Raw genomic sequence first — 68,640 nt, 5'->3', positions numbered from 1 at the left:
CCATCCATTGGATGCCGCTAAATGGAGAGCAATCCTTAACGTGCGTTGCTCAAGCGCACTCGCACACACCGAGAGTCGAACCAGCGCCGCTTGATCATGAATTTTCTTCATTCCAGAAGTCTTGCGCTAACCAATTGAACTATCGGGGCGGGCAAATATTTGACCAAAAAAGAAGGAAAAATATATAAACATGGCGGTTGCCTGTTTATATAGCCTACTGGTACTAACAAAAGAGAAGAGCAGAGTTTTGTTTCTTAATGCTCTTAAGTAAAGTTGATTGGATTCGAGCTTTATGACAAAAGAGAAGGTGCCTCTAGTCCAGAGGTGACGAACCTGCGGCTCGTTAAACAATTTTGTGCGGCGCGCAAAGCAAACGCTTCAAAAATTAAACTGTCTTCATTATCAGTGCAAGTAGGCTACTGTTGCTCTATCCTTTTTGCTCAAGTTGATTTGCTTTTATTTTTTACTGTTGTATGTTTCGATTCTGCTATTTTGCGATTCTAAGATAATTTCAACTGTATGGGTTTTATTACTTTTCATGAATAATATCTTGAGTTGCTTCTAAAAGATTTCATAGTAGGTTACGATTAAAAAGTTGTGTGGCCCGATAACTCATGTCATGTGTAATTGAAAAAGTGGCCCGCGACCGCAAAAAGGTTCGTCAACCCTGCTCTTGTCCGTCACAAAGAAGGCACTTTAACATGCAGATATCCAATCCATGGACTTCTGTCCAATCCAACCACAAACCAATGAAATGCTACGTTATCTGTCCAATTGTGACCATTCCAGCATTCAGCCAGAGAATTACATGTAATTATTACTTTGAACTTTGTTTGGTAATTACAGAAGAAAAAAGAGCTACAGCAGAGGTGGGAATCAAACCCACGTCAATGTAATGACTACCACCGCCCTAACCCAATGCGCCAAGTCAACCGATGGCAAAACATTGATTTAATTTAGCTAGAATTTGCGTTTTTCCTTTATTCTTCCTAGACGCAACCTTGATGACGTCATGAACAGCGTAGCTTCTGATTGGTTCGTGGTTTATTAAAAGTCTGCTTGTTAAAGCGGTTAAAGTGCCTACCCCCAGTCACGGAAGGCACTTTAAAATGCAGATATCCAATCCATGGACTTTTGTCCAATCCAACCATGAACCAATCAGATGCTACGTTGTCTGTCCAATAGACCTTTCCCACAGCCAACCAATGAAGCGTGACGTTGAAAACAAACCACTTCAAGAACTGGTATTCGTAGTGGTGAAGCACAGTTTTTGAACATTTTAATCGAACAATCGCTCGTTTTAGACGTACATTTTTTTTGACTGAGTATTACAATTAAGTTATTTATTTTCAGAAAAAATTTGAATTTACTAGGCCTACAGGGCCTTAGTCCATGGGCCTAACTACCGGCGGCACAGCACTGTAGCCAAATGCACGGGACCACTGACCGAAAGGACCCCGCATTGTTAAATTGTATTTCAAAAATATTTGAGTTAACAACTAAAGTAGGTAGCCTAAACGTGTTATCATTTCATTTAGAATTTACACTTCTTTTTTTTCGTGCAGCATTTCCGTTTATTACTTGATGTTTTTGTCCTGGCTTACCCTATGCTTTTGGTCACTCCAGGTTTCTAGCCACTTAATGTTTGTGTTTGGTTCGGCTTCTTTCATTCGTATGGAACTAATATATTGACACAGAATGAGACAGCATAGGCCTAGGCCTATAAGCATAGGCCTATGTATTTTTGGTAATTATTACTTGCTGTTGAAATAGGAATAACCACATCACAAGTTTGCAACACACACGCATTCATTTCAAATTGGACTACAGCGCAAGTGGAATCTTCAATACCATACTTTTTGGTTAGGCTACTACAATTTTATTAAATTATTAGCCTAACTGTTGTCTAAAATTTTAATAAACTTTATAACATTATAAAACTTTAATTAACTACAAACAATTCATAGTAACGTAGCGACTGCATGGTTGAGTGGTGAAAACTTTTGCGCGACGTTCGCAAAGGACGTCGGTTCGACACCGCTCCAGAGTTTGCGGCTGTGTTTCGGCAAAGATACTTCATGGCATGCTAAAATAAGGATAGCAGCTGACTCGACAACTAGGCTATATATATATCTCTTTGTTCCTTCTTATTGTGTTGCATTTGTGATCGCAGTGAAGGCTACATACTCTATATGTTTTTGCAATGAGAGCAAAAAAACGTGATTAGGTTAGCCTATAACTGGACTTCATGTCAACTTTACTGGGTGGATTTTTTGAAACTGGGTAGGTTAAACAAACAAATAATTGAAATCTTTTTGTGGTTGGAAAAAAAAATTAAAACGTAGCTTCGATTTCATATTTAAAGTAATCACCAAACTTCTGCGGAAAACCGGTTTTTATTGGATGAGTTTGGGCAAATGCAAAGTGTGTGCCCATACCGTACACGTCTTCATCAATAGGTTGACCCGTTGGGCAATTGAGCCAAAAAGCGGCCAAAACAAGATATAAGCTTATAGTAACAATAAATGTTTGTCAGCAGCTGATTGTAGGCTAGCAAGAATTGACAGCAATAGACACCGACGTTTCGTGGTCTGTAGCTCCTGCGAGCTTTACATATAATATGTCATTTCTACGTTCTATAATAAGCACAGAAACAAATGGAGGCCTCATAATTGTATCGGAGCCCCAACTGACGAAGTTAGGCTACGGCCCTGATTGAATGGCAGTCCAGCTTATTAGCCTACTTCAGTTGATTCATATTCAGTGTAAGCAGGCCATAAGTGATAGGCTGCATTGCTTTCACAAGTAAAGAAGCATAAAAGGCTACAAACTGACACCCACTTAGCCTACTTATTGTAGCAAATAAGACAGTAATTCTCACTTATTATTATCATTATCAAGACATAGTAGCCAAAGCAGAAAGAAATTTCAAGTCTATCAGAATTGCAGACCAACAGCGTTTTGCTTAGACGTTAACACACTACCAGCAGTTCCTTCAAGCGCCATGGCTTATGCGCAGTTACTAGAGCTCATTAAATAAGTGGCTTATCATTGTATAACTTGGCATGTTTTTCGTATAAAAGTAACTTGAATAAAATTTAACAGTCAGATCCTTGTTTTTTAACGTTGATTCCATGTTTTTACGAAGATTCTGCTAACTACTCAACAAGCTATCAAGTATTCACAATAGCAATTTGGTGCTTGCCAATGTAGTGCAGTCGTGGAAGCTTAAAAAGTGGTGTTTGTGGGAAAATTTTTTTATCAAGCTGATACGTTGTTCAGACCTTCCCCATATTATGCAAATGGCTCAGAAAAAAATCCCCATCAATCGGATGATGGGAAACCACTTTTTGGGCCCTTTTTCTAAATAACGTCACAATCGCTTTTGGGTCCAACATATGAAATTTTTAAGTTTTTCAAAATAGGACATATTATACATCATTTTTTAGCTTTTTTCAAGGGGAACAACTTTTTCTATTAACCAGAACCCTGAAAATGTACAGAAAAAAAGTTATTACCGATTAAGCAACAGGATAAATCTATGAATTTTAGGCAAATTTGAAATTATTCGTCACTGTTGGACTTATTCTTCTACATTCTTTAACAAGAATTAAACAAAGTATGCGAAACATAAATTGAAGCTATCATCATCATCATCAAAAACGTCAAAGATGTTGCTTTCCTCCTCGTCTTGTCCCGTTTCATCTTCATTGTACGAGTATTCTTCTTCGGTACCAACATCGACGTTATGCAGAAGTGAAAAAAAGTCTTCATTCTTAAGTTTTTCGTCTAGTCTCTGGAGTATGTCGTTCATACTAATTTATTATTACTTTGATAAGAAAAAGGTGTGAAACTATCTTTGTATTTCAAGCATACTTACTAAAGTATTACATTCAACACCATGACACTCACCACACGAAGAAACACATGCCATTCCATAGTTACGACAGGTGCAAGTTTTCGTTCCACATGGATTTTTCGTTGATTTCTTACATCTGCATCTAATTACTTTGGTCAATGCTTCTGGTGCTATATGCATATATCCGTCATTATTGGGACAAGTTCGTTGTTGCTATTGTTTCTCCATCCCCATTCACAAACATTGAATTTAAATTCTTCACCAAGTAGGCTAAAGACGTAGCCCATGGCAGTAGGCTGCTCTTTGGCTTGGTGTTAGCTTTTCCTGTGCAATTATTTACTTCGTCCAGGAGCGCTTCAACAAAGCCTGGAGCATCAAAGAAGCCAACCCAAGTATTAAAGATATCAAAGAAGATCTTCTTTTCCTCCATGCATGGTCAGGATGCGACACAACGTTGTAGCGCCCTACGTTTTCACTTTAGGTCTTTTCAATCTTCCTTAACGCTTGTTACCGCCTTGATATCATCGTTCTGTTGCATATATGTAATGTTACTCTGTAAGTCAACCAATTCATGTAGTTTGGCAAGTATGCTTCGGGCTTCCTGAAGTATGGTTAGGAATTTGATTAGGAATTTGCTTGCCTCTTAAGAAATCGTTTGCCAATCAGCTAAAAGCATTCTCACAACCTGTAGCTTCAATCACATATGCGTAGTCTTTCGTCTTTTCAACGTTATAGCTTACAGATGTTTCATTCCTCAGCGACTATGAATATCGCGTTTTGGCCAACCATTCAACAGACAGAGAATTTTAGTTGGGTGTAAAGATATGGTACTTGTAATCGAGAACTTTACTAGACCTTTACTGTAATAGATTTTACTTTACTATTCAACTATATTATTCGAGACGATTCAAGAAGGTTCGCTATTATTTTCTGGTTGCAACCAAGTTGGCTATTTGATTTCTGCAAGTTGAAGTTCTATTCTTTGAAAGTTCGGTGTTCTTAGTTCGCTATGTTTAAATCTCTGTTCTCCTGAAGATAGTGGATCGATTAGTAAACGACGGAGCCTTGGAGAATCCAATCTTGTAGTCAAGCATTAGCTGTCAAGCCAGTTAGTAAATAGACAGTGTGAAGACCATCGTGTCCTGGTCATTCCTTGCCAGCTCCAATCTTGTTCTGCCCAGGAATGTCGCCGTTAGCACGGACGGCAGCATATGAGCGCGCGCACTAACCGACGCGTCCGCTACAACGTCATCGATATTTGGAAAAGGGAAAGGAAGTTTGGTTACGAGTTTGCGAAAATCAGAAACGCTGAAAGAGAATTCTGCCATTATCAGCAATGTCTGGAGTTCCCAAAATAAGGTCAGAGAAGCATCTATAGCTGCATTCAAGATCTGGTATGGTGACAATGAAGATTCAACGCTTACTACACTCAGGTATGTGTTTTTACGTAGGGATTATATAATAATTTTTACACTTTTAAGATATTGTCCAATTCTAGATACCCTGTATGTAATGTTTACCTTTGTTTACTTTTAGACATGGCAAATACATGCATATGGCATGCAAAGGGATAACATCATGAGTGCCAGTCTTCCAATGATGCAGTAACATAATAACTACATCAATATCATCAGCAATGACATTTACTGGACCTTTTCGAAGAGAAGCATAATCAAGGGATTTCGCTACAATGGAACTGTCAGCATCATCAGAGCAGTTGTGAACTTCAACTTTGGATTGTCTCAGCAGGGTAGAAACAAACTTGATGAATTCAGCCTTGTTTTCGATGTAGCTGAGGTAGCTGTGCTCTGTGAAACGGAATTTCGGCGCAAGTGCTCGTAACTTTTAGTACTTTCGTCATCATAGCCATCAAACACAACAACAGCATGGGTATAGTAGTTTTGGATATATTTCACATACGAATTTCAAACTTCCGAAAACTTCATTCCTTTTTTCCAGCGAAGTTTATGTAGTAATGCACCACCGTCGATAATAGAAGTCACTTGCTTGTTGATTTCCTCCAAGGCATGCGACGAAGAACCAGGCAGAACTTTTCGAAGGGAGAGTTTGTCAGGCTTTCTCATCATGCCTTCCTTGAACATCGACATTGCCTCTGAAGTCAACTCGAATTCGAAAAATTGCTCAAGGATTTCCTCTCTTTCAGCAGCAGCAATCATCCTATTGAACATGACTTTCGGACCAATACCACTTGCACCACTTTTTGTTTTGTTTACTTCCATTAAGGATTCTAATGGATTGATCAATTGATTGATGCGATAGTAATTGCTACCCCATCTAAACCTTTCTGGATATTTTGACCAATTTGCTCCACTTGTTCACAATTGACGTCATCTTTTCCAGCGATGGACACTAAACCGTTTGAAAGAGAAGATAGGTTAACATCTGGTACCAAAAATGGGTGTTTCGTTGTTAACCAGGCCAGAAATCTTCGTAATCCCTCTTTTTTCTTGAAGCACTCAACTCTTCATGCTGGTTGCTTCATAGAAACTGAGCCTTGCTTAGTTGCGTCATTGCTTCATGAATATTTTCCGAGTGACTCACACTCAAAACCCAAAGATGTCGAACACTTTTCTGTCATACTTTTCCTTCCATCAATCCTCCACGCGACTTATTTGAGCGCATAAGAGTTTGCTCGATCGCAAGATCTGTCCAAATTCCAGTGAAGCTTTTTGCTGTCCTCTTTACTGTGTGCTGCTCAGTTTGGAATTGATCGTACAACCATAGATGAAAAGAAAATTCTGCAGTTATCAGCAATATCTGGAGTCATGGTGTTGAATGTAATACTTTAGTAAGTGTGCTTGAAATACAAAGATAGTTTTACATCTTTTTCGTATCTATAAGTAGGCTAATCATAATTAGTATAAACGACATACTCCAGAGACTAGACGAAAAACTTAAGAATGAAGACTTCATTTCACTTCTGCAAAACGTCGATGTTGGTACCGAAGAAGAAGAATACTCGTACAATGAAGATGAAACGGGACAAGACGAGGAGGAAAGCAACATCTTTGACGTTTTTGATGATGATGATGATAGCTTCAATTTATGTTTCGCATACTTTGTTCAATTCTTGTCAAAGAATATAGAAGAATAAGTCCAACAGTGACGAATAATTTCAAATTTGCCTGAACTTCATAGATTTATCCTGTTGCTTAATCGGTAATAACTTTTTTCTGTACATTTTCAGGGTTCTGGTTAATAGAAAAAGTTGTTTCCATTGAAAAAAGCTAAAAAATGATGTATAATATGTCCTATTTTGAAAACTTAAAAATTTTATATGCTGGACCCAAAAGCGATTGTGACGCCATTTGTAAAAAGGGCCCAAAAAGTGGTTTCCCATCATCCGATTGATGGGGATTTTTTTCTGAGCCATTTGCATAATATGGGGAAGGTCTGAGCAAAGTATCAGCTTGATAAAAAAATTTTCCCACAAAAAAGCTCCCACGACTGCACCAATGAAGCAGCCAGCGTGATTGTTTTCAACGTCACGCTTTATTGCACAGAGCTGCGGGAAAGGTCTATTGTGACCATTTCAGCCCAGCATTCAGCCAGAGAATTAATTATTACTTTGAACTTTGCTTGGTAATTACAGAAGAAAAAAGAGCTACAGCAGAGGTGGGAATCAAACCCACGTCAATGTAATGACTACTACCGCCCTAACCCAATGCGCCAAGTCAACCGATGGCAAAGCATTGATTTAATTTAGCTAGAATATGCGTTCTTCCTTTAAGCTGGGTTTAGACTACGTGCGTTTTACGTGCGGTTTTGTTGCGTTGCAATTTACGTGCGTGTTGTCTCGAACAGCTCGCGTTTACACTACTTGTGGTTTTCATGCGTACAGTGTTACGTCATTTTGAAAATATAGGTTATTCCCCTACATTGATGTCAATCAGCTGATCTAGTTGATATCAATTCAATTTTTTCAATTTTTTATTTTTCTTTGTCAGAATACAAAAGAACTGATATTGTGAAAAAGAAATACAGTAACAAAACCAACAAAAGGAAAAGGTGGCAAAACCATAATGGTTTAAGACGTGCATAAAAGGATCTAATATTGCGGCATATGCATCGATAAATATAGTTAAGCACGGCCACCAAACCTGATACATTAAAACAAGTAGATGAATAAGTTAAGAATCAGTCGCCTCCTCGTTCCTAAAACAACTGGAGCGTCAATTCTTAAAGCAATGAGAACACGACTGAACCCAACAACATCACAAAAACAAACTAATACACACACACATATTGTAATTACATAAGGGACTATCAAAACAAGGACTATTTACAGGTTTTATACAGAAACAAAGTGTTCGCAGCAACGAAATTAAGTAGCTTATAGAATGCAGAACAAATACACAATATGGCAGCTCATTATTAAGATAAAATAGTTAAAAAAGCTTTGTTTTTTAAATTAATTTCCAGCACATGTAAGAGCATAAGAAGTATGATGATATAACAGCGTGTTTTTCGTATTGCCAATAAGAGTTGAATCATCTTTTATAGCGTCAATGAAGGATGGAGTGTTTTGGTATCGCTAATGAGAGGTGGAGATTCTTTGGTAGTGCCGATGAAGGATGTAGTGTCTGAGTTGTTTCAAGCATCTTTTCCAAACCAATCTAAACAATAATCTTACGAAAAGTCAAGCGATCCTCTGAACAAACATAATAGCTTATAATAATCAGGGGGTAGTTAGATGCAAGCTTGTAGTAACTTAGTGATATATTCTTATCTGGCAATATAAAATTATGCAATACAGTATAGTAGCTTATTCATGGAAGAGTAAAGATAGTAGCCTAATCATCATCCTTAACTATTCGGGTGTAATATATGATAAGATATAGCCTACGTATAGTAAGATATGTTAATGTATAATATAATAATATATGTAGGATAAATTTACAAAAGTGGCATTTGGAAAGGCATGCTATGCCAGGATTTGGTGTAACAATCAATAATACAATCAGAAAATTAAAGAGTTACAGCATAGGTTGTTAGAGGTTGATTTTCAGAACGCAAGTGCTTTTTCAGGTTACTGCAAAATATTGAAAAGGTTTCAATTTCAGTGACGGTTTTCGGGAGATTGTTCCACACTTTAACTCCACTAAACTGGATGGAATGTTGAGTCAGTCTTTTGGAGAAGTAGGGGAGGAAAAAGTTATTGTTGCTTCTGGTTGATATTGAGTGCAAATTGTTATTAAGTTGAAATAGAGAATTAAAGCATTGGGGTAAGTGATTGTGTTTGAGTTTAAACATAAATTTTGCAGTTTATATTGTGTATAGTTCGTCAATTGTGAAAAAATTATGGGATTGAGAGTGATTTGATTCATGTTTTGCAATCATTTTTATAAATTTGTTGCAAATCTTTTGAAGTTTATTTAAAACAGTTACATGACCATACTTCCATACACTTATGCAATACCGGAGATTGCTTTCGATTAAGGAATGGTAAAGGCAAATCAGATTGTTGGTGTTTAAGTAGGACTTAACCTTGCAGATCACTCCAAAGTTTTTGCGAAGTTTTTGCAGTAAGGATAGCATATGGGGTTTCCATGACAAGTCTTCGCTCAGCAGAATGCCCAGAAAACTGATAGTGTTGACACGTTCAATGGGTTGATTGCATATAGACAGTGTGTAAGAGAGGTTTGAAAGTTTATTGGTATTATTGAATAACATATATTTTGTTTTTTTTTACATTTAGTGATAGCTTATTTGCTGCTAACCAGTTTGTTACTTCTGTCATTTCCTCATTCGCCATTTCGAAAAGTTTGTCATAATTTTTACTGCAAAAGAATAAATTGGTATCGTCAGCAAACATTATAGATTCAGAGTGTACTAAACATCTCGAAAAATCATTAACATAGATTAAAAATAATAGTGGTCCAAGGATCGATCCTTGTGGTACTCCATAACATATTTCTCGTTTAGCAGACATTGAGTGAGATACTTCTACAACTTGAAATCTGTTTTGTAAGTAACTTCTGAACCAGTCATGGGCTATACCCCTAATACCAAAATAGTAAAGTTTGTTTAGCAGAATGTGGTGATCGATAGCATCAAATGCTTCACTTCAGTTCTGTCAATGCGATCATTACAATACATGTTGATTGTTGAGTTGTACTTCCTCTGTACAAATGACTTTCACAGAAAGAAACAAGCTCATAACACAAGTAATTGAACCCTAGACTACACTAGCTATTAGCACACAATGATATCAATGTAGAACACTTTTGAGGGTCATATATTGCGAATGGAAAAGCCAAAAAAAAATTACTTCTCAATATGAAGTGCAGAGTGGCATCCAGATTTTTAAAGCAATGCCAGGTATATTTAATTGCACCGAGTGGGTTCTTGTGTTAAAAGAAACTTTGTTTGACCAACACCAAGAGTGTACCACTGGAATTTTTAGACAGGCTATGTTTTTAGAATAACCTTGGATTCTAAACTCATGTTTAGCAAACACTTCGAAAACTAAATTGTCTATTTCTGGGCTATATATTTTTTGATTAGTTTGACCTTGCATTCCAACCATTTTACCCCTGACCTTGGTATCTTTGTTCAACAACCTTCCTTGTTTTATAACCTTTGAGGAAAACCTTTGAATTCTTTGTTGGCTTTTTAGTAGATTGGTTTCTTTATTTAAATGTTAAAACTATACCACAAGTCTACTGCTAAAAGTTGCTTTCCTACTTTGCACTCAACATAAAGAGCACTAAAAATGCCGGCAATGTAAACCACTGAGCAATGCAATTGTATATTTGTGTAAATATACACTATACAATACAGGGTGTATGAGATCTCACAGATCACTACCATTTGTGACGGACTAAATTTTCTGATATTATGACAGGCTATAGTTTAATAGCTGTTTATTTTCTGCTTTCATAAAATATTAATAGGCTAAAACAAAAAAAAAACTGAATGCAATTCAACTTTATTTGTCACCAGCGAATCAAAACTTACATAGTATTTTTGCATGTTGGCATGTTGGCAGTTGTTCAGTAGGCTATATACTTGTTTATAGGCTATGCACAAATAATGAAAAAAGTAGATGCTACAAATTTGGTAGAAGCAAATAAAATAGCACTAACAAAATTAAAAAGGTTGCAAAGTCACAACAATGACAAATATGGACAAAGAATTCTTTGTAATAGCAATGTTGATAATAATAAACCACCATTATAGTTGACAATTTTTGGCTGTTTATCAACAAATCTGTAGGCCAGCAATGGCAGTTATTCATCACAACAAACAATTTTCAGTAAACAAATTCTCTTGTGTTAATCTGCCTAATGATGGCAATTACAATATTCTATATTGATATGTTTGTGTCACACATGTATGGAATAATGTCAGTTAATATTATACTTCTGTCAAATCAATTGTAATGCCTAAGAACACATACTATAACATGATACCGTATGTTATGTGTGTTTTCTTACCACCAAATTCCTTTAAGGGTGATTGTAATGAAATGCACAGCCAAAGTAATCATAAGAACAAATGACTTCAGAATAATTAATTTTAAAAGTGATTGTAATAAAACACATAGTCAAAGTAACCATAAAAACCCATAACTTCAAAACTGAAATACAAAAACATAATGAAATAGGCTATAAGCAAATGTACACCTCCAGTCTACATGTATACTTTTGAAATATTGTATCATACTAGAGTAAGTGTAATGTATTAATTTTGATATAGTATAAACATGTCTATGACAGTACAATGTTTATGCAGTTCAAATTCTTTATCATGGACTTCATATTGATGTAGAAAGTGCAAGACTTCAAATTTCAACAGCAGAAGAATCATCATGAGTCCGATAAGACCACAAACATATCTGCAAAACACATGAAATTACAATCAACGAAGATACACATAAATGCAGTTTTTATGTTCATAGCAAAATGTGACTGAGAGACATAGCCTATAAACCTCTGAGAAGGAATATTACTTTATTTTGTCTACAAAGAACAATGGACAAGCCAAAATAGTGTTCGCACTGTTTGGTAATAATGGCAATTGTATCAACTATCAGCTACGGTACACTTTGTTTTTATGCAGTATGCTCAAGATATGCATTTGGAATAAAATCATCATTGTATGAGGTTCTGGGGCCGAAGTATCATCCTACAACAAACCAATATAAACTAGGTTGTATAATGTACAGTATATGTATAATTACGAACGGCATAGCAGTAATCTACAAACACATTGCTCACTCAACTAGTTGACAATTAATTTGGCCTATTTGTTTGTTTGTTTGTTTATCTTTATCCTGCATTGCGGGAAAGCGGACTTGAGCGCTATGCATCGGTGTACGCCTTCCGACATACACCTGACCCACGCTGCAGCCGACAGCAATGTCTGTTTCCGGTTGTCTACTTAACTTATGACTTAAATTTGGTACTACCCATTACTCGAAATCGATCACTAGGTAGAGGCAATTATCGTAAAGTTTCTTGCCCAGAGAAACAACAGCAAGTGCGGGTGGCTGGAGTCGAACACGCAGGCTCTCGACTGCGAGCCAAACGCGCTAACCACTCGGCCACGGCTGCCGACTCGGCCACGGCTGCCGACTATTTCAATGTATGAGGTGAAATGTGCCATGTAGGCCTACACTATAAGGGAAGTTTGGACCACATTAGCAAATTTTCAAAATTCTATTGAAAGCCAACACAGCACTATACAAACCTTCAAAACACCAATCACTCTTTGTGGCCATGATAAAAATAAAATGTTTAAAACAAAGCTTCAATTTAAAATCAAGATTTGTGATATAAACTTCTACAGAAGTCCAGTTTTAATGAGCTTGGTCAAATATAAAGTGTGTGTCTTGATACAAAATATACATTATTAGGCCTTAAAGTGCACGAAACGTCACCATTGAAGCAAGGTAAACTTTTATGGGGGGCAAGCATCCCAGAACTTTTGCATTGTCTATGTTGTATTACAAATTTTGATGGAACCCTTATCCGACATGATCCCTGCCCTACATATCTGGGAGTGACCTTGGATCGGCAACTCACGTATAAAAAACACTGTGACTCAGTTCGCGCCAAAGCATCAGCAAGAAACAACCTTCTCAGATGTCTAGTTGGGTCGACTTGGGGATCCAAAACCCCAACACTGCGCACTAGTGCCCTAGCGCTGCCGAATATGCTTCTCCAGTCTGGTGCTGAAAGTAGATATCGCCCTTAACGACACCATGCGCATAATCACTGGATGCCTGCGTCCAACTCCTACAGACTTACTACCAGTGCTTTCAGGCATCGCCCCACCAAAACTACGCAGAGAGAATTCTACCATACGGCTCGCATTAAAGGCAGAGGTCAATGATCGCCATCTCCTCCACAATGTAGTCCTTGACGCACAACAGCTCACACGTCAACGCCTGCCTTCCAGGCGCCCTTTTTCTCGACACATTGTGGCGCTTCATGAAGGTCACTTCGACCTGATGAAGTCATGGAGAGACCGCTGGGAAACCATCTCACGGCCCAACCAGTTCCAAGTCACACCAAACACTACGGTAGGCTACCACCTGGCTCAGACCTGCCAAGAAAAGAATGGGTAACTCTGAATCGCATCCGTCCTGGTGTTGGTCGCTTCAAGCACAATATGTTTACCTGGGGATTGTGTGACTCACCAGCCTGTATTTGTGGTGACTGTCAAACAGCACAGCACATCATAAATCACTGTCCAGTGTTTTGACCTGAAGAACATGTGAATCTCATAGACCCTGATATGAAGACCCTGCTCTGGTTGCAACAATTGGGAGATGTTACCTGAATTGCTGCCTCATAAGCAAGAAGAAGATTACAAATTTTCATTTGTTTTAAACTTTGGTGTCCCCCTAAATATTTTTATAGATCTGCCACTGGACATACCTAGCATGTTTGTGTGTTTGCGATGACTTTTAAATGTTAAATATGCCTTCAATTGAATTCATTTTTCTTTGTTGAAACGCAAATCAAGCGATATTGTGTCAAAAGCCTCTACAAGTACCGGCATGCGAAACTACCAGGAATAACCTACCTAGGATTTTTCAGTCAGAGAATAAAGATTCAAAAACCAAACAGCAATAAAGCCAGCAAAAAGAAAAGGTGGCAAAACCATAATGGTTTAAAGTGAAATAATCAGCACTTCCAAATATAGAATAGGTCTCAGGCTATTTGGTATGATCATTAGCTTCATACTTTAAAATAACATTTAGGTAGTAGGAACTTGATAGTCAACTAGTCATTTTACTCACCTTCTGGTTATGGTAGCCTCTCATAATGACATAAGCATGGTGATCACTTGTTGATTGGTTGGTTTTACTTCATAACTTTCATAATCATAGCCTAGATTTTTTTATGTGTAACAATCTATCGAAAATAAAGTTCAAAACGGTGGCCTAAACCTTGAAGAATGAAAAATAAATTAAGTTTGACCAAGAAAAACACTACTGAGAGGCATCTATCTTGCTTAAAAATACAATAAAACCCTTTCAAAAAGTCTAAACTTCAGCAAAATCTGCCCAACAAGTCACTTTCGATGTAAAAAGCAATTTTTCTATCAATACTTCACAAAAAACTAACCTACCTCGGTGTTTCTTCGCAAAACTACCTAGACTGACTTAGCAAATACGCGACCTAGGATCCGTTGCGACAGCTTCACCTTCCACTCAGTTCGGATTGCTTGCGACGGCTTGCGATTGTCTGAGACCGAACGCACGAAATACGTACGCAATGTAAACGGTCCCAATCACTTGTATGTGATGGATCGAGCGATGCGTATTTGTCGAAGTGCTTACGCACGGAAAACGCACGTAGTCTAAACCCAGCTTTATTTTTCCTCAACGCAACCTTGATGACGTCATGAACAGCGTAACTTCTGATTGGTTCGTGGTTTATTATAAATCTGCTTGTTAAAGTGCCTACCCCCAGTCACGGTGGGCACTTTAACATGCAGATATCCAATCCAGCACGAACCAATCAGAAGCTACGCTGTTCATGACGTCATCAAAGTTGCGTCTAGGAAGAATAAAGGAAAAACGCAAATTCTAGCTAAACTAAATCAATGTTTTGCCATCGGTTGGCTTGGCGCATTGGGTTAGGGCGGTAGTAGTCATTACAATAACCTAATAACAATAACCAGCTCATAACCAGCATACAATAACAATAACCAGCTCACACATACTATCCAAAAAGTTCCTTATCTAGACAAACTTGTCGTGCTAGGTGACTTTAATGCCAGAGTTGGCAAGGACCATCACATGTGGAAGGGTGTCATAGGCCATCATGGTATTGGGAAATGCAATGCAAACGGAGAACTTCTGCTGGGTCTTTGTGCTGAACAAAATCTAATCGTAACAAACACTCTTTTCCAATTACCTCACCGTCGTAAGACTACATGGAGACACCCTCGCTCCAAGAAATGGCACACCCTTGACTATGTCCTCACAAGAACAAAAGACCGAGAAGATGTGAAAATCACACGCTCTATGCCAGGAGCAGATGACTGCTGGACAGATCATCGCCTTCTGATATGCCGCCTGAACATTCAGATCCGTAGACCAACTAGACGCATCTCGGCAAACATTTCCCATCGTCGTTTTGACTGTAGCAAGCTTCATGATCCCAACACCTTGCAATCCTTCCAAGAAGCTATTGATAAAAACCTGCATGATTTAAACCTTCTAGATAACGTCACAGTTGAAGACCAATGGACTACACTCCGAGACGCGATGTCCGCTGCAGCTAAAGCAACAATTGGTTACAAACACAAGAAAAAGCAGGACTGGTTTGATGAAAACGACGAAGAAATCACCAACCTTATTGAAAGTAAACGATGTGCACGACTCACTTTTGAAAATAATCCTTCTCCAACCAACAAACTAAAACATCGACAAGCTGCCACAGCATGCCAAAAAGGAATTCGTAAGGCGCAAAACAAGTGGTGGCAACAGAAAGCTGAAGATCTGCAAAAATATGCCGACCAACGAGATATGCGCAGCTTTTACGCTGCGACGAAAGAAATCTTTGGACCAACTAAGTCATCAGTGGGGGGTCTAAAAGACGCAGCTGGCTCAAACATTATAACTGACACCGAAGGAATCATTGATCGTTGGAAGTCGCATTTTGAAACATTGTTAAATAACCACTCATCTCCTCACAGTGACCTTCTCCGCAATACTCCACAATATCCCACCCGCGATTGGATGTCCACACCACCTACACTGAATGAACTCAATAAGGCTATCAAACACATGAAGAAAAACAAAGCTCCGGGACCAGACAACATTCCGCTACAGTTTCTTCTTTACGGAGGACCCCAGGTAAAGGACCGCCTAATGCAGCTGATTCTTATGATATGGGAAACAAAAACACTTCCAAGCGACTTTAGAGATGCGAATATAGTTACAGTGTTTAAGAAAGGAGATAGAGAAGATTGTAACAACTACCGTGGTATCTCACTCCTCAGCATCACTAGCAAGATCTTTGCCCGCATTCTCCTTGATCGTCTTATCACGCTAGCAGAGGACGTACTCCCAGAGTCCCAATGTCGCTTTAGACCTTCTCGCGGCACTGTAGATATGATCTTTTGTGCTCGACAACTCAAAGAAAAGTGTCAAGAACAACAACAACCTCTTTCATTTATCTTTTGGGACCTGAAGAAGGCATTTGATAAAGTTCCTCGACCTGCTATGTGGTCTGTTCTTGCTCGGTTTGGATGCCCTGACGACTTTATTACCCTGATCCGTGCTCTCCACGATGGCATGCTTGGCAGAGTCTGTTACCAAAACACCCTCTCCGACCCATTCCCCGTTACAGGTGGACTCAAACAAGGATGCGTTCTTGCACCTACATGTTTTTCACTCTATGTGGCTGCAATGCTTAACGAGGTCCCACAAACCTCCCCTGGTATCAACATGCGATGTCGCATGGACGGAGGGCTCTTCAATCTTGCTCGCTTCCGTGCTAAGTCGAAAACCTCTGCTCATACAATTCATGAGTTACAGTTTGCCGATGACAATGCCACACCTGCTTTTACTCCTGATGATCTCCAAACGATAGCCACCCTCTACAACAATTCTTATGAGCATTTTGGAATGGAAGTTAACACTGATAAAACTAGGATACTCAACCAAACGCCACCTGACCACACCTCCCCAGAGATCAATATCAACGAAACACCTTTAGGTGAAGTAGACTACTTCTCTTACCTTGGTAGCATACTTTCAACAGCACCAACATGTGCAAAGGAGATTGAACAACGTATAAAAGCAGCTCACTGTGCCTATGGAAGACTTAACCATCGTGTTTTCAACAACCATGCCATATCCATCCGCACAAAAATTATGGTCTTCCGGGCAGTCCTTCTATCTACCCTTCTCTATGCTTGTGAAACCTGGACATTATACCGCCGTGACATCAAACGTCTTGAGAATTTCCAGCAGAGGAAACTGAGGCAAATGCTAGGTACTCGTTGGGAAGATTATCTTACCAACGATGCAATCCTTGATCGCGCTAGGTTGCCCAGTTTAGAAGCCACCATATTGAAACACCGCCTTCGCTGGACAGGGCATGTCATACGAATGGACCCAATGAGGCTTCCACGAATAATGCTTTATAGTGAACTAGAGACAGGAAAGAGACCCCCCGGAAGACCAAAAATGAGATACAAAGATCAGCTGAAAGTCTCCCTCAACCATGCAAATATTGATCTGGATTCATGGGAACTACTTGCTAGCGACAGATCACTTTGGAGAAAAAGAATTAGGGAAGGCACGGAAATTTTTGAAAAAAACAGGATACAAAAAGCCCAAGAAAAACGAAACACTAAAAAAGAAAAGCTAAAACTACCACGTCCCCCACCCTCCATACAATGTGACTTTTGCCCACGTCTTTTCCATCATAGACTGGGCCTCCAAAGCCACATACGACATCACCATCCAAAACCAAATTCAATTTGAAGACAAAACCAATGCTCGGACACGAGCTGGAGCCGACGACGACGACGACGAGTCATTACAATGACGTGGGTTTGATTCCCACCTCTGCTATAGCTCTTTTTTCTTCTGTAATTACCAAACAAAGTTTAAAGTAATTATTAATTCTCTGGCTGAATGCTGGAATGGTCACAATAGTAGATAACGTACAGATAACGTAGCATATCATTGGTTCGTGGTTGGATTGGATACGCGCGTGGATTAGGCTATTAGAAATCTGCTTGTTAAAGTGCCTACCCCCAGTCACAAAGGCTGGCTGTGTTACCAGAGTCCAAATGTTAATAATTAAAATGACTATAAATTTGGTTAAGTTTAAGGTGGAATAGGCTACAAATATATGGTCAGAATGCACCACTGCATTTGGTACACAAGCACGTTTTAACGATCGTATTTTGTCGCTTCTACCGTTTTCTCGACCTTTGCTATGTTGACGTGTATTTTTTTTGCTGTGATGGTCAGAAATAAAAACAACTGAATCGAATCTAGTTCTAGACAAAGAAAACCGCAGGAACAAATCCTACCACAAGGCAAAGTCGTTGCAAAACTCAACGCACAAGGCCTTGCAAGATATAGTATTTATTACTAATAGTACTTTTTTAACGCATTGTCATAATTTTTTGTTAATAGATAACGTTGTTTCTTCATAAATCAAACTTTTGTGCTCCAAATAAACGAACAAAATTTGGGAAGACAAAGATTTCCTTTCTGTCAAAAACACTTGAATTATTTTCTTTTTCGTGAATTTTCAGAGAGTATTTAACCAGTGAATAAAAAAATAACAGTTAACCTCTCAAGTACATGTAGCTCCACACAAAGTGAAATTTCTATGCCTTTTAACTCTTTTTTATTTCTTTAAAAGTAATGTCTAAAAAGACATTATTGATCCAAAAAGAATGTCTAAGAAGACATTATGAAAAGTAACTACGGACAAAGGCCAGTGTTTCGATCGGTAGCCACTTTAACAAGTCGAAATTCTGCCACTGAAATTGATTAGGATGAAACCGCTAACCAATCACAAGCTACGGTTTAAGTGACGTAAAAAATGGCGAAAAGAAGATGATAGAAAGCAAATTAAGTGATGGATTTTTTGTCAGCTGGTTGGCTTAGGGGTTAGGGTTAGGGGTAGAAAATAGTCATTTCATTGACGCGGGTTCGATTCCCACTACTTCTATTGCTCTTTTTCTTCTGTAATTACCAAATAAAGTTCAAAACAAGCATTAACTCTCTGGATGAGTGCGAGAAGGATCACAATTGGACGGTAGCCTCTTATAACATGTTGTGATTGGTTGGCGGTTGCATTCTAATCAATTTCAGTGGCAGAATTTCGACTTGTTAAAGTGGCTACCGTTTCGATCTTCCGATCTCTTCAGCGTAGTAAAGTGAACTTATTAAAGTTAGAACTCAGTTGATTGTTATGTCCTAGCTAAGTTGCAAATTCTTGTCTTTTTTTCTAGTTTTTATTTTTAACAAATTCCTGTCATTTCTTAACACAAATTCTTTCAAAAAAATCACACCTTACGTTTCGCTGAAGTCCGAAATTAAAAATTAAATCCAGTCTCATTATCTCACAACAATCACTCAAGTTTCAAATCATCATCTCAACAAACACCTTCAAGACAACTTTCTAAGTTCACTTTACTACGCTGAAAAGATCGGAAGATCGAAACACTGGCCTTTGTCCGTAGTTACTTTTCATAATGTCTTCTTAGACATTCTTTTTGGATCAATAATGTCTTTTTAGACATTACTTTTAAAGAAATAAAAAAGAGTTAAAAGGCATGGAAATTTTACTTTGTGTGGAGCTACATGTACTTGAGAGGTTAACTGTTATTTTTTTATTCACTTGTTGATTCATTCATATCAGTTTGTATCCTCTGTGGATCCTTCTCTAGTATCATGGGCCAATCCTATAGATGTTTGCTGGTACACCCCTTCATTTTCTTTGAGTATTTAACCGTTTGTAAAACATTTTGCTAAAAATAAGATATTTGTGTTTCAAAATAGTTGCAAAAACTTTTCTGAACAAATATTTAAACACGATCGGCATACGAATGAATTTTCATTTTGGCATGGATAGTATATGGCCCCAGCTTTATTTTCCCTGGGAAATCATGTTTAATCTCTCTAGTGACAGTAGTGGAAGTTTAGAACGTGATCAGGTTTTGTCTTCTGGTAAACCTTTTTGTGAATTTCTTGGTGTGGAAGGATATTTTGAGTAATGGTGAGTCGTACTTGCTTTTTTTTTATGGAATAATGACACAGGTTCTAAAACTTTTTAAGCTATGCACCCCTTAATGTCACTTGTACTCTGGTAATCTCGGTAAACACCCCTGCGCTAAAAGCCTCTACCAGGATTAGCCTATCAAGGTTTTTGTCAGTTCGAAGACAAGACACAAAACCAAACCATTTATAAAATTGTGTGCCTCCCCCTTTCTCATTAAAAATCAAACTACATGAGTTTTTAAAACAAACAAATGTAAGCTTTGATTTAACTATTCTTACTGTACAGGCCTCGGAATTCATGGCAGACATGTCCGCAGTGGCTGCAACCTAGTTCGTACCTTGAACCATTCGTACAGTCAGTTCGTACCATGAAAAGATCGAGAAATTTTTTTAAAAAAAGCCGAAGTCACTGATCGCAGTTTAATAGCACAAAGCCGAAGTCGCTGATCAGAATTTCCCCAAACAATTTGAAACAAACTCGAGGGTTAGCGGAAACTGCGGAAAAATGTTTGCAGAAACTGTGATCAGTGAGGGTTAGGGATAGAGCATAGATTACTCTATGGTTAGAGTTAGGGTAGGCTAAGCGGAAACTGCGGAAAAATGTTTGCGGAAACTGCGATTAGCGAGGGTTAGAGCATAGATTACTCTATGGTTAGAATTAGGGTAGGCTAAAGGGTAAGGGTTAACGGAAACTGCGGAAAAATTTTTGCGGAAACTGCGATCAGCGAGGGTTAGGGTTAGAGCATAGATTACTCTATGGTTAGAGTTAGCGGAAACTGCAAAAAAATGTTTGCGGAAACTGCAATCAGCGGACTTCGGTTTTGAGCTATTTTTTCTCTCGATCTTTTCAGGGGGAAAATTTTGAAATGATTGCGGAAACTGCGATCAGCGACTTTGGCTTTTTTTAATTTTTTTTCTTGATCTTTTCAAGGTACGAACCGACAGTTCGAACTGTTCATGGTACGAACTAGGTGGCATCCGTCCGCAGTCACAGCATGTGATGTCTGTGAAAAATACCATCTAGATCAGTCACATTTGTTCGCTGAGAAATAACACAGGAACTAGTGATACAAATCGTTATTGCATAGCACGAACAATGGATGCAACCTAGTTTGTACCATGTACAGTTCGTACCCTCACTCTCAGTTCGTACCTTGAAAAGGTCGAGAGAAAAAATTAAAAAAGCCAAAGTCGCTCATCGCAGTTTCCGCAATCATTTTCCCCCTGAAAAGATCGTGAGAAAAATTAGCTCAAAGCCGAAATCCGCTGATTGCTGTTTCCGCTAACATTTTTCCGCAGTTTCCGCTAACCCTAACCATAGAGTAATCTATGCTCTCACCCTAACCTTCGCTGATCGCAGTTTTCGCAAACATTTTTCTGCAGTTTCTGCTAATCTTTCCCCTAATTCTAACCATAGAGTAATCAATCAATCATTTTATTTTTCGTCATTAACGCGTCCGGGACAAAAAAGATACTAACTACCGTCAACCGGGGTGACTTTGTTCACCGGGGTGACTTTGATCAGCACTGTTTTAGCTTTGTAATCGCCAATTTGAGTAACTGGACTTTGCTCAAATTCCAAGGATTGGGTCTGAAGTACTTGAGCGAAGTCCAGTTACTCAAATTGGCGGTTACAAAGCTAAAACAGTGCTGATCAAAGTCACCCCGGTGAACAAAGTCACCCCGGTTGACACAAAAATCGATATAAACCTACCAGCAAGTTAACGAACGGGAAAAGGTGGCAAAACCTTGAAAGGTTTAAACTGTGCCTGAATGAAAAATTATGTATTAGGCTATATATCAGTAGTAGACTGGCCCAAAAAAAATAAAAATCGGAAATGTCATGCTCCACAAGCATTTTCTTGTTGCATTTAACCTAAAACTTACTCCTGCCAATTTTTTTTCGATTTGAAGAATGTTTGGAGGTAACTCATAACTTCACATTTTTGTTAAGAAATTGTCTGAAAGACATTTTTCACTTTTTAGGTAGTTTTTGGCTCAATTAATTCAATTTTTAACATTATACTGCACTCACACTTCATACATTTTTTTTCTTTATTGTGTGATTTAGACCAAATCGGTGAAGATTTATTCATTTACTGGATAGCCAGAATAATCTCAATTCTCAATATCTAAAGTCTGGACTGGAGTAACATTATATATGGTGCATTGCATGACAAATGAAAAGTTTTACATAGTTTTATTATCGATCAAGCTTTGTTCAAGTTTTTCCAAAGTTTTGACATATTTCCCAATTCAAACTTTATGTTGTAATCCAGACTTGGTTGGTTCAGGATATTGATTGCGGTGATGACACACAACTTGAAGTAAACATTGACGCTGTTCTTCGTCTTTTGTTAAAGTTTCATTGTACCGTTGTATGAACGATACACCCCTTTCTGCTGTGTCATTCACAACTTTCGGGTGCAACCTAGTTCGTACCTTGAACCATTCGTACAGTCAGTTCGTACCCTGAAAAGATCGAGAGAAAAAATGAAAAAAGCCGAAGTCGATGATTGCAGTTTAATAGCACAAAGCCGAAGTCGCTGATCGGAGTTTCCCCAAACAATTTGAAACAAACTTGAAGGTTAGGGTTAGCGGAAACTGCGGTTAGCGCAAACTGCAAAACTGCGGAAAAGTGTTTACGAAAACTGCAATCAGCAAGGGTTAGGGTTAGAGCATAGATTACTCTATGGTTAGAGTTAGGGTAAGCGGAAACTGCGGTTAGCGGAAACTGCAGAAAAATGTTTGTGGAAACTGCGATCAGCGAAGGTTAGGGTTAGAGGAGAGCATAGATTACTCTATGGTTAGAATTAGGGTTAGCGGAAACTGCGGAAAAAATGTTTGCGCAAACTGCGATCAGCAGACTTCGGTTTTGAGCAATTTTTTTTCTCGATCTTTTCAGAGGAAAAATTTTAAAATGATTGCGGAAACTGCGATCAACGACTTCGGCTTTTTTGAATTTTTTCTCTCGATTTTTTCAAGGTACGAACTGACGGTCCGAACTGTTCATGGTACGAACTAGGTTGCATCCACAACTTTCAGCTGTCGTACTCTTGCTTGCAGTGATCTATAGGCATCATCATCATGCCAAATCGCAGGGGGAGTCAAGAACAATGAACTAATTTCATCTTGGTTGATGGTAATAAGATCAAAAAATTCCATTGATCTACTGGTGACAAATGTAGCGAGCGGTGCGCAATAGTCAAATGATTTCACATCAATTTTCCTTGCAACAGTAGGATTTGGTTGTTCATAATGTTCACCTAAATTACGTATCATCTCGGTCTTCTGAGTGATGGAAACTCCATCATCAAATAATGCCAAGGGAATGAGATGCTCTGCGAAATACCACAGATGGCGGCCAATAGCTTGCAGAGCAGACTTTTTAATATCCGGTACTAGATATATGTGAATCAGGGAAATCATGTTGTGGTCATTCAAAGGAGCCTTCTCTGCACATGTTGCCTCGTTCCAGTATCTTGCATAAATTAATGCAACAAATAGGCACAATTTTCGAAGGCCACTTTGTTCTGATGATGTCAGTTTCACTTGATCTTTGAACAAAAATATCTTTAGACAATAAATGGCTCTAGCCATCCATCTGGCATTGTGCATCGCTCCTGGAGCACGAAAATGTGGGGTTTCAACCAAAGTTCCACCAAGAAAAATGTAGCATAGTTGCAGCAGTTCTTTATAATCTGCCCTTGGAGTTGATGTTTTCATTGCCTCGCCATAATATACTTGCATATCTTCTCTCAATTTTTCCGTAATGCCATTAAACGCCACATTATCGACTGGGTGGAACATAGTAACATCAATGAAAGGCCATCCTTTCTTGAAACGCTGGAATAGACCCATTTCTGGACCGCCAGGTTGCCCCAAGGAGGTCAAAAATACTTTGGACAACACCACTTCAAAAATGTGATGACGACAGGCTATCCAAACAACTTCACGGCCCAATGCATTCTCAATAAGAGTGCACGCACCCATCTTCAAGCCTGTATTAGATGCAGTGGTGTCAAAAACAAGCCCTTGAATTTTATCTTTCAGCTTCCACTCTTCAAGTGCATTGAAGCATGAATCAGCTTGTGCTTGCCCAGTGCCTCTACCAATTTTTGTTACACCAAGAAGTTACTCTACTTCTGTTACTCCAGTGACTAGGATAGCAATGCGATCTACCATTCCCTGGCCACTAGCATCGATTAATAATTTTCCATCCCAGTGCAGAAGAAGTGGGATTTTCGGTGTGAAAACTTGGTTTAAACCGGTCAAAACCTAGAAAAATACTTTTAAGTAGTGAATGGTCGGCTACCTGGGCTATGGGCTATTTAGGAAATATAAAAGCAGTTGTGAGTTGTGACCATTTTGATATGCAGGCCTCGAAATAGCTGGCGGCCATGGCCGCCTGAACTTTCAATAATGGCCGCCAATACCGACCTGTCAGGCAGCCACAGATGGCTGCCTGTAAAAGTTGTACAAAAGATTATATTTGTCTTGGATTTTTCAGCGCCGCCAAGAACAAGACATCCAGCAGCGTTAAGACTACTACCTTAATTACATGTCATGCTACGCAACGGGAGGGCAAATGTTGCCCAAATTTTATGGCAAAATTGATAGCAAATGTTTTTCATAAAAAAAATTGTTGAAATAAATTCTTGTACTTCAGTTGGCTGTGCAAATGGTTCATCGTTCTACCAAGCACTTTTTGGTTCATCAGAAACTTATTTTTAGAATTTGAATTTTCTCAATAACTAAAATAACCAACTGATTGAAATATCAAAAACAAACAGAGAAATTGAATATTTTTTGTTCCAAATCCAGCATTTAGGTTATTGTTGATCAATACAAAACATAGTTGAACATCATTACTAAACATGGAGGGTAATATTTTTAATTCAATTGAAAAGCAACTTGATTCAAACACTAAAGGGGTTTTGACCAGTAATAGGTGGTCAAAACTGCCCGGTTTAAACCGATCAACCCTGATTCTTATACTATTGAATTATTTATACTGATTTGTAGTAATACTTTTCATCCATCACGCATGTCAAGATGATGTCGATTTTGTTTAAAAAAGGTACGTTTTTAGATGGAAGAAGATTTTGATAAAGAAATTGCCGCATCTGAGGCACCAGAAATCAAACTTTTTGGAAAATGGACAACCAGTGATGTTCAGATCAATGACATATCACTGACCGTAAGCTAGTATTTTTAATTTATTCTGTTAATTGTTTTGGAAAAAACTTTTTTGTAATACTGTTAAGGAGGGGGTGGCAGTTTTAATTACTTTAGTCCTGATGTTTGGATACAACAGTATGCAGACGAAATCGGTTAATAGTATACCGTTTAAACGTATCAATCGTTTATTTGAATCAAAACCTGAAATCCCAAACCAAATCCAATCTAATGTTAAGTAAAAACATCGGTTAAGCATATTCCGCTTAAAAGAATAAGTCGGATAAAAGCATCAGGATTTGCTTCTTGTTTGCATACTTCATTCATTTAATCGTATAATTGTACCGGTAAGCGAAAAGAGAATGTCTCTTTTTTGCTTTGCATAATTGTCTGCAGTGTTCAAAGGCAAAATGAAGCAAAGGTGAGACAGATGCATGCGATCAAAACAAAGACAAATGTCTGTAATCCCAGGCCATAATCTTATGTGCTAGACATCACACTACAAACAACCAATTTTTGCAATGCTGGGCTTCATCAAAACAGAAGAGCAGACAAAGGGAATAATCACACTTCCCAATAAAGAAGTTAAAATGCTTTTGATGTCACCCGTCGGCGACTGGCCTTCCAAGGAATGGACGCGGACAAATTATTTCGGCTTGAGAGGGAAGTGTTGGAAAGCATGTCCAAAAGTTTAAACCAGAAAACTATGGAGAATTATTTTAAAACTGCTGAAAAAAGTAGCCTATTATTGTGAAATGCAGTGCATAATTTCATTTGTGCAGTTTCGTTCAGTTAAAGAACATTGCAAATTAATTATTTTACCAGACAGCGCAAAAGACTTGAAAAAAAAACTTTGCTATTTCAAAATACCTCTATTTTCGTAGGCCATGTTTCATACCCAAAACTACACAGCTGGTACGGAGCTAAACATGGCATGCTTAAATCAAAAAAATTAACGGTCAAAGTTCGCTGGTTGTAACGTCACAGAGATGGGTGAGATTAAAAGAAGTCCGATTGCCGCAATTTGCAGAAAAATGCTTTGATCGTACATGCTCTCCCAGTCAGCAAAGCTGGTCTTTTTTACATTGATTCAACGTCTGCAGACGATAAATCAATGTAAAAAGGACCAGTTTTGCTGGCTGGAACATACAGCATAATGTTATGTAACACAAAACTAGTAAACTCTTCAAAGTTTAACCAGAACTGTAAACAGTTGTAGGAAGTACCGGTATCAGTTGTAATGTGCGTTGCAGTAGGGTGTGTCATACTTTTGCAAAAATTTCTTTTTTATCGGCTATGCTAAAAAAGGTGATATTTTAATGACAATAGCAAGTCCTGATAATTTGAAAGAATTTGAAGAAGGTCTACCTACATCGATTTTCACTTGAAAATCTTCATTTTTGGCCAAAATTTGCATTTTTTAAAAATTTTCTTGATTTTATAATTTGATACCCAACAATTTTTTTTAGCTTTTTTGACTCCAGTATGGCTCAAAATAGTTACACTCTCTCTCCTAAATGTGGTTAAATGGCTCTACCCTCCAAAAACATTCTTGTAAATAATGTCAAAAACCAGTGAATTTTGAAAAAAAAGCCAAGAATAGTCTCCATTATTGACTTTCTGATTTGAGGGCAATGAGGATCCTGACATGCTTGTATTTTGCAGAATATCAAAGGATATGATTACATTCTAAAACAACATTAACAATAAAGTGATAAACAAAAGTTTACAAGATAAATATGTGATAAAGTGATTAAATCATTTGTGATGCAATAATGAACTCTGGTTGCTTGATAATGGTAGCTTGAAGGTTGCTGGTTTTCCAGTTTGTTTCGGAATGAAAAACCAAGGAAATAGTAGGCTTTCAAAGATAATTTAGCAATATCCAACACCAATGTATAAAATCAATGTGAAGATTGCTGATTTAACAAAAGCCAGCTTTAGTTCAGATTGGTTTAACCTGTTCACTGGGTTCAGTGGTCAGTTAATAGCCTAAGATTGTTAAATTTTGCAGTAGCCTATGTCTGCAATGTTTTAATGTCATTCAAAGCTTATCCAGATCGCTTTTTGGTTAGATTCATCAGGCATTGTTTTAACCAGATATACAGTGCTCGTACAATATAAGTTATAACTTAAGCTAAGCATTCAGCTAAGGTTTACCATGCAAAGTAACGTACTAAGCACAAACTATTACAGGTAGGCTACTGCAAAAAGTTTAGTCATTGTTTTGTTTTTGTTGTTTCCAGATCATTTTTACTGTTAGTAAAACTTGACTGCAGTTTTAATTAAACAGTCATTATGGCTACTAACACAAGAAGTGCTTCCAGCTGTCATTTAAGTAATATGATAGGATGTGGCAGCAAGATGCTGCCATCAGAACTTCCAACTGTCAGAGATGTGCTGAAGCTGGGTCTCTTTTTGTGAGAAACAAGTGAGACTAATCGCAGAAATTATACACAGAATGAGCTCATTACAGATATCTACAACCAGGTGTATGCTCAGTGGCAAAAAGCTGATGCCCTATTCAAATTCCCTGTCATTATTGCAGAAAAAAGCATTATGAACCGGTTAAAAAAACTGTGGAATAGAGCAAATGAGATTGCAAGTGGTAAGGGAAAAACCAAAGCACGCCAAAAGTTTCTAGGAAGCATAGACTCATTGTTTGACATCCTTCATTGCAACTGTGTTATAAAAACATGTGATGAATGCCAATGTGGTTCGGGTTGTGAAAAAGTGGTTCATATTTTCTGTACCTGCACCCGTGAACACAAGATTCCAGTTATGGATTTAGAGTACATCAAGGGACAAAGGGAAAAATAGCTGCAAGGGGCCCCATCAAATGTCTCATAAGGATGTTTCTGAAACAAGAAAACAAACTGCAAGTGCTTTAAATCAAAAAAGGAAGATGGAAGCCAGCGAGAAAAGAAAATTTAGACTAGAAGAGAAGGATGAAATGTTCGAACCTCAAGAAGAAGAACAAGACGACTATCAAGCAAACGAAAGTCCACAAGATAATGAATTTGTTCTAGAAGCTTCTGCTGGGCCTTCTACTATAAAGCGACGTAAGCGTAACACAGAAAAAATACCAAACATTGCATTAGCTAGTTTACGACACAACACAGGCTTACGAGAGGCAGCTGAAATAGCCAGTGCAGCTTGGATGGATGCTAGGGTGCACACAACCCCCTCATATGCTACAATTGACTTATAGATTTGTGAGGTTGTTCCACTAGTGGAAAAACTTTCCGGACTCGAAAATTAATGACATCGGGCCATGTTTATGTGGGCCACCATCCACTCAAAGTTTCCAGATATCTACTGTAGGCTTAATTGGAAAATTTTTCCTTTTTTTGTAATAATTTCTTTCTTTTTATTTTTTTCAGAAACATAAGTATATACGAATGTGCACTATAGGATTATTATAGATAAAAATCTGCTTTGCCAGTCAGCAACAGCCATTATCATTTTGTTTTCGTTCAGTTTTACACATTTTGGAAGAGACGTACCGTAACGTCAATCCGTTAAATCTGAGGCCAGTCACATGGCTTCAACAAGACTTCAGACAAAAATATTTGGCCTGGGTGATGCTGTGACAAAGGAGGATGTGACAATTACAGGCTGCCTACTGCTCTGCAGCTCTGCCTACTGCTCTGCAGGTATTAAGAAGCATCATATTTCATGTTGAAGATGGATTTAGTGAGAATCGCACTAAGTATGATGCAGCAAAAATGGTGTATGTACAAGTTGTCCCGTTTTATCAAAAGGGAGGAATTCCGATGTTAGCAGAACAGACTTGTTGCCAAAAGATCACCAAGCTCTTAGCAGAAAATGAGAAGTTACGGAAAATACCGAAAGCACGTCGAACAAGTGCATCTGTGATTGCAAAACTCAATGACTATGAAGCGCATTTGTCAAAGACGTTCCCGCTATGGCTGAAAAACGCTGAGGAGGTTATATCAAATCCTGCAGACATATCTTTCTTAAAATCAATGATGACAGACAGGACAGCCACAATAGCCGGATTAGACTCTATTTCATGTGCACGAGCCAGAAGGAAAGAAAATAGGATTCTGAGTGCAGAAAAACGACGAAAATACTCTAAAAAAGAAACACAAAAACTGTTTTCTACTGTAAGTCTTTGTGACAGCACTAGCGAAGAAGATGAACAACCTCTGGTATCGTTTGCTCCCAAGGAGAAACCGAAATCTCATAAGCGAACCTGGCGAACTGGAACTGAAGCAGTCATTCCACATGATATCATTAAGTCCCCAAAGTTAGTGACGTTGGCTGCTCGAATGAAGATGACACCAGCACAACAGGCAGCATTTACAAAAGCATTTGTGGATGAAGTTGGTGGTGATTCCTCGAAAGTTTCCACATCCTACTCTGTAGCTGATAAATCGAGGCGTCAAGTAAGTCACGAAGTTGCTCAAGAAGTTAGGAAATTTTGGGTTGCACCAAAATTTGCATCCATTCACTGGGATGGCAAAAACCTTCCTTCTCTTTGTGACAAGTATGAACAGGAAGAACGATTAGCAATCATTGTTGGGGACTCACGAGAATTGAAGGTGCTTGGAATCCCAGCATACAAGACCGGTACTGATGAACTAACTGGTACAATCATCTCAAGAATGTGCTACAATTTACTGACAAATTGGCAGTGCTCAGACAGTATTATTAATATGGTATTTGATACAACGTCATCAAATACTGGGCATCTAACAGCAGCGTGTATCAGTATTCAAAACAGATTGGAACGCCCTCTTCTCTGGTCAGGTTGTTTACATCACATCGGTGAAATCGTTGTATCACATATCTTTGAAGATTTGAAGCTAGAGGTTTCAAAATCACCAGAAATGAGCATCTTCATGAGACTCCGCAAGAACTGGAATTCTATTGCACATGGCAGTGGCCAACTGCTAAATACACTGGATATCAACAGCTTTCCAGTAACAACGCACGATCTCATTCAGAAACTCAAAGATGACATTGTTCAACTTGCACAAAACAAATACGAGTTCATTCGAGGCGATTATAAAGAACTTATGAACTTGTGCATTGCTTATGTCAACCCTGGTCTACAAAATGTGAAATTCTACAGTCCTGGGGCCACACACAAGGCCAGATGGATGGCCAAATTGATTCATTCCTATAAATTGGTGCTCCTGGAAAATCAAATAGCTAAGTTACCTAAGGGAACTATCACGTCAGTTTCACAAGTGGCTAAACTGAAAGATCTCATAAACTTTATTTCACTCGTCTACTGTACATATTGGTTTCGGTGTAGTGTTGCTGTAGATGCTCCTTGGAACTGTTTGACTATGTACAAGAACATTCTCAAATATGGAGCAGTGCATAAGTTGATTCAGATGCTGCTGAACGTAGCTTCAAACGTCACTTTTGGTATCTCTCTGCTGAGATGGTACCACTTGCACTGTTCAGCTCTGAAGTTCAGGAAGAGGAAAAACGTCAGATGGCTGATGAACTTATACGTGTAAAACCTACAGATCCTGTTTTTAAACCAGTAGATCGGTTTGGCACTGGCTTCGGGAAACCACGCTTTCCATCAGAAATCAATCTGGAATCAAAACTGACAGATTTTATCACAAAGGACTCTTGGTTCTTTTTCTCTGTTTTAGAGATAAATGATGATTTTCTTCCTTTATCAGTAGAGAAATGGTCAGAATCAAGAGTCGTACCAGAAAGCTGTTTACAATGTTGGTTCCATCAATGTCACAAATGATGTGGCTGAACGTGGAGTTAAACTGAGCACCGATTACCTACATAGTGCCAGAAACGAGGAACACTATCAAAACACTTTACAAATAGTGGAAGCTAACAGAAAAGACACACCTAGTTTGGGAAAGAGAAAAAACTAATATCCTCTTGCACAGATTAGGCGATGACATTGCTTTCTGTGACAAAATGTGTTAGTAAAAGTTTGCAGTTGCTGTATACAAATTTAATACCAGACTTTCGTGTAGCATTGTTAACTTTCTATGTGTATTTGATCTATTTCCAGTGCAAAATTAGTATTTTAGACCACTTCCGCTCACTGGAATTGTATTTTTAGCTATTGCAACGCGTAAAAAATGTAAATTCACAGAGATATCCTGTAGACAAGCATATTCTTTTAATTCCCTATATAATAAATAGTCATACAGGCATAGTTTTTATGAGTTTTATGCATTTTATTTTGTTGCAACATACAAATTCTGCTAAGAAGCGTGAAAATAAATCAATATTTACTAAATGGCAGCCCTGAAAATTTGAATGGGATGGTGGCCCACATAAACGTGCCCCAATTTTACTGATTTTTGGGACAGGAAAGTTTCTTGGCTAGTGGAACATTTTCACAAATCTACAAGTCAATAGTACAAAAAAAGTAAAAAACAGGGGGGTTGTAAGCACCCTAATGGATGCTGGGATTATAACAAAGGATGACCTATCTAAGGTGATTGACCATAACAAGCTCAAAAGAGCACAAACAGAAGTGATGAAAAGTATCGAATCCAAGCTTGAAGAGCAGATCAAAACGGAAGGAATTTCCTGTGTGTTTTTTGATGGAAGCATAGACAATACTAATTCTTATTTCTATGTTGAAGGATCTAGCCAAAAGTACCCAGGAATGGTAAAGGAGGAACATTACTCGGTGTGTAGTGAGCCAGGAGGAAAATTTTTATTTCATTTTACACCAGATACTGCAACTAAAGAAAAGAAACATGCTGAAGTCATTGCTGAGAAGATATTCGAGTGGTTGGTCGAAAGAGGATTGGACAAAACTATCCTGGCGGTCGGCGGTGACTCAACTAACGTAAACACAGGTTGGAAAGGAGGAGTAATGCACTGTTTGGAAACCAAATTGAACAGAAAACTGGTTTGGATAGTTTGCGACTTGCACACTGGAGAGCTGCCTTTGAGGCATCTTATAATTGCTCTTGATGAAAAGACCGTATCTGATAGTAAGTGGTCTGGACCCCTAGGCAAGATGTTAGACGATGCGACGGAGATGGAGATAAATCCAAGTTTTCCCACGATTAGTAGTGGTCCAGCACTTCTTAATCTTCAACCAGAAATTATAAAAGATCTGTCTACAAATCAGTGCTATGCATAAAAAATCCATGAAGCTATAAAAACTGGTAACCTCTCACCATCTCTCGCTCGCATGGAAATTGGCCCTGTAAATCATGCTCGCTGGCTCACTACCGCTCTTCAATTCTGCCGAATTTGGATTTCCAAGCATAATTTAAAGGGAAAAAGGCTACAAAATCTTAAAGCATTGTTCAATTTATCATGGGGGTCTATCTTCCTAACTGGTTTAATATTAAAGTGAAACATAAATAGACAGAAGGTCCCGCCAATTTTTTGTTCATGCTAGAACAGATAAGAAAGCAAAAGACCGAAGTGCAGCAGCTGGTCATTCCTGCAGTGCAAAGATCAGCTTGGAACGCCTTCAGCGAGACAATTTTACAGGCAATGCTTTGTTCCCAGGATGAAAGTGAAAGGGTTTGGGCCGTTAACAAGATCATTGAACTGAGAGGAGAAGGAGAAAGCAAAGTCGGAAATGAAGCAGTGCGAGTGAGACGGGTGGAAGAGATTAATATCGATGCAACTAAGATTTCAGACATGATAAAGTGGGAAGCATCGGCTTATGAGCCACCTCTTACATGTTCTCTTACAAGCAGTGAACTGAGAAAGTTTGATGCTGTTCCTATGGACGTGCCCATGTGGTCTAGCCACACACAAAGTGTTGAGAGGTGTGTAAAGATGGTGTCTGAAGCAGCAGCAACTGTTTTTACACAAGAACGAAGGGAAGGGTACATCAAATCGTAGCAGGTTAGCCGTATGCTGATGACCAGAAATCATTCCAAACAAGACATAGCAAAGTTGATCCAGTTTGGCAGTTTCGAAACAATTTAAATATCCATTTTGCCAACTCTTGTTGTGTTTCTGTGGTTGTGCAACAATTATCTACGTGTTTTACGATGTGTTGCTGTGTTTTAAATGTTTTTTCATTTTTTTTTAATTTTTAAAAAAATTAAAAAAACTTCAAATTGTCTCGAAATTTCAGATGCAAAATGATGTAGGTAAACAAACTTCAATATTGCTAAAACTTTTTTCCCCAGTACTAGGCATAGATTTGCACCATTTGTTGGGGTAGCCGAGAGAATATTTATACAGATTCTAAAAATCAAAAAATATGACACACCTTAGCGTTGCAGCCTAGTCAGCACAATTACGTCCATTCACGATAAACCTTTTTTTAGTAAATTGCTTTTCGTATAATCGTATCAAAACGTCTTGCAAATAGGTGATTCGATTAACCGATTTCGTCTGTATTAAGTAGAATAATAAGTATACTTCTACAACAGCATACTTCTAGAATTTTTTTTTCAATAACTTTTCGAAAAAAAAACTACCCTTAAAATCACTTTTCAAAGGTGGGCAAGAGAAGGTGCGGAAACGTTTTTCAAATTCACAACTATATATACATACTTTTGCAAGGTGCAAAGGTTGCATCAGGCGATGCGCAAAAAACTAGTTTAAAATATGCAGAGCCAAAAAGGATAAACTACAAGCATACAATTGTCTGTTTAAAAGTGGATTATTGCAGGAAGTCGAAGACTATAATAAATTGTTAAAAAGAAATTCGATTGTGACATTTATCCTGTCTATAAAATGTTTAAAGTAGGTAGATATTTCCAAGTAAATTTGTCTACCTCCTTTGCTCTATGTTGTGTGTATAAATTCAGTTGTTTGCATGATGCAAACCTGACATACATCATCGGTATGTCAACAAGACAATTGACAACTAGAGCCTGTTCTCATGTGCAACATGTCAAAACAGAGTTTCCATCAAGCAAGGTCTGAAGAAGCAGGTCTGAGAATCAAACCAAGATTTTAAGATTTTGGAAGCCCTGACTGTAAAATATCACGTCTTTAAATACTATGTCACGTCATGCACAGTATTTAGACAAGTTCGTGTACCAATTTTGTACCATAACAGCATTTGTGATTTTTTTTTATTTTCTGAGTCCCTGATTGTGGCTTATATTTAACTGGCTTTTGTATGTTGTAACATGTAATCATGATAAAAAAAATTTACTTGTATTTTGTACTTTTAGTTAATATTGTGTGTGGTATCAAAATACTCAAAACTTCAGCTATTAAACCGAAATTACAGCTGCAACTGTTGCTATACAAAGGTGACTGTTTTTACATTTACCATTAGAGTGGTCCAAAAAAAAATTTTTTTTTAGTGCTCATTTATTTTTAAGCTTCAAATGATTAAAAAGTTAAGTTCCCAAGGTTTCATAGCAATTCGTTCACTGTAAGTACTGCTTAGAGTTTTTCATTCTTTCAAAAATCTCAACCTGAAACCATGCGAGACAATAATATGTCATTTTTTCATTACAAAATATTTTTACAGTCACTGTTCCCTATCAAGTAATTTAAATTAAAGGATGGGTACCGTAAAGTTAAGATTACTGTAAAGTTAATTATTTTGCGTATTTGTACATGATTTTAACATCAATTTGGACAAAAATCATGTTTTTTGAAACTTAGAAGGAACACTGTTTACTGTTCATAAAACATAAAATGCTTCCCAAACAACGATTATTGCAGATTATTAAAGTATTTGTTTTTATTGATCCCAGGATATTTCTTTCTGTGTCTTTCCACAACTCATGTCATTGACACATATGGAAGTCGCTAAATAGTTTTACAGCTCTTTCAGCAGAGTCTTTTACTACTTTAATAGCCTTTGACCATATCTTTTGCCGCTTTATAGCTTTCCAGAGCATTCCACAGTTCAGTATCTTGATGACATAATCAAGACAAGCAATTTAATTTATCAATAGATGACCTTGGCCATCCACCGTGCATGGTGGAAGACACCCGAAAGCGTACGCCACGCAATAGTTTTCTCCAAGGAAAATTAGAGCAACTTCAGTAAGCTTCCGGTAATCATCTGGTACTACCATTGAGTGTAAAATGTAGAAATTTTACGGCTTTTTTCTTGAAATCCGCAAGAGTGGTTTTTAAACGAGGACCTTCACAGACTTCGTGTGCATCTTTGTTAAAGCTTGACCACTTCTACTTGAATCTTTTAAACAATGGAATGGTTGGAGCTAAAGATAAACTGAAAGCAGCAGAAAATACATCACGACATATAATTTCAATTTCATGTATGTGACGATTGTGACGCCTCCAGGCTAACCAAAGCAGTTTACAGATATCAGCCTCGAAAACACGCTAGGAAATCAGAGCTTCTGTATCCCATTCTACGTTCTAAACACCTAGAAGCTTCTCATCATTCTTACAGGTGGCAATTATTGCAATTCTATCTTCTTTTTCCTCTTTCCCTTTTATTGGTGGAACAATTTTTTCATCCCAATGAACTACAACTCCTTGCCATCCTTTAACACTTCTTTTCAGTCACTCTGTTTCGTATTCTAGTTTGAGGGGACAATAGGTTTGAGGACTGCTATAGTAGCCAGCCTCTAAGAATGGATATCTTTTATCTAGTATCTGAGTGCCTTGGGAAGCACATTAATAGGTATATATCCAACTATCCATCCGCATGTTTAATCACGGGATGCTGCGATGCCTAATCCAGTGTGCGGAAAAATAATCTTCCCTTACATTTAAGTTTGTTATAGTTTCATCATAACTTACATTAATTAATTTATATTATTCATGCACATTGCACAATAAAACTACTGTTTTCCACCATTGCCTCAACATTATCCCCCCACGCATGATATGATATAAAACTTTGGGAAACTGTTTTTAGGGTATTGTATCCAGATGAGCTATGAGCATCCATGCTACAGTAAACTTTAATTTTTTGTATTCTAAGTTGGACCACCCTACTCAGGGTGAATCACAAAAAAACAGCTTCAAGTTGTGGAAAGACACAAAAAGAAATATCCTGGTATCAATAAAAAAACAAAAACTTTAATAATCCGCAATAATCGTTGTTTGTGAAGCATTTTATGTTTTATGAACTGTAAACAGTGTTCCTTCTAAGTTTCAAACAAGCGTGATTTTGTCCAAATTGGGGTTAAAATCATGTGCAAATATGCAAAATTCTTTACTTTATAGGGAACAGTGAGTGTAAAAAATTTTGTACTGAAAATATGACATATTATTGTCTCGCATGGTTTAAGGTTGAGATTTTTGAAAGAATGAAAAACTCTAAGCAGTACTTACAGTGAACAAATCGCTATGAAACTTTAGGAACTGAGCACTTAGAAACATTTTGTTTTCTTTTTTTGGACCACCCTATTAACCATGTCAACATTAAAAAAGGCAATATCAGTGGTCTTGGAATAACTGTTAGTGTTGTATCCTAAAAGCAGGGCTGAGGTTGGATTTAAAGAAAAAAAACTAAATATTCTCCCTATTTACTGAGGAATCATGAGCAATTGGTAGAACATTCAAAACTAAATCAATTTACTTGCTTTTTCATTTATGCAATAGCATCAATTAGACACAAACTACTTTCAGTTTTCAAGTGAGCATTTTGCCGTCCCCCGGGCGTTTTGATTTTGCAGGGGGGGTATGATTACCTTCGCTTAAAAGGGCGTTTTGATTATTAGGGGGCATTCTGGTTTAACCTATCTACCGACCAGCGTAACGATTTTGTCACATCATTGTCTGGATAAACTACTCAACATGCTCGCACGATAGCCAAACCATTTCTCTTGCACCATCGTCGTATTTGATTGACCAACCGTTTTGTTTACAAATGCTATCTATTTAAAATTTGACTTCAGAATTTTTTCAGTATATCACAAAATCTGGTGAGTTCTATTATGACGTAACCACTAGCCTACTACCAGTATACTGTTTTCATGCTCGCAAATTTATATTTGCTTTTCGTAATTAATCGTTCTTGTTGCGGGGCGGTATAATTTCGCCAGTTTATAAAGGGGGCATTTGGCCAAAAAGGGTTGAGAAACATCGGCCTAGATGAAGTTCATGTAGCTGGTTAGGGTGTGTCATATTTTTTGATTTTTAGAATCTGTATAAATATTCTCTCGGCTACCCCAACAAATGGTGCAAATATATGCCTAGTACTGGGGAAAAAAGTTTTAGCAATATTGAAGTTTGTTTACCTACATCATTTTGCATCTGAAATTTCGAGAAAATTTGAAGTTTTTTCAATTTTTTAAAAATTAGAAAAAATTGAAAAAACATTTAAAACACAGCAACACATCGTAAAACACGTAGATAATTGTTGCACAACTACAGAAACACAACAAGAGTTGGCAAAATGGATATTTAAATTGTTCCGAAACTGCCAAACTGGATCAACTTTGCTATGTCTTGTTTGGAATGATTTCTGGACATCAGCATACGGCGAACCTGCTGGGATTTGATGTACGGTACCCTTCCCTTCGTTCTTGTGTAAAAACAGTTGCTGCTGCTTCAGACACCATCTTTACACACCTCTCAACACTTTGTGTGTGGCTAGACCACATGGGCACGTCCATAGGAATAGCATAAAACTTTCTCAGTTCACTGCTTGTAAGAGAACATGTAAGAGGTGGCTCATAAGCCGATGCTTCCCACTTTATCATGTCTGAAATCTTAGTTGCATCGATATTAATCTCTTCCACCCGTCTCACTCGCACTGCTTCATTTCCAACTTTGCTTTCTCCTTCTCCTCTCAGTTCAATGATCTTGTTAACAGCCCAAACCCTTTCACTTTCATCCTGGGAACAAAGCATTGCCTGCAAAATTGTCTCGCTGAAGGCGTTCCAAGCTGATCTTTGCACTGCAGGAATGACCAGCTGCTGCACTTCGGTCTTTTGCTTTCTTATCTGTTCTAGCATGAACAACAAATTGGCGGGACCTTCTGTCCATTTATGTTTCACTTTAATATTAAACCAGTTAGAAAGATAGACCCCTATGATAAATTGAACAATGCTTTGAAGATTTTGTAGCTTTTTTCCCTTTAAATTATGCTTGGAAATCCAAATTCGGCAGAATCGAAGAGCGGTAGTGAGCCAGCGAGCATGATTTACAGGGCCAATTTCCATGCGAGCGAGAGATGGTGAGAGGTTACCAGTTTTTATAGCTTCATGGATTTTGTACGCATAGCACTGATCTGTAGACAGATCTTTTATAATTTCTGGTTGAAGATTAAGAAGTGCTGGACCACCACTAATCGTGGGAAAACTTGGATTTATCTCCATCTCCGTCGCATCGTCTAACATCTTGCCTAGGGGTCCAGACCACTTACTATCAGATACGGTCTTTCCATCAAGAGCAATTATAAGATGCCTCAAAGGCAGCTCTCCAGTGTGCAAGTCGCAAACTATCCAAACCAGTTTTCTGTTCAATTTAGTTTCCAAACAGTGCATTACTCCTCCTTTCCAACCTGTGTTTACGTTAGTTGAGTCACCGCCGACCGCCAGGATAGTTTTGTCCAATCCTCTTTCGACCAACCACTCGAATATCTTCTCAGCAATGATTTCAGCATGTTTCTTTTCTTTAGTTGCAGTATCTGGTGTAAAATGAAATAAAAATTTTCCTCCTGGCTCACTACACACCGAGTAATGTTCCTCCTTTACCATTCCTGGGTACTTTTGGCTAGATCCTTCAACATAGAAATAAGAATTAGTATTGTCTATCCTTCCATCAAAAAACACACAGGAAATTCCTTCTGTTTTGATCTGCTCTTCAAGCTTGGATTCGATGCTTTTCATCACTTCTGTTTGTGCTCTTCTGAGCTTGTTATGGTCAATCACCTTAGATAGGTCATCCTTTGATATAATCCCAGCATCCATCCAAGCTGCACTGGCTATTTCAGCTGCCTCTCGTAAGCCTGTATTGTGTCGTAAACTAGCTAATGCAATGTTTGGTATTTTTTCTGTGTTACGCTTACGTCGCTTTATAGTAGAAGGCCAAGCAGAAGCTTCTGTAACAAATTCACTATCTTGTGGACTTTCGTTTGCTTGATAGTCATCTTGTTCTTCTTCTTGAGGTTCGAACATTTCATCCTTCTCTTCTAGTCTAAATTTTCTTTTCTCGCTGGCTTCCATCTTTCTTTTTTGATTTAAAGCACTTGCAATTTGTTTTCTTGTTTCAGGAACATCCTCATGAGACATTTGATGGGGCCCCTTGCTGCTATTTTTTTCCCTTTGTCCCTTGATGTACTCTAAATCCATAACTGGAATCTTGTGTTCACGGGTGCAGGTACAGAAAATATGAACCACTTTTTCACAACCCGAACCACATTGGCATTCATCACATTTTTTTATAACACAGTTGCAATGAAGGATGTCAAACAATGAGTCTATGCTTCCTAGAAACTTTTGGCGTGCTTCGGTTTTTCCCTTACCACTTCCAATCTCATTTGCTCTTTTCCACAGTTTTTTTAACCGGTTCATAATGCTTTTTTCTGCAATAATGACAGGGAATTTGAATAGGGCATTAGCTTTTTGCCACTGAGCATACACCTGGTTGTAGATATCTGTAATGAGCTCATTCTGTGTATAATTTCTGCGATTAGTCTCACTTGTTTCTCGCAAAAAGAGACCCAGCTTCAGCACATCTCTGACAGTTGGAAGTTCTGATGGCAGCATCTTGCTGCCACATTCTATCATATTACTTAAATGACAGCTGGAAGCACTTCTTGTGTTAGTAGCCATAATGACTGTTTCATTAAAACTGCAGTCAAATTTTACTAACAGTAAAAATGATCTGGAAACAACAAAAACAAAAGAATGACTAAACTTTTTGCAGTAGCCTACCTGTAATAGCTTGTGCTTAGTATGTTACTTTGCATGGTAAACCTTAGCTGAATGCTTAGCTTAAGTTATAACTTATATTGTACGAGCACTGGATATCTGGTTAAAACAATGCCTGATGAATCTAATCAAAAAGCGATCTGGATAAGCTTTGAATGACATTGCAGACATAGGCTACTGCAAAATTTAACAATCTTAGGCTACTAACTGACCACTGAACCCAGTGAACACTGAACAGGTTAAACCAATCTGAACTAAAGCTGGCTTTTGTTAAATCAGCAATCTTCACATTGATTCTATACATTGGTGTTGGATATTGCTAAATTATCTTTGAAAGCCTACTATTTCCTTGGTTTTTCATTCCCAAACAAACTGGAAAACCAGCAACCTTCAAGCTACCATTATCAAGCAACCAGAGTTCATTATTGCATCACAAATGATTTGATACACTTGGAGAAGGTGTTTTAATCACTTTATCACATATTTATCTTGTAAACTTTTGTTTATCACTTTATTGTTAATGTTGTTTTAGAATGTAATCATATCCTTTGATATTCTGCAAAACACAAGCATGTCAGGATCCTCATTGCCCTCAAATCAGAAAGTCAATAATGGAGACTATTCTTGGCTTTTTTTTCAAAATTCACTGTTTTTTTGACATCATTTACAAGAATGTTTTTTGAGGGTAGAGCCATTTAACCACATTTAGGAGGGAGAGTGTAACTATTTTGAGCCATACTGGAGTCAAAAAAGCTGAAAAAAATAGTTGGGTATCAAATTATAAAATCAAGAAAATTTTTAAAAAATGCAAATTTTGGCCAAAAATGAAGATTTTCAAGTGAAAATCGATGTAGGTAGACCTTCTTCAAATTCTTTCAAATTATCAGGACTTGCTATTGTCATTAAAATATCACCTTTTTTAGCATAGCCGATAAAAAATAAATTTTTGCAAAAGTATGACACACCCTAGTAGCTGGTGAAAACAGGTTCATTTAAAACTAATTGTTATAAATATATGAAGTGATTTGAAAGTGTGTAAAGGATTGTTTTATTTTATTTTATCGTAACAGTAATAAGATTTTATTGTGTACAGTATTGGGTTGACAAGGTTTAAATCATAATGTTAAACTATCATACAGGGTAAATCTAAGTTATGATATGCTTGGTGCCCAGTTATTATGCTTTTCTGAGCGATATATGTATATTGCATTGTATTTAGGATTACTTGCCAGTGAAGGACAAGTTTTCCAAATATCTTCCCCATAGTTCTGGTCGATACCAAGTTAAGCGGTTTCGCAAAGCACAATGTCCAATTGTTGAACGTTTGGTCAATTCGATGATGATGCATGGACGCAACAATGGCAAGAAGCTTCTAACTGTTCGCATAGTGAAGCATTCATTTGAAATCATTCACTTGCTTACTGGAGAGGTTGGTTGACCTGAATGTTCATAGCTTGGGTTCTACATGAGAAACTATGTGAAAGTGTGAGATGGTGGTAAGAATGAACAAGTACCGGTAAGCCCAGAAACGGGTTATAGTGCAGTGTTTGCATACTTTATGAAGAACCCATGGCCCATCTTAATCTTTCGGCTTCATGTCCAAGTAATAAGCTTAGTAACCTCTTTTAATAAGATCACTCAGACTGAAGCACGTTTTCTTTGTCATATATACTTGCATCACAGTTGCAGTGAAATATACCTGGTTTGTTGAGACAGCATCCTACATGTTAATTTGTTAAAGGCATATTCTATCAGCATATATCATATATCCGCCTATATACATACTTATACATCTGAAAAAACTCCTTGCAGCAAAAAATAAGCATTAACAATCGCTGAGAACAAAGTTTCATTTGTAAAAGTATAAGTTTGAATATGGCATGATGTTCAAGCTATTTTTTTGTGATGTACTGATTCACAACCATTTTTATGCTTTCCTTTCATCAATCACAGATCATTTCAACCCTCACTTGTGTTTTGAACTTTCCTATGATATCAACCAATTGAACTAGACACATGCAATTATGACATCATAATGATAAACAGTGCTAAAAATGAGTAGTTTGCTATTTAAAGAAGTTTGGGTAACGATTTCCAAATTACTTTGGTTGTCGAATATCTCAAACTGGAGCCAATTCGATAAAATTAAATGCATTTTCGGAATCAATTTTGAAATACTCCAGTGTGACTGATCTTTTGTGCCAAAATTTTTCTGTTGGCCTATGTTGGTTTATTTAAAATCTTTTGACTTCACCTATGCTCCAAAAGGATGTGTAGTGGAATAAAAAAAACAAAAAAAAACGGAGTACCACACTAAATTGGCATATTCAAGTTTATTCAATTTGGGTTCATTTACCAATTTAGTGTGGTACAGTACTCTGTACTTTTCAACCGATCAGTTAACCTGTATGCAGTCGACCTTCACTTTGGAAATTTAACTTGTGCCATTGCAACTACGCCAGATATTTTTCAAGGTTAAGCAGAAATGCTGTATTGAGGTGGTGGTTGTACAAAACTAAAACGAAAGAAAATTACAACTACTCAAGATTATATTGTGACATGACATGTGTCATACAACCAGTTGGTCACAAGGAAGTGAAAGTAGGACCAACAACAAAGAAATTTACAAAAAAAATAATGCTTTTCAACTCTGCTACTACTGAAAACTATTAAAGTTTTATAAAAAAGACATCACACATGTGACAATTAGAAAAGAATTGGAGTGCAAAATAAAACATGAAATTCACATAATTCCAAAGAGGTACAGGGAAAGAGGAGGCGAACTTGGAGAGATGATGTAAAACCATGGATTGACTTGTCAAACATCAGAGAAGCAAAAACAGTAGCGGAAGAACATGACGTGTGAAACAGAGTTGCCAGTTCTGTGGTTTTCTTGCAGAATTGGGCTAGTTTTTGTTGTAGTTCTGCAAGGCTGCGATTTTTTCTTGTTGAACGACCAAAAATTCTGCGTTTGTTTGTCGAATAGTAATATAACGTCACAAGAGTCAGATAAAGCGTTTGCCGCGAATTACCGCACAACTTGTGTGGATGTATGTCAGAGTCACTTAAGTTTTTAATCGCACGCTGATTGAGTGATTGCAAAGGAGTATCAAGCGCTAAGTTGTGTATCTACCGTATAGCCTATTATTGTTGTGCTCCGGGAAGAGAACTGTTGTAAACGCAAAACTGAGGATCGTAAAAGAAAAAAAACCTTTGGCTATCGTTGTCGGCTCCAGCTCATGTCCGAGCATTGGTTTCGTCTTCAAATCGAATTTGGCTTCAGATGGTATGTGGCTTTGGAGGCCCAGTCTATGATGGAAAAGACGTGGGCAAAGTCATATTGTATGGAGGGTGGGGGACGTGGTAGTTTTAGCTTTTCTTTTCTAGTGTTTCGATTTTCTTGGGCTTTTTGTTCCTTGTTTTTTTTGAAAATTTCCGTACCTTCCCTAGTTATTTTTCTCCGGAGTAATCTGTCGCTAGCAAGTTGTTCCCATGAATCCAAATCAATGTTTGCATGGCTGAGGGAGACTTTCAGCTGATTTTTGTATCTCATTTTTGGTCTTCCAGAGGGTCTTTCCTGTCTCTCTTGTTCACCATAAAGCATTATTCGAAGAAGCCTTGTTGGGTCCATTTGCATGACATGTCCTGTCCAGCAAAGGCGGTGTTGCAATATGGTGGTTTCTGATTCCTGATGAGCTTGAACATCTAGTGAAGCCGTGCTATCGCCAGGGCCTGACCTTATGTTTGCAGATGGAAGCTCACCGACCGAACTTGAACTGCTTGTTGCTTGTGCTTGGGCAAACTCAGAAATGTCATCACTGTCTTGTCAAGAAAAGAATGTATCAATGCGTTGTTTCTTATGCCTTTGAACGGGCTTATCTATAAAATTTTATTGTTGAAAAGTGAAAATGTAGTAGGCGCATTTTATTAAGCATGCTTTTGCTTAACACTATTAAATTAAACATGTTCAAAATTGAGAATGCTTTGCGATGTTAGGCTACTAAACGCTATTAGCCGAAAGTTTACCTGGATGATAAGTTCCAATGTGACGTGACAACTGGCAATGCTTCTGTCGATACTTCCTACGAACAGATCCCGCACTTCACTCGCTGTTTGCTGAACCTTAACCAATTCTCGGTAAGACCGACCGAAGCTTTTGCCATCCGTGTTGTCGGAGGATTCTTTCGTTTTTTAGTCATTATAGGAATAATAGGATACTGATTAACTGAAGACTATCCTATCTGTAGTTGGGCAAAGCTATGCTGTTCTTACAACTTGCCTATTACCTTGCCTTGTCCACTCCCAGTGACTACTATTCTTCTAGAAGCGAACTCTTATATATAGCGACCTTTCTTATCTGTGTTTCTGATTCTGAACATCTGGTCGGAAACTAGGCTATTTTCTTGATGTAAAAAACTTGCGTAATAAGCAGGCTTTATTGTGTGCTTCTGCGATTATTTTCTCTTGTATCAACCACTTGCTTTAAGTTAACGGAAAGGAATTCTTAAATTTGTTTAAGTCATCATGCACTGGCTACATTAATCCATCATTGTTAAATCTTTCAAAGGATGGCATCTCGCCTGGTGCGAGACAAATTTCCTGCAGATGTCCAGACTTCCCAGCCAAAAACTTGTTTATACATGTCATGCATTGTGATTCAACGTCTGCAGGCGTTGAATCAATGTAAAAACAACGGGTTTTGCTAGCTGGGTTGTGTGCTTTTGTGAATGTGCAAAATCGCCCATTACGTAATCACAAAAACTCTTTTAGAGGAAGAAAGTCGAGTTGCAACCGTGTTTATCTGTCTACTATTCTTTATTCACATTGCAAAACATTTCTCCAATCTTGGAACAACAAGTGCAGACATAATACAAACTTGCATAGACGTTGACAACCAAAAGTAGCCTACTTCGGTTATTTTATCTATAAAAGAAACCCGTTGTGTCGAGTAGCACGAAACGTGTGTGGTGAAATGGTTGATGCCAGGAGTTAGAACTTCGATCAAAGTATTTTGCCGCAGTGTTCAAAATGTTCTGGAAGAGAACTCCTTTTCATAAGCGGCTTTTTTCATCTGTATTTCTGAACATCTGGTCGGAAACTAGGCTGTTTTCTACATGTGAAAAACTTTCATAGCAAGTATCCAACAGTCATTTTACCAGAGCAATATTGTTAATTGGCTCAAACGGCAAAATACAAACTGGCATAGACGTTGACAACTCAACGTAGCCTAGGTTATTTCATCTGTAAAAGAAACCCGTTGTGTCGAATAGCACATAACGTGTGTTGCGAAATGTTTGATGCCAGGCGTTGGAACTTCAATCAAAGCATTCTCCCGCAGTGTTCAAAATGGCGGCGCTGACGCCTTGGGAGTTTTTCGTGTGAAGCGTCGCTTTTAGACCTTGCTTTGAAGTACCTGGCGCAAGAAAGTTTACCTAAGTCAGCACTTTTATAATTGCATCACGTGATGCCCCCCACCCGATTGTTCCTCGACCTGACGACGTTTAGTCCTCTCTCAGTTTTTTTTTCCTTTTTGTTTTGTTTTTTCCGTAAGGCACAGCGTATGTCGAATAGTGATGACGCGTGTTGAGTGACCTTGTCACCGAAAAAGGCAAAAATCGCAGCCCTGTAGTTCTGGGAAAATTTTTGACAGTTTTGGGGAACCTTTGGCAGTTGTGGTTTTGTTTCGTTTTTTTTTTTTTTTGACTCTATTTTCTGCAAATTTGTCATTATTTCTGCAAATTTTGTCAATTGGGCTGGAAATTTAAAAAACATCTAGGAACCTTGGTATGGAAGCAATTGACAGCCAATTTTTGGCTCGGAGATGACACAAGATAATGATGGCTTCGGCACATAATAAGACGATCTGGAATCGATCTCAAATCTAGCAGCACTGGAGACATGTGATAATCGTTTAGCCGCTGAGCTGGTTTCTTTCTGCTTGAACTCCAATGAAGCTCCAGCCATGACGTCTCTTTGAAAGAATCTGGACTGGAAGCGAAATGTCAGGGCCTCATCTTGCAGGCAAACAGGATTGCCCCATTAATGGTTTTAACGCCAAATTTTAAAAGCTTGACAGTTTATTTATACATTTTCGATTAAAATATGGCACGGCTATGGTAGTAATCATGCTGTTGACAAATCAGTCCAAATTGCTATGTTATGAAAAGCATCATCCAGTTTCAAGAAAAGTTGCCCTTCCAAAATTATCAAAAATAAAGCCAATAATGAGGCCTTTCGCTGATATCAGTTGATTCGTCAACTTGCATCATAAAAGTTTTGCTTTGCTTCAAAGAAGAAATCGCAGTATCTTGAATAGCTATAGACATGTCACAAATATGTCTACGAATGGTATCATAATAATAATAAGCCTTTTTTCTAATGTACCTCCACTTTCAAAAGCTTTTTTTACTGCAATGGTCATTATCGCTTTCATGACTTTGTTTTTTTTTCGTATTAAACTGCTCCATTATAATAAGTTAACACTTTGCTCCTCAAAGGGAGGCCAGATTTGGCCCCCCCCTCATATTTCCTTTGATTACTTGAAGCACAGTAATGCCATGCACTTGATTTTTCTTGACTTTTCCTAAAATTGCCAGGCGCATCTGATGATATTAAATTTGATGCTAACAGTTGTGTAGTTTTCTTGTAAATTCAAGATTTTGGTGAATTTTTGCTATTTCTAGCTAACTTCCAGCAAAGCGTGAAATGGATTACATTGCGATAACACGCCATAAGCTCATAATTGCTTCGTGCATCGATATGCGCGAGCAGAGAGAACGTCCTCTTGTTTTCCTTTGTTTGGTTTGACCTCAATAATACAAAGCGCGTTATTTCTTACGCTACAAAAGAAAAGCCAGTGATCACAAAGCTGTTAATTAGAAAAAATAATAGCAAACGTTTTTTGCGTTATCAGCTCTACAAAGAAGAATAGCAATCCACGATCAAAATAGTAGGCTGTGGAGGCCACAAACTATTCAAAACAGTTGTTTCAAGCAGATAATAATCATTGACGAATAAAAAACGTTACAATAAGAAATCTTGGGTAAAGGCACGAAAACCTGGTTTCGAAATAAACGTTCTATGGAAATACTCTCATTGACAAGCATTGCAATTGCGGAAATGTGTGACTGCAAATGCTTTTGGGAGAAGCCGTAGAGAAATAGCGTTTTTGTAAACAGTAATTGTGAGATACACTCAAAATTGTGAGATAGGCTCCATCTACACGTAGCAGCTAACTCGATGACGTCCCTTCCCTGCTTTATGTCGCCTACTTGTCCTTATGTCCTGCATTTTTGTTTCACCGTGCACTGTGTGTTGTTCCAAAGAGCGCAAAATAAAGATGGTAATGCCTCATGTACATTACAAAATATTTTGTAATGTAGACAAGGCATAAAGTTAGGCGTCACATTAGACAAAAAACAAATCAGCTTTCTTGATCATTGATTCAACATCTGAATACGTTGCGCCAATGTACAGTATAAGAGGCCGGCTATTGTGAAGACCCGCCATTTATAAACGATCCGATTATACCAAAAGTGAGACAAACTAGTGGATCAAAGAATGAACAAACAATGCTGAGGAAACTAAATCTAAGTGACGAACAATACCGATGTCTTCATTTATCTTGGAAAAATGCTGCCTAAACTTATCTACAAAAAATACAGTAAATAACGGCAAGGATCCCGAAAGCAGAATTTGCTCGACTTTGGCATGAATTTAGTCAGACATCTACAGTAATAATTCCACACATACAGTACAATAACGGGCTCTCAACGGCTGTAAGATACATAATAATCAACGTGGTTCTGGGCGGTTTGTGTAACAGCTTAGGGAAGACACTACTTGAAATGATGCACCACACAAAAGATTTTCAATGAAGACTGAGTCTAAAAACCGATGTGGATTGTGCTTCACAATGACTTCAAGTTTAGGACAGAAAAGGCACAAAAATATCACGATAAAAATAAAGACCTTGTGGGAAATTTTCGAGAATCATAACACGATGCAAATACCAAAAACGCGTAGTTTGCATGCTGGTCTAAGCTGGCCGGCAACCACAAAGGCAGACAATACAGGCAGTTTATAATTCGATAACAGCGCAATAAACATTATAAATACGTAAACCGACAATTTTCTTTTACAAACATTTGACGTCTAATAGTAAATTTTCCCCCAACAATTTTTTGTAAAGCGCTTGCAAACCACGGTTTTGTAAAATAATTCATCATTATTATTTTTTTTAATTCTCGGATATTGTAAAACGTCATCAGCAAAATCACAAAAAATTTCATTACTTCAATGTAGTAGGCCTAAGAATTTTTTATAGAATTGTAGCCACGTTGTTTCAACAAAGAAGCCATTTTTTGGCAATATAAAGTTATAGAAAAGAATTTGCAATCATGCAAATGTTTGGAAAGAATCTAGGAAGTCTTCTCACAATCTGGCACAAAATGATTATGTTTATTGTATCTCTGCAATATTTTTAACGACAAACTTTGAAGCTTCGTTATAATCATTTTTATCTTTGAAGTCAAAAGTTAATTTTTTTTTTTGGCAGGAAACATAATCGCTGCCTTGCTGATGTTGTCGCCTTTACGCGTATTTTTTGTGCTTCAAACAATAAGGACCCAGTCAGCAATCCAGTCCTTTTACATTGATTCAACATTTGTAAACGTTAAATTTATGTAGATTTGCTGACTGTGGGTTATTTCACATTTCCTTTGTTTACGCATGTTCCTCGATTAGCTGTTGCATTGTTTCGACACTGGCGGACTAAAAATGTTATTTCAAATTGTTTGACACAATCTTCAATAAAAAGTGAGCTTTGAACTTAGCTTTGTTGATGTAAATGCTGTATTTTTTGTGGATGTAATTTATGAGTCATGTTTATAAACACCCGTAAGCGAAATGACTTATGATGTGGCCTGCATGATATTTGTGTTGCGACTTGACACAAATCCACAATTTCAAAAGCACCTAACTTGAACTTAGAAATTTCAGATAATTTCAACAACTTGTTCAATTGTCTTCTCTCTACTAAAAATATTCATACTACAAACTCAATTGTAGACATAAAATACACAAACGAAGATGTAAACAGCTATTCAAGCAGGCTAAGGTGTTGCTTATGAGAAAATTGGTTCCATAAAACTAGAAGCTAGTAATGAGTTTCGGAATGCATTAGTTTAGGATAAAAATGTAAGACAACAAACGCAGTTTTGTTTTTTTTTCAAACTCGTGTAACAATGTTACTCTGATTGTAACTATTTTAGAATCAGTGAGTAGCTTACAATAAGATTTGCTCGCAAGTCGTAAATTCTAATCAATGCAATGATTCGGCACACCGCACACACACTTCGTGCGTTCGATCGAGCTCTTTGTTATTCAGAAGTTTGCATGAAATCGGATTAGCACGGTAATTAAATAGCGGCAAGATAAATCAAAATTGTCGTTTTTGGGTACCTTTGCAAAAATTGAAATATCAAGTTTAACATATAAAATTTTAAAATAATGACTTTTCAAACTTATAGACAAATGATTTGCTTTAACACCAGTGCAACTTCTGTTGAAATAGCACCAGCGGATAACACGTAACAGCTGATTGAATTTGATCCAAAAATGGCCCCCCCTTGAGCAGTTAACTTCCAAAAAAACGTTGAAAAACAAAGGGTTAATGCTGAATTTCTTGTATCGATTTAAGATTAGATAGACATCTGACTTTGCCAACTTTTTAGAAATGTAACATCGAACACCTGTAAGTAAATCGTTCCGCCTTCCTCCCTTAGGCCAATGAATCGCACTGTGAAGCATTGCACAACCATCAATGATTATCACATCAGGGACAATTTTCCTTGTACAGACTTCGACTTACAAAGCTTTTTTTAAAACAGCTTTTGATTATATGCCTTCTCCCATATCTTTGAATAGTGCTTTTGGAACAGGTGCAAGTTCATACTTGAAATGATCCTCTATCTGGATACGACCAGCATACAACAAATACATGACTCTTGGGAAAATGATATCTGTGTTGCATACCCTGCTGTTTGGTCGAAAACCATCAGGCAATGATTTCTGGAGTGAAGCCATTTTTTTTTTATGAATCTTGACCGATTTGTTGAATTTTATATTAGTGCCAGTCAGCTGACCAGTATAAATGTTGCAAAGAGCACTTTCTGGATTGTTTGAACTTTTGAGAGGGTGAAGGCATGTTTCAAGAAAGTTTTGGAGCACATTGTCAGATCTGCTTTCTTCCTTTTTTCCCTTGTGAGTTGTCATTGTACATTCTTGATTCTCTCTGATGGCATCCAGAGATTGAAGTACTTCATTGCATAAGTGTTGACTTTTGGTCCAGATCTACAAAGTTCTTGGCTTTGTTGTTTTACTGATAAATCCATTAGGACCTTTTTCAACGTTCCTGTAGGATTCAATGCAACTATTCCGAACAAGAGTAATGAGGACATGCTTTTGCAGTTTAGAAGTTGCCAAAAAAAAATGAACTAATAGGGAGTAAATGTGTTAAATTGATCTAAGGTTTTTGTGAATAATTTAAACTTATTAAAACTTTACTATTCTTAAACTGGACAGAAAATCCTTTAAAACGATATGTAATATAGCATGTCTAATTGTCTATGTTTGGACCAACTAAGATTTTTTCCAAAATTATCCGGTTTTATAGCCCCTAGAAAAGATAGGGTAAACATCAGACACCACAATGCTTGGCTGACAGATTATCCACTTTCTTGTGAAATAATTACAAAGTATAGAAAACTCATAAAAGTAGCCTGCCATGCGTGTTTTAAGCCTGCACATCAATCGCATGTGTTTTCCAGAACCCCCTTCAAGTGCTCGTGAATGCGATAATTAACAGTGGACCTAGGGAAGACTCCACTCGAATTGGAAGGGCAGGAACAGTCAGACGACAGGTAAGAATAGAGCCGTGCTTGAATCACATCCATTCAATTAAACATGATGTGCTATTTCTAAAGCAATTTTAATGTGATGATTGGTTACATCAAGCCTAGAGATGTGATTTTTTTTGTTTAAAAACATGTTTTTTTTCACATTTGATTTCACCAATGGTCCATGAGGATGCGCAATTGCGCAGTGTGATGAAGTATAGTCAAGTGGGGTAAAAAAATAGTGGGGTTATTGGGGTAAAAAAAACACTTACCATCTCACATCCAAAATGAGTAGATATTCACTCAACTTTTTTAGTGTCTGTTTAAGTGGTCTCTGGTGATTACTTTGAGGAGTAGAGGAAAAAGATTGGATTTGACAAAGAAGAGATATGTTAAATAGAGTAAATATGGCCAGCAAAGGGTGCAAAAATAGGTTCGGAGGAGTTATTAAAGGTTTTTGCTAAATTGTAGTGATATGTAGTATGAATGTTTTAATGTTATATTGTGAGTACTATGTTGTGAGGCTACTAGATGCAACAAAGACTGGGGCCTCCAAATGTTTGTGTAAATTATTATTGAGGTGTTTTTTTTACCCCAATAAAATTCGTTGATTTGGGGTAAAAAAAAACAGTGCATTTTATGGAATGTTTTGGCTTTGTATTGGTGTTATGTCAACTGCCAAGCAGTATATCACCAAAAAATACAAAAACAAACTTCTGGATGCATCAGTGCCAATGTATGCTTGTGTTATGCACAATCAATTGATGTTTGTTGGAATTGGGGGTCCGAGGTTAAGGTCAGTGTTGCGGGTTAGTCGATCAATAGCGCAGATTGAGAGTACAGAGTGATCCATCGATCGATAGTGCACAACACATACAATCATACATACATAAACTGTTGTTTTGTTTTTTAGTTGTATGTTTATTCACAAACTGCTGGTTGATTTTTTAGGATTCACAATCCGCGAAATTTAATCGCCCACTCGCATGTTCAAACTAGAGCTGCAGATTAAATTCAGCATGGCGTGCATAAGTATACTAGACACAATTTTTTGTCTTGCTGCTGTTTTTATTACAGTAATGAGACTTTGCGATTTCACAATGTGTATTTAAAAAGTGCATACAAAAATTGTGGGGGAAATCGTTTACATCATCATCATGACCCATCCGGTCGGTTTCGACTATGGGTTCAGCATCTCTCACAGTCCTTGATATATGATAAGAGTTACACAAAGCTTCTTTCTTCTGGTGGAGAATCATTTGCACTACATATGAAATCAATAGCAAAACATAATTATGAAATCAATATTATAATAATAAAGAAGGAGAAGCTGCTATACTAACAGGTGTTTTTTTACCCAAAAGCTGGGGTAAAAAAAAATTCAGATATTTTGTGCATAATATTCAAACCGGTTAATGGATTTAAAAAAATTCATTGGGGGATGATAGACATACATGGTCTGTATAATGTGACCAACTTTAGTGGTCATACTTGATATAAGCTAAAAAATCTAGGACAACCTTTGTGAAAAAATTTTTTTTTTACCCCACTTGACTATAATCAAAACAAGTAGAGATACCACATTAAATTGGCAAATTCAAGTTTATCAAATTCAAATTGAAAGAACTTGTATCACTCCATTTCTGAAAATTCACCTATTAGACTTCAAGAACATCATAATACTCCATATAGTTGGCCTAATCACAATTAGGCTATATGCAATGAAAGAAATGACAAGAATGAAACAAGTTAATATAAGAAACTAAGACAAGTAACAAAGGAGATTGACTGTTTTCATGGTTTCCACTGGGATCGAGCAGTCCTGATGTCATTGGCAGCACTTGAAGTTAGGTGGTTAATTGGTACCACTTGCTGAGCATGCGACCACACTTCCGAATTACAGAACTGAGTCATCTCAAAACCCAAACTAATTTATAATCAGTTATTCAGCAGCTATAATTTATCTTTGTAATGCAATATGTGGTGATTTAGTGGCCTCCCTGTACTGTTGTCTGTACAATGTACATATTACATAATCGCCTATCACCGAGACCTTTGATATTTTACATTTTTTTAGTAATTGATTGTGAGCATAGGCGCCTAACTACTTTTTTGGCCGTGGGGGCGAAAGCGTGTTTCATCAGCAGCAACGTAAATTCAGCGAAATGTCACGCAGATGGATGACGTAATTATGTCGTCACACTAGGATTGCTTTTATTGCCACACTCGGAGTTATCGCTACGTTTGACCTACCGTTAATTATTATAAACAAAACTCGAACAAAACACATGCTATGCGTCTGCGTTGGCTAGCGGTTGATGGACTGCAACTCTTTAAGCTAAGCACAACATGAAGTTTAGCAACGAACTAGATTTCTTAGCATGAAACAAGAGACGAAAAGGTTTACTAAAATGTATACTGTAAATGGAATGAAAATACTAACTTGATTATATGCTTGAAAATATACCTGTTGAAAGCAAAATCATTCATGTTTACATCAGTTCAACAGCACGTCACTTTGAATAAATTTAAAAGTTGCTGACATCCGTAAACAGCCCTTGAAAAATAGTTACTGAGAGACGTTTGATTAAGTTTTTGACTTGACGTTGCTCCCTTTTCACTACAATATCGCAACTTTGGTAGAGAGGTACTTTTTAAAAACCATAGACAGACAATCGATAACAACTTAATAACATTGAATTGCATAGCTACCACCTTTTGTGTTTGTTCGTCAGTTGTTGCTTGTACGCAGGTCAGTGCAGTTTTATTGAATTTCAGTCATTTATTATTAACATTTCACGAATAACTGTTTTGTTTAGATGAATTAAGATATTTTCCTGAAGAGGGCAGAAAGTTTTGCCGAAAACGTTCGAAATTATGTATCTATTTCATTTCTGTATTAATTTTGAATTATGCAATTCAATGTTATTAAGTTGTTATCGATTGTCTGTCTATATCGCAACTTATCGCTGACCTGCTTTCAAGTTTCAATTCGCTGTAATACGCCCGTTTTCGTGTTGCAGATGAAACAAAAAGATGCGCATATTCCCCGCCTTTGATCGGGTTTCTATAGCAACGGTCGTGTGTGCGCCATGCAGTTTGCGCGAGTCCGTTGTTGTGTTATTTATGCCGCGAGTGCGCAATGCGGTTTGTACCAGCCCTTGTTGCGTTGGTTGGTGGTTACCTCGGGCCGAGACTTCAAGTTCATTTTCACAGCAAGCGATTCACTGGGCCGCGACAATTCTCTGCAGAGGTTTCGACTTTCCAAAGCGACATCGAGTCTGTTTGCAAGCGCATTAAGCTAAACCCACGCTGCGTCAACGTAGCAAATTATGTTGTTTTTGGGTGCATTCAACATCTGATGACATTGAATCGACGCAAAATGGTAGATTTTTGCTATGTCCCAGGCAGCAAAATCAGTCATTTTAAATTGATTCAACGTCTGCACTCTTGCAGACGTTAAATCAATGTAAAAATGACAGGTTTTTTTTGTCTGGGGTGAGATTGTAGCACCGCTACTCGTTCTAGTGATAATTTATCTCGAAGCTGTTGCGGTTTGCATTTAAAAATGTTTTCCTGCTGCCGATCGCTAGTTCATCTATTGTTTTATGTATCAATGCAGCATAAAAAGTTGCTCCCACGCAGAAATATGCGTGGGGGCCTGGCCCCCACGGCTTAGACACCTATGATTGTGAGTGATGTGCACAAACCAACCTACGCTTGTCCTTCAGCAAACCTTAGTAAAAACTTTCACATGCAATTCGAGTTTATTGAAAACATGCAATCATCATTGTCGACCAATGTTTCACGACAAAAGAGAAAGTGATAATGCTCGCTTTACTGTCGCTGTCCCAAAATACTGTTCCATTTGACATCTACAGTATGTCAGGCCTCGAAATTCACGGGGCGGACTTGTCCGCCGTCTCAGCATGTGATGTCCGCGGGAAGTACCAGCTGATCGGTCATATTTGTCCGCCGAAAAATAACACAGGAACTAATACAAATCGTCCTTGCATAGCACGAACAATTGTTGCGAGAATACAATTTCCCGCGCATCTAGAAAAATGGGAATACTTGATCCCTTAGCTTTCATTCAAGTCAGAAAACTTTTGATTTTTACGTTGTTTCAACGATTGATGACATTGAATCATCGTAACATAAGGTGAATTCTTTGCAAAAAATCGATGGGAGTACAGGTACTTCTACACTAATCACGCGCAACTTACCGTAGTTCAAATCTTGTGTCACAATGTCTGGCTTTGATCTCCGAATAATATTGATAAAGAAAGGTTGGTTACAAAATTAGAAATACGAGTAGGCTATCACAGCTAAATTTGTTAAGTTTTGGTATTTCAGTCAGAAAAAGCTAGGGACAGTGGAATATCGGGACGACTCGCTTCCCTGATTTTTCTTTCAGTATGGACAACTGGAGGGTCATTGCGAAATTTAAAAATTGGCAAAACTGCAAAAAGTTTTCTTTGGTTTTACATAAATTCATTTTTATCAAATGAAATGCTATATTTTGCGTGAGATGTTGGGTGCTAGAACATCGGCAGAACCTTACTACAGCAGTGTGAGGCCACTGTAACGTGAAATCTATATCGCTGTATAATTATGACTAGAATAATATTAAATTAACATGATATCACATATTTTCATGCATAAATTTTGGCAATACACACTTTGTGCACACGCAGCCAGGTCACATACACTGCACCTTGGTATGCGACATATGGCGGTAGACGTCAAGCTGTAGTTGCGCCTAATTTTGTCATAACACTATAACCCTCCAGTTGTCCACCTTCTTTTCCTAGAAAAAGCCGAGGGAAAATTCACTTTCGATCACATGACACACAAAAATAAACCTTAAAAAAGCCGAGTGATGCTTTGCACAGCAGAAAATAGTAGCGTTAGTGTAGAAGTTTTCAGACTTGTGCCCAGAGCATTGTGACCTGTTTTTTTTTTCGTTGAGACTTTACAATAAAAAAAACAATTGGTTTTAGGGAGAAATAGCCAAGTCTCATCTTTATTTTGTTAAGTGCGAAAAACTTTTTTTTTTAATTTTTATTGGTATAAAAAATGGAAATTGAAATTTCTACAGTGACAAATGGAATTACTACACTATTCAATAGAATAATTAATTTTAGTACGAAATAATCAAATCTCGCTTCATTCATGCATTGCGGCATTCGGGCCTTGCGGTCTAGAGATGGCGTCATGCTTGCTTGCGTCACTCGGACCGCGGCATAAAGTCATGTTTCTTTAATCTTCAATTGTTGCGCAGTTTTAAAGTTTGTAGAAACTAGGTGGTGTGATTGCTGAGCATAAGTTGAAGGCATACAGCATCATTTGATTATCAGACTATCAAATTAAGTTAATACTCTTACAGAAAATTTAATGCTTAATTTAATCTGATCTTTTCCTGCTGAAAATTGTTGTGTAAGACGTAAGTAAGCTTGTACACACACATTCGGTTCTTGGTCGGATCCACTATCAACTCCGGCCCGGAGTTGGAAAAAATGGTAGAGTTCGCCCGGAGCCGGAGGTTCCATCACTAGTATGCACACGCATTCTTAAGCTGCTCTCACAAGATAAGTGCACTGTGCTTTCGTCTGGAGGTTTCATACTTCAGTCTTTAGATATCGATATGTTGCATTTATTGCTTAATTTAACATGTTTTTGTTATAGCATTCTAAGTACTTTTTTGGTGGTACATTTGGCATTGGTTAATTAATTTGTGCAAATCGGAGTAAGACCAGGGAAACTACATCAGTTGCATCATCTGGCATCGTGTTGTCTAAATCTTAGGCATCTTTTTGCTACAACTTTCATATGTGTCACTTCCATTATTTGTTTTTGTTGTAGTCTGTCGATGTTTCTCCTCTGCGACGTGTCAACCAAGCTATTTGGCTTCTGTGTGCTGGCGCTCGACAAGCTTCATTTAGAAACATCAAGACTATCGCCGAATGTCTGGCCGACGAGCTGATCAATGCCCACAAGGTTAGCACAAAGTTATCGTTTAATGACTTTATGTCGTGTCCAGGCTAACACCGATTGGCTGAAGATTTAGTCGTTGAAATGGGCTGACAGGCATGAAAACCTCTCAGTGTTCACCTGGGTTTTTTTTTTCGGTCGTTTATCGGTCATTGACCGATGTTTTAGCAAAATGTCCGAAAAAAATATAGTCAATTCGGTCAAAATTTCCGAAAAAATATATAGTCAACCTATAGTCAATTGACTATATATGACCAAAAGTGACTAAAAATAATCGAAATAAATAAAAAATGACCGAATTTTTTCAAGTCATTTCGGACAAATGACCGAAAAGTCTCAGCAAAAAAAACCCAGGTGTTCACCTATACGCGTAGCACGTGCGATCGAAAGATGTCGAACTTTCGCCCTTCTGGGCGTCTTGTAAAGACTGTTATTATCGTACCGTGTACTTTAGGGTGTTTGATATTTTCGATTTTCAAAAAGCATGGAGCCTGAAGTGACACTCAAAATTTTAGCTCATTATGACGTTATAAAAGTGTGAGGCACACCCCTTGAAGTTCCGAATATCCCATTTTCATGTATTTCAAAAAGTACTTCCGGTGAAATGATAAAATTGGTTTCAAAATGCGCAGAAGATTCGGTTTCCTATAACCACTTCTCAGAGTCGAAAGACCTATCAAAGGCAGAAAAAGGTTATTCACAAAAGCTAATTTTAAATAAATTTTGAATGATAATTTTTGATGTATTTTCGAACATGCTTTGGTATTTTTCTATTGCAATGTCATATTGTTCTAGAACAGTGGTTTTCAACATGGAACGCCCACCTAAGGGGGTGTTAGCCACTTTTCATGGGAGCTCTACAACGATATTTAGTGTTTTTGTAGTATGCAGTGATTTCAATATCTGGAAACTATTTTTTGCAGTTTACATTTTTTAAACTGGAAATCACTGGGAGGGTTATAGGCAGACTTTGTTTTTGTTGCACTTGCTGTGCAATCTGTTTTTATTGTACAGTGTGTGAAAAAGAATAAAATCCACTTAATGTTATTATTCATTACATTATTTTATCACAAAGCCTTACAATCTAAAACAGGGGTGACGAACCTTTTTGCTGTCGCGGGCCACTTTGTCAATTACACATGAGTTATCGTGCCACACAACTTTTTAATCGTCAAAATTCCATGACGTAATAGATTGGAATCGACCAAAATTGATGAATAGTGTTTTCACACCTTTACCTTATAGCTTTTCTATTTTCTAACTTTAAACCCTGAAAGTTAGTGTTTAGGGCAGTGGTTGCCAACATTTTTTATCCGGTGGACCCTTTTAGTCGATATTCAAATCTAAATCCCCCCCCTATAAATTTAGTTTGTTAAAAACTCGTTTACATTAATATTTTAATCTAAGGTTTGGAAGATAAACTAAATTTTCGCTAGTAGTAAGCTTTTTAGCTGGCAATATTCCTTTTCAAACCAAAATAATTTAATTAAAGAAGAACGTAGCTGAAAAGTATTTTATTCAAAGAATGGGCAATAGGCATTCAAAATTCTAAGAGTCAATGCATTTAACAGTCTGTGTGAATCTTGTGATTTTTTTTCGATAACTCATGAATGTCGTGGAAGAGTATTGGAAAGAGCGCAACGATTATCATTCTCCACGTCTAATCTGTTTCTTTGTTTTGTTTTCAATTGCAAGAGTTGGAAATACCTGATTTGCATAGATAAGTGGAAGCAAACGGAAGGATACTTCGAGTAGCTTTCTCTGCCACTTTGAGATAGGAATTAGACATCAATGGCCAAAATCCTGTGATTGATATCTTTCCTGAATAAGTCTCTTGCGCAAGAATCCATTTTGAGTTCTAAAAATTCATCCTGCAATTTATCGGGAAGTTTTTTTCATCAACAATGTGAATGAATTTTGTATTAAATCAAGCTCATCGTCATAAATTTCAGGAAAATATCGAATGAATTCCAGTTCTAATTCTAATGCTGTGAGATGTTGCAAAATCAATTATTTTTCCAACTCTGGAAGAACTTGTTCTTTGCCATCAACAACCAGCACCAATGATAATTCTTAAAACAAGGGAACATGTTTAATAGTTCATTTTAACTTTTCTCTTTCAACTATTATCAAGCTTGCTGGTGAAAGCTTCCAAAAGCATTTTTAAGTGCTGAACGGTACTTGCATCTGCTTCTTGAAGGGCCACCCAAACCAGGCTGGTCGAAATGTAGAGGCCAGACAAAACGTACTCCCCTCGAGAAGAAAACAGCAGAGCCTTCTAGTACCTTAAGACAATCTCCAAATGACGATGGCATAAATCAATCACTCTCTTCCAACCTTCCTTCAACCATCATGGAAGCAGTAGCCTACAGTTTGTAAATTCCCATTGTATCAATATGTCAATGGCTCATGGATACAGATAACCCTAAAACTTTGCTTCCAGTACACCAATAAAGGGTCTTACTATCTATTTAACAATCTTAAACTTAGTTATTTAAGTGCTTAACTTCACCGAAGCGTGGGGATGAAGCTGGAGCTCTTTACAATCCTGTTTTCTATCGTCCGTGTAAGTGTAATGTAAGAATATGTATTGTGATTGTAAAACTTAAGTGTTCCACAAGTGTTCACTGTTCATGTAATGGGTTGTCCAAAGAAACCGGTTGATTCAAACTTTCATAAGACCTTAAGAAGAGTCAAGTTGAACAAGGAAATCCAGTGAACTTCAGTAATTTAAATGTTGCGCGCAGGTGATGTCTGAGTGGACAAATCAAGCCACAACTCATCTAAATGTCCTAAAAGCAAAAATCATGCAGTAGTTTCCAGATCTAGATAAAAACCTGGAAATCCATCAAATTGTTTTAAAGAACCCTAAAAGAGTGTTTGTCTTGAGATTTATTCCCAATGCCAAGTAAGACTTCGAAGAACTGAAAATTTAAACTTTCTTCCAATTGACTTCTCTCACTTGACTCACTCGTCACTCTCAATTCAGGCTATTCAAATATTCAAGTCGCTCATTGTAGAATGTATACCGACAGCATTTTGCTTTCACAGTAACACACTACCCGCAGTTCTTTCAAGTGCTATATCATGCGCAGTTACAAGAGCCCATTAATAAGTGACTTATCGTTGTATCACTTGGCCTATTTTTCTTATGAAAGTAAAAGTAAAGGTCCCATACTCAGGTACTGACTACTGAGCTTTGGGGAATGAGAAGATAAGGTTCTCATTATACTAAGCCTTCGGCATTAAGGAGAGTAGGGTGGCCAGTTCCTTTCTCTCGGCCGCCTTTACTTCAGCAACTACGCCCACCCAATTTATTACACCCTGGGTAGAGGTGAGCGGTGTTTTTCAACAACCAGCTTATAAAAGTATCTTGAATAAAATATAACAATCAGTTCTTTGTTTTTAACGTTGATGATATTTAGTTAAAAATTATAACTGCAAACATTCTTAATAATTTTCTGCTGCCTACACATCTTTGACAATCAGATTTTGCGTATTTTGACATCAATTTGTCAATCTACAATTCTACACATAATTTTCGAAATGCGTGAAAATTTGGTATTTAAGTCCCGTAGACTTGTTGTATACTTAATCCATAGACTCCTTAAGTAAAGGACTGGAACCTCCCATGCTCGGGGTTTGTAACTTGAGTCCGAATGATTAACTTGAGTCCTGGCTTAAATGACTTCTAGAGAATCTAGAAACACAATCTTGGATTCTATATTAGGGTTTTTGAGGATGGCGAGTTCAATAATGTTACTTTCAACAATACCTGAGGTCATTTTCAAGGTCAAAATATTATATTTTAAATGTCAAATTACAGAATTTTAGTCATTTTTGCCCATTTTTGCGTCTAAATCGTAAAGCAAAACTGTTTCAAAAAAGTCTGTGACGAAATATGATATTGTGCACCTACTGCATCTATTGTGTAAAATATTTTCTCTACACTGCGTAATAGGGTGGCTCTTAAAATTGAGTTTTTGAATTTTGCTTGGGACACCCTTTCAAATGGTGAGGTTGTCAGAAAAAATAACTCTTGCAAATTTTTTTTTAATTTGAAGTTGATTTAGAGGTGGCCCTCCCCCCCTAAAGTTCTGTGCCCTCCCTCGAAATACCAAATCTGCGTAACTCGAAAACCACTTGAGCTAGAGATACAGTTATTGTGTTAAAAGATGCAGAAAACATGGTTTTCTATCTGCTTTCTGAACATTGAATGCATCTATCTTGAGTAGAAAAGCAGTTATTTAGAAAAAACGCATTTGACCAAATCTTGATTTTACAACCTTTTTTGTGACCACGCAACCGTCTACAAAATTTCTTTTTTTTTGTCTTTAATTTTTGCACCTTAGAGGGAACACTGGTAACGATATTCATTTCAAAATGTAATTCTGGTCAGTATCATACTGGAAGAAGCGATATTATTGACAATATTTTACATATTGCCTTGCGTATCGTGACAGGATGTCTGCGACCTACACCATCGGACAATTTCCCTGTCCTTGCAGGCAACCAACCAGCTGAGTTTCGTCGCGAAGAAGCCATCCTGTCTCTTTCTCGCCGCACTACGAACCCCAACCACTTGCTCCACTCGAATCTCTACGAATCTGTGAGCGAGCAATCGAGCATCCTCGGCAACTGAAATCGAGACACCCATTTGTATGTGACGCACAACTCCTGATGAAAACCGCTAAAGACCAATCCATCAGCGCGGCTACCTGGGAGGACAGCAAATGGAGCTCAGAGTGAAAGAAGAACTCCTCAAGACTCTAAAGTTGTATCTCCGACACCAGCCCCCATCCAACCGGAATGGATAATTTGCCAAGGAAGGCCTGGGTGCGGCTCAACCGCCTGCGTACTGGGCTAGCCTACTGGAGTCAGACTATTCCGCTTCAACATGCACAAATGGGGGATGGCTCCATCCGCAATCTGTGAGTGTGGCAAAGAGGAACAAACCACAGACCACACCATCTGTAACTGCACCAAATGGTGTGCGTGGTCTGCTTGAACTGGATGACGAATCAATGGATCAATGGACGAATCAAAGGATTGCTGCTCAACACCTGCTCAAGCATCTAAACAGCATCGCCACTGCCCAAGAGTGGTAAAAGACAGAGCCCTTGACCCCTGGAGTAACAAAGAAGGTTTAAAGTTTAAACGAAGAAGAATAGACAATATTGTTCTTGTTGGAATTTGGAAACAGTTTCCTGTGTTCAGTAACAACTTGCAAAAGAAACTGAAGTTGGTACTCATCTTCAGTTAAGATTTTGTTAAAATCCTGGATTATTCTCGTTTTCACCTCGTTTTCACCTCCTCGTTTTCACCCAACACCAACAGCTGAAGAAGCCATTTTGAATTAGAGGTGCAATACTGATCTAGACCCTTATTGCTAAGAAACGCATCTACTTTGATGCTTGGTCTCCTTGGTGGACGTTCTCCTGTTTCATCTAACATGGTTGCCACCATTAGCTTTTTACTTTCCACAGACAATCGAGAGTCAAACAAGGCTAGACCAACCATTTCTTCGGACAGATACCATAAATGCAGACCAAGCTTTTTGCATAAATCGCCTTCGCCATCCAACAAGTGCGATGCATAGCACCTGAAGCTTGAAAGCGGATTCCACGCTCTGGAGTTTCTCCAAGGAATATGATAAAAAACGGGCATTTTAGCTATGCATGAATGCATAAAAGTTTAGGAATACTTATTTCGTTTATTGCTTTACCAGTTTTACAGGTTAGTTTATGAACTTTGTTTATTGAATAGCTTGGGCCACAATACTTGTTTAGCACTGTTTTGTGCTAGAATACCGAAAACAGGTTTTTTCTAAATAACTGCTTTTCTACTCAAGATAGACGCAATCACTGTTCAGAAAGCAGATAGGAAATCATGCTTTCTGCATCTTTTGACACAAAAACCGTATCTCTAGCTCAAGCAGTTTTTGAGATATGCAGATTTGGTATTTTGGAGGAGGGCGCAAAACTTTAGGGGGGGAGGGCCACCTCTAAATCAATTTCAAATTCAAAAATTTTTTGCAGGAGTTATTTTTTCTGACAACCTCACCTTTTAAAAGGGTGTCCCACACAAAATTCATATTTTTTTCATTTTTTGCCAAATAAGAGCCACCCTACTGCGTAAGTTCTTTGAAGTTCTTTTTATTTATATATTTTCAGAAATGTTTTGGTGATTTCATATGCCCTAGCAAAACATTGCGGTTCCAAGCTTTTGTGACGTAACAATTTATTGAAATCAAAGCTGTAATTTGCATGACAAGACTGAAATGCGTTGGCGGTTTCATTTTGCTAAGTTGTTATCCTTTGTAAATGCACCTTTAGCTAGTAGTAATGCTGCTTGTACTACTTTAGCTAACATTCTATTGAAAGCTTATGTCCTCGATGTAAGTGACAAAGAAAAGTCTTTGGGATGCCTCAGGGGGCAAGCAAAGCTTGCCAATTAGTGATAGACATTGGTTATTATGGTGTCAACTTGTTATGTATTGTCGATTTGTGTATTATATTGTAATCATTGACTCTTTTAGATAATATCCATCGTGTTGAGAAATACATATGATGTTTATGTAATAGCATATTTCGTCACAGACTTCTTTCAAACAGTTTTGCTTTACGATTTAGACGCAAAATTGGGCAAAAATGACCAAAATTCTGTAATTTGACCTTAAAATATAATATTTTGACCTTGAAAATGACTTCAAACGGTGTTGAAAATAACACTATTGAACTCGCCAGTCGCCATCCTCAAAAACCCTAATATGAAATCCAAGATTGTGTTTCTAGCTTCTCTAGAAGTCATTTAAGCCAGGACTCAAGTTAATCATTCGGACTCAAGTTAAAAACCCCGAGATCGCAACATTCCAGTCCTTTACTTAAGGAGTCCATGACTTAATCGGTGTCTGTCATTTATTCAGCACTTTGGTGTTGCATCCCGCTTTATCAATGTAGTGGCCATGGTATTTGAAATACATGAAAATGTGGTATTGGGAACTTCAATTGGGCGTGTCCCACATCTTCATGGCGTCATAATAAGTTAAAATTTTGGATGAGTTTTTACCTTGGACCCCACTACATCAGACCCCAGGGTTTTTAAAAATTAAGCAAATGAAAATATAAAACGCCTAAAAATTACTTTGCACGTACTAAAGGGGAAAATGTTTCTACATATTTTATTTGCTCGTGTAAGCTTTCCTTATGACAAATAAGTTTGCTTTGCAGGGTTCTTCAAACTCCTACGCCATCAAGAAAAAGGATGAATTGGAGAGAGTGGCGAAGTCCAATCGTTAATTTGTTAAAATAAAATAAAAAACACATGTAACCATGTTCGGTTGTGCAAGGATGCTATGCAAATTAGTCATGCATGGAGGCGGCAGCTAGCCAGCATAGTTACAGGGGAGAACTTCCACCGATGGCACAAATTTTGCTAATTCACCAAAACTTTTTAAAAAAAGTGCGGTACCATATAGTCCTGTAGAATTTGGTCTAAAAATGGGTAAACCTAGAAAAATTTCTTATAAAGACGTATGATATACCATTGGAAAGACAATTTTATCAGCTTTTCAATGATAGGTTTTGTCATTTTTTTACCTTGGGAAAAAAATTTACGACTAAAAACGTGTCAGGGGGTAAAAATTGAAATTAGGGATAAAAATTTAACGTAAGATTATTTATATTATCTTTTCCATAATAGGTGAACAAAAGGCTAGAAACTAATAAATTATCAACAGAAAAGCAGGATATATGCTGATTATATATCTTCGTACTAGTCTTGACGGAAGCGAACTTGTGAAGGTATTTGTAGAGCTCGCTAGTCTAACAGCTAATGGCATCTTTGATTACGGTACCCGAAGAGCTGCCTAAAATCATACGGCATGTCTACAACATTTTTATCTTCTTGTTTGATTGGTGTTGTATGTGATGGCACGGCTGTGATGTTAGGTCGCAAAAATGGTGTGGCAAATTGCTTCGTGATGAATTTCCAGACATTGTGGTATTGTGCAAACCAGTGGCGTAGCCAGAAAAAAAAATTTGGGGGGCCAAATATTTGATGAAATGATGAGAATGACAAAGTGTTTGATTAAGCTATCGCCACTTGATGTGCAGTGGCGTATCCTGGTGGGTTGAGCAAGGGAAGCAATAAAAGTGGTGGGGGTTAGAGCGTGCCGAAGGCACGCGTATCCTAGGAGGGTCCTGGGGGCAACTTTCTATAAGGTACCATTAAAAAATCCCCTTTGAGCAACAAAAGGCATATAATAGCTAAATTAACTCATCGGATTGCCACTGCCTGACTTGGCGCAGAGTGTTAGGTCGGCGGTAGTCATTACATTGACGTGGGTTTGAATCCCACCACTGCAATACTCTTTTTTCTTGCGTAATTACCAAACAAACTTCGAAGGGGATTTTTTAATGGTACCTTTTCGAAACTTGAGTCTGGGGGCATGCTTCTCCGGAAAATTTTTGCAAATTTACTCCCAAATAATGGATTATAGGGCTTTCTGGAAACACTTTTAGGGTAATATTTGTATGAAATTTATTAGCAGATAAACAGCTATTAACTTATGGTATGGTAGCTCCTACACACAAACGGGCAAAGGCTGCGGCTAAAATTAGAGAACACCAAAACCTCAGCTACACAAAACTCAATAACTACACAAAAACCCAACAGAGTAAACCAGCATTCTGAAATTGCTCCACAAATTAGTTAAAAGAAACGTAAATCGCGTAACTTTTGCGCGATTTGCAAAATTTATTGGTGTCTAAAACAAATCCTTGAGGGTGTTGATAGCCAGATGTCTTGGAAAACGTTATAAATTTCTACAAATTTTATTATATTTTCAACAAAGGACTCAACTTCGAAATCCAAACTTTGAAAATTTGAGGGGGCCGTGCCCCCTTTTGCCCCCCTGGCTACGCCTATGGTGCAAAACTTAGAGTTCAAAGTTGTGGAATTGCATTTAGGCTAAAAAATTGCAGAAATAGCCCTCCAATCAATCCCCGCATCTTCTATGATCACTTAGAAAATTCCATCCAAGATCGCTTGTTGAATTCAACAGACTTGTCATTTATTAACAGCTGCAAAATACTTGTAGAGCAGTCGTGGGAACTTAAAAAGTGGTGTTTGTGGGAAAATTTTTTGATCAAGCTGATACTTTTCTCAGACCTTCCTCATATTATGCAGATGGCTCAGAAAAAAATCCCCATCAATCGGATGATGGGAAACCCCCTTTTGGACCCATTTTCCAAATGACGTCACAATCCCTTTATGAAAATTTTAAGTTTTTCAAAATAGGACATATTATACATCATTTTTTAGCTTTTTTCAAGGGGAACAACTTTTTCTATTAACCAGAACCCTGAAAATGTACAGAAAAAGAGTTATTACCGATTAAGCAACAGGATAAATCTGTAAATTTCAGGAAAATTTGATATTATTCGTCACTGTTGCTTATCCTTCTATATTCTATAACAAAAACTAAACAAAGTAGGCGAAACGTAAATTGAAGCTATCATTAAAAACCACAAAGATGTTGCTTTCCTCCTCGTCTTGTCCCGTTTCATATCTTCATTGTACGAGAATTCCTTTTCTTCGGTACCAACATCGACGTTATGCAGAAGTGAAAAAAAATCTTCATTCTTAAGTTTTTCGTCTAGTCTCTGGAATATGTCGTTCATACAAATTATAATTTAGATACGAAAAAGATGCGGAACTATCTTTGTATTTCAAGCATACTTAGTAGGGCGGGTCACGAAATCACTTTTTTTTGATATCCACCTGCCTCATACGGATTTTGATAGATAGACACCTAAAATTGTTGTATACAAAATTTCAGTTGATTTGAACAATGGTTTGAGATGAGGAAATCGCGTTTAATTTTTGCCGAAAATCGCAAAATGGGGTAAAAATGCGAAATTTTAGATTATGTTCAATCTATATTTTTTCAGTGAAATTTATTTGCTGTGGCCTTATACTTATTTTTTAGACAGGTATAGACTTACTGAAGTAAGTTAGAACTGCAGAGATAGCATTCTAATATTTATTGTAGTAGTATAAAAAATTAAATTTTTGTCGAAAATTGGGTAAAAATGCGAGCTTTTGGATTGTCTTCAATCTATAATTTTAAAGTAAAGCATGACTTTAAACTATTATTTATGGAAGATATGGACTCACTGCAGATAGTTATAGCTGCAGGAGACTGCATTTTATTATTTATTGCTGCAGTATTAAAAATTGAATTTTTGCCGAAAATGTCAAAAACAGTAAACTTTGGAGTGTCAAGTGTTGGCTGTCATCGTCAGTGACATAAAATCCTGCTTTGATTCAGATGATGCATGGAGTTTTCTGGAGTTCAATTGGAAAAGAATCATTCCCTCTCTTCTTCTAAATCCAGAAACGGTTTTGCTTGCTTCTGTAACAATCTTAATAGCCCTTTCAATTGACTGGGTGTGATTCGCAATTTTACCAAACAGTAATGGAACCTTTCTGATTTTTCCAACTGAAATGATCCAAGCTCCGTTGTTAAAACTGGTTCCGTTGGATTTTCCCAGTTTATCATTTCGGTATAATCCTCCGCTTTAAAATTGAGTGTTGGTACATTGAACTGTCTCACACTGTCATCTCCAAATCTATTTTGACCACGTATCGACCGCTTTTCCTCGTATTATTGGGTCATTGTCAGCGATCATTGCCAGAAGGAGGTTCTCGCTATTGGCACTGTATGCATTTCTTTGCATATAAGGTTTTACAGTGTTTTGAATTTTTTCTGGAAGCAGTTTAACTCTTTGCAGTAATTCAAATATATGGCACGGAGCATTTTTGTAGAGTGGCTGACATTTGATCCTAAACCACAATGGAGCATAATTTGTTACAATGAAGTTAACTAAGTGTAGAAGATTCTCGCTAGATTTTTCATTCAAATTGTGTTGACTTATATACAAACGACAAACCCTGGATGCAAGTGTAAGCCAGCGAGCATGATTTAGTGGCCCAATTTTTGATTTAATATGTGGTGAAATTTGTCCCGTTGTAATGGTGTGTGTGATCTCGTATAAATATTTTTGGTCGCATCATAAATCTTTAACAACATCGCCAGGTAATTCTGGAAGTGGAAGCCCAGCATCAACAGTTATTGGGGTGAAGTTATTATTGATAGACAAATCTTCAACATTTTTACAAAGACGACCAATAGGTCCTTTGAATGATTCATTTCCAGTGGTTGGCCCGTCCAGTTCAATAAACAAGTGTCGAAATGGCAGTTTGTTTGTGTGTAACTCACAAATCAACCATACTACTCTGTGACCTAATTCTTTTTCAAAAAGAGCAATTACTCCACCGAATCTTCCTGTGTTCACATTAGTTGAATCACAACCAATAAAATGCATACATCGTGTCATATTCTTATTTTTGATCACATCATATATGCAATTAGCTACATCTTGACTGCGTCCACTGTCTGGAGTCACATGTGTTAGAAACTCTCCACCAGGCTGTTTTACGATTGTATAATGTTCTCTTCTTACGAGATGGTGTCCACCAGTTTCATGCCTTTTCTCCATTGTTAGATCTTTTCTCCCATCAAAAAATAAGCCCTGATGTAAAACATATTGCAATGGACTTACAGCTGATTGAACATTTTCGTTTCTTATTGCTTCTTTATCACTTCTAATTTTGTTGTGATCAATTGTTAATTAGGCTATGTGT

General features: G+C 37.6%; 1 protein-coding gene across 1 annotated transcript; it reads left to right on the top strand.

Annotated features, from left to right (window-relative positions):
- Nucleotides 1-20,042: 20,042 nt before the first annotated feature.
- On the top strand, nucleotides 20,043-64,265 carry LOC145774377 (small ribosomal subunit protein uS7). Its single transcript, XM_082585615.1, has 6 exons — nucleotides 20,043-20,094; nucleotides 25,189-25,296; nucleotides 41,259-41,468; nucleotides 50,869-50,961; nucleotides 56,803-56,937; nucleotides 64,161-64,265. The coding sequence occupies exons 1-6, from the start codon at nucleotides 20,092-20,094 to the stop codon at nucleotides 64,227-64,229; spliced, it is 618 nt and encodes a 205-aa protein (XP_082441741.1). The 5' UTR covers nucleotides 20,043-20,091; the 3' UTR covers nucleotides 64,230-64,265.
- Nucleotides 64,266-68,640: the final 4,375 nt, after the last annotated feature.

This window comes from Aplidium turbinatum, chromosome 7 (assembly GCF_918807975.1).
Source record: "Aplidium turbinatum chromosome 7, kaAplTurb1.1, whole genome shotgun sequence".
NCBI classification, from domain to species: Eukaryota; Metazoa; Chordata; class Ascidiacea; order Aplousobranchia; family Polyclinidae; genus Aplidium; species Aplidium turbinatum.
The sequence above is the reverse complement of the archived record's forward strand: the minus strand, read 5'-3'. Positions and strand labels throughout refer to the sequence as shown.

What these genes read in the sequence shown, in the direction of transcription:
- LOC145774377 (XM_082585615.1), top strand. An exon ending in TCAATGACATATCACTGACC is followed by an intron (nt 25,297 to 41,258) that starts GTAAGCTAGTAT and finishes CATTGTATTTAG; the next exon opens with GATTACTTGCCAGTGAAGGA. An exon ending in CAGGAACAGTCAGACGACAG is followed by an intron (nt 50,962 to 56,802) that starts GTAAGAATAGAG and finishes TTTTTGTTGTAG; the next exon opens with TCTGTCGATGTTTCTCCTCT.